The sequence below is a fragment of the Triticum aestivum genome, chromosome 2A (assembly GCF_018294505.1).
Source record: "Triticum aestivum cultivar Chinese Spring chromosome 2A, IWGSC CS RefSeq v2.1, whole genome shotgun sequence".
NCBI lineage: Eukaryota > Viridiplantae > Streptophyta > Magnoliopsida > Poales > Poaceae > Triticum > Triticum aestivum.
In genome coordinates this window covers 758,286,109-758,358,197 of record NC_057797.1, presented here as the reverse complement: position 1 = coordinate 758,358,197, position 72,089 = coordinate 758,286,109, and the positions used below count along the sequence as shown (strand labels likewise).

Here is a 72,089-nt window from a genome sequence, read left to right as displayed (position 1 = left end):
AGTTGTGTTGTGATATCTTCCCGTGAGTCCCTGATCTTGATCGCACATGTTTGTGTGTATGATTAGTGTATGATTGAATCGGGGGCTTCACAAGTTGGTATCAGAGTCGACTGCCTGTAGGAATCCCCCTTTCCAACTCCTTGGCCGAAGTTGAGTCTAGTCATTGCTAAACTTTTACTAAAATGGTTGTGTGGCTTATGAGCCCACGTCGCCATTGGGTGGTATTAGGATCTTTTATTCCTCGTTTTTACTCTGGGACTCTGATCTCTCTTCTATTCGGGTTAAAATGATTTCACTAAATCTGACTCTAGGTTCTCGTAACTACTTCCCCCGGAGAGACCCTTATCACAGATGATCGCCTACTACACCAGAAGATTTTGAAGTTACTCTCCGATACTCTTTTGAGACTTTGTGCCCATTGCTTTTGCAATTCCCTACCACTGTTATATCGTTACCGATAACTACATGCACTTGCCTTTTCAATCCCATGGATCTTATTATTTCAAGATACCCTGAAAATTCTCTCTATTGTTCCGAGAATACTTTGTGCCTACTGCCTTGCATATCATTACCCACATGAACACCCCTACGGATAATTCCTCGCACATACCGAGTATCTGCCCATCCCCGGTTGTTTATGTGTTTCACTAAGGTCTTCGAAATAGTATTCGATCTTCCATAAATCCTTAGCATCTTATTGCTCTTGAAATTCTTGCTTACTTGCATTATGGTTAATCCCATAAGTATAGTAATCTTATTGGCAGCCTTTAACACTATCATTTTGAGTCCATTGATTCAAAATATTGCGAATGCTCGCAATCCTCAATCAGATCCTAGAATTCATCCTTTCGGCTCAGACGTCATTTTAAACATGAGCTGGATCTCGACCAATCAAATTGTTGTCAATTTTACCCCTAAGCTTACTCAACCTATCCGTCCTTAATCAGAGCGTTTGCTTCTGATCCTTTGATTTGGAAACCATAATTGTTTTACATGTGAGCTTTGAATTAGTCAGTTGCTTCTATAATCCAATGTCTTCGCATTGTTTCTTCCGCTGGTTGTGTGCCGATACTCACATCAGCTCTGTTATGGACCGGCAGATCCTTTAATGGATTTTATCCGACAACGTCCTTCATATTCAATATCTTTGTGAGCCTTCCCTCGGATACATAATGCCTTTGGTAAATTGTATCCTCTACTTTCTCAACCTTGCTCTGCTTGCGAGCTTGAGTAATTTACTTCTGAACTTTGTAGTATATGTTCCTAAGATACCCGATGGGTTGGACCAATGCCTTCTCTAATCTGTACAAACCCGAGAGTTTTCATGAGTCATATTCTTCTGGTGATTTACCAGTTAAAATTTCAACACTACGACTTTGTCCAAAATGAGAAGTGAATGAAAGGGTATGCATTGGATAAGTGGGAGTCGACCTTGAACCTTGCGTTCATGCCCATGGACATGATGTAGATCTTATCATTAAAGCTTCTCTTAAATTAATTATTCCTTTGGTATAAGTTCATCTTATATCTGGGATCTGGCCTTTTGCAATCGTGGTTCCGACCATGTTCTCCTTTAAATACCATTTCTCGTGCAAGTTTAAGCACTTGTCTTCTACGAAGTAATACCCAGTCCAACCTCTACTTTGATTTGTCGTCGAGTATTACCCCCTGGTATCTCGAGATTAACACGGAACTGCATAATTTCTTATGGGTTCTCCATTAGGTACTGCATTCTCACTGATTCCAATTTTTTCACGGGCTCTGAGTCATTAAACACTCAAGGACACCGATAACTGAATCGAGTCCGCATCGCGATTAAACAACTGTTAGTAATCTTCTTTACTTACGAGTTTGCACTCGATCACGTCATTTCTAGCCTGATCGGCTATATCACTATCATGCTGATTTTAACTGTGCTACCCGGTCCTTATTCCCGGAGCATAATTTTCGATGATGAGCCAAGCTTACGTCGATCTTCCTCATCATATCTTTTCACCTTGAATAGCGAGCTTGGTTTTGAGTTTGTGTCGTACCCTTGGTTCCAATAACCTTTCGCTTCGCCATTCCTTTGACTTGATGTCATCGCCAATCGATTACATCTTAAAATCTCTCAAAAAATGTGTCGTGATCATCATAAACATTTCGAGATAGCTATTGAATTCTTCATGGGAAATACCATCCTTGCCCTTGATGAATTGTGTTATCATCGACAACTTTATTGCCTTCCCTCCAACACAAACTTGTTCATGTTCTGTGTTATACCTTTAGTTCCTTGCTATCCAACATTTGTTCTTCTTTACCTTGGAGTATTACCATCTATTATATCCAGGATGTCGTGCTTAGCACACCCGGCTGGAGGCCCTATGGTTATAGATTCCTTTTCAGCAAGGTTATCCATTCTTCCATGAGGAAATTCTAAGACTTATTCTACAAGTTATTCCTGATGGATCCTTTGTGTTTCCAAAGTCTGACCCTTGCCTGAAGACCATGTCAATGCAATCTCAAAGTATATATATGTACTCCGATTTTCAAAAAAATCATTTGAAGCCCAGTGCAAAAAATTTCCTGCTCAATTATCCAAACACCGCTGTATGGATAATGTCATGAAAATTCTCTCCCGTACCTAAAGAGTTTTCTACAATATATCCTGTCATGGATATCATGGTCTGCTTGTCCTTGGGAAGGATATACCCTTGAAATATGTGTTTGAACACATTTTCCTTTCCATTGTTCTGTTTAATCTGATAATCACATTTTCCTTTCCATTGTTTTGTTTAACCTTCTTGAGGTTTATATGATCTAAGCAGTAATAAGTCACTACTTTTGTAAACACCTCAGAGTACAACTTTGTCAGTAAGAACCTGTTACTATTGTTGATGACATTCTGGTAACCCCCGATGGACGAGAACTTTGCCTATTGGTCCGCCTCGTTTCAAAGAGCAAGAAAATGGTTCTCTTCGTCCCTCGCCCTTGGTACCAACGTTGTTGCCGACATAACTGATAGGCTGCCCTCTGACCTGTCTTGCTATCATGACCGTACAAGATGTCACCACTCCTCCTACTTTTAACCCACATGGTGGGCCCATAACCCACAGTTCCACAGGATCGAAACCTGACTCTCTTGTACACCCCTATTCCCAAAGTTATTCCTCGCGCGTGGCCTCGTATGTAATTCACGGCCACTGTCCTAGTGATCTATTCTGGTAATAGACACAATATTCAATCTCGTTGCTTTGGACCCCTTTCGCATGTTGTTTCAGACATCGAACGATTGCCTATCTGTTTGAAACTTCTCATGGTACCTTCTTACTTTACTCTCAATATTTTCTTAAGTATCTATTCGAGAGTCACTTTCTACCACATCCCCTGAGTTATCTGCCAGATAGCCAACTTTGTAAGGTCCGTTCTTCCGAAGATACCCATTATCCTTCTTCGTAAGTACGATGGAACCCCTGAAGAAAGGGATGAAGACTTCATCGTGATTCCGTGAAGCAGAGGAATGAAGACAGCAACACAAACCGGGACTAAAGGGCATCGCACCCTTTAGTCTCCGTTCGTGTCTCAAACCGGGACTAAAGGGCTCAGGTGAACCGGGACTAATGCCTTAGCCGCACAAACCGGGACCAATGCTCACATTAGTCCCGGTTCATGACTGAACCGAGACTAATGTGAATATTGCCCCGTGACCAAAGCCCTGTTTTCTACTAGTGGAGCATGCTATTTAGAAAAGTAGTAGATTTCTGATTTATAGTTCAGTCCATGCTATGTGCAGGCAGTATAGACCAACATCAAGTATTAGATTTAGAACCTGAAGATAGAAATCTGATTAATATATTTGACACGTGCAAGGCCAACATTGAGTTAGATTCGTACAGTATCATGTACTTCAAACATTAGGTAATGGCTGAGTTCGTTGGTACGAGATCAATTGTCGCTAGAAGGATCCGCATATTGGACATCGCGGCACCGTCCGCACCCACCATATGAATTGAATTTGATTCCAAATAATAGATCGGGAAACATCATAGGTTTATGTACGATTCGGTTGCGGAGCACCGGCTCGCCGGACTGGGAGGAGAGGGCTTCGCCAGACGCGGAGGAGAGGGCACCACCGCCGGCTCCTCTGACTTGCAGGAGCGAAGGCAGGGAAGCTACAATGCTCCCTTGTGTAAAAGCATCAAGGCAAGTCAAAGAACAAAACATGCACTATAGCTAAAATAATGCAACAATTACTGTGGATCATTTACTGTAGATAAATGCAAGTTTGAATCACTGTTAATGTGTATGTCATGAAGCAAAGTCAGAGGACTATAGCTCTCTCTGCCTTTTCTTCGAATGCTAGAGGATCAAGTTACTTTGACAGTATGACTATGTTTACGTCTTTCAGGCAAGGCTAGGTTTACGTAAGTGAGAACGTGGGTACTATCGGCCCTCACAAATATTCTCCTTATCCACTCCCTACAAACTAATGATGGATTTACCCTTTCACAAACTAATTGGTCTCACGTAATTTTTTTAATGGTCCCACCATTATATGTAATTTCCTGTAATTTCAATTTCGTAACTCCTCATAACTTCTCTTTTTCACCGTCAGATTAGGGTGGATGGATGATTCCTAAAGTCGTCAATCACCATAATAGTTGTATTAATATTTATATCAAACTTTTATATTTATTTTTGATCAAAAATATTTTTAATTAGTTCATATTAAACAATCACATGACATTGCTAACAATATTTGTCAAATATGATGTTATTTGTTTCGTATACATCTAACTCCTATCAATGATCTTTTGTGGTTCCATAAATTAAAATTTTCTTTTTAAAAAGTTAAGTTAATTATTTCAAAACTCTGCATTCATAGTGATTTTCAATCAAATCATTTCAAATGTGATATAAAATATGAAAAAAACCAATTCATCCATGGGTTAATCTTTTAGATTAGCTTGCATTGATTATAATGTATACATATTTGTTTGTCTTTGTTCATATATTTTAATATTATAGAAGTGTTGATAGAAATTTCTAAAGCATATGGCCTAACAAGTATCCTGATAGCATACTCTAGTGTATGCTTATGTATGAACAAATAGAAAGTTCTAGCACATATAAGTTGCATATGTGGAACTTGTCATACAATGACAGCATCCTGATTCTTGTGTGCCAAATGTGCCTTACATGTTTATGTGAGTTCAATAGTGTAATGAGATAACTTGAGAGTGCACAGTACTTGTTTTTGAAATAACATTGCCTACAGTAATCTTCGACCATTTGTTAGCTTGTATTGCATAGATTTGTTGGACATTGGTCCCTTTTTAGATCAAAGATGTTATTGCTACCTAGTGCAACCCTGTATAAGTACCCCATAGCTCATGGATAGCCCATTCACATTGATACGAGCACTTGCGGCATGAACACTTTTGAGTCTTGGAACACTTGTCGGTGTCAAAACCGGCGGATCTCGGGTAGGGGGTCCCGAACTGTGCGTCTAGGCCGGATGGTAACAGGAGGCAGGGAACACGATGTTTTACCCAGGTTCGGGCCCTCTTGATGGAGGTAAAACCCTACGTCCTGCTTGATTAATATTGATGATATGGGTAGTACAAGAGTAGATCTACCACGAGATCAAGGAGGCTAAACCCTAGAAGCTAGCCTATGGTATGATTGTTGTATATGGAGTTGATTGCCTACGGACTAGAACCCTCCAGTTTATATAGACACCGGATAGGGTTAGGGTTACATAGAGTCGGTTACAATAGTAGGAGATCTTGAATATCTGTATCGCCAAGCTTGCCTTCCACGCCAAGGAAAGTCCCATCCGAATACGGGACAAAGTCTTCAATCTTGTATCTTCATAGTCCTGGAGTCCGGCTGAAGGTATAGTACGGCTACCCGAACACCCCCTAATCCAGGACTCCCTCAGTAGCCCCCGAACCAGGCTTCAATGACGACGAGTCCGGCGCGCAGATTGTTCAGCATTGCAAGGCGGGTTCTTCTCCAAATCTTGTGTACCTGTAGGAATAATGTCCGATTTTTGTAATGTAGCGCTTCTCGGCGCCCACGCCCAATAATGGCTGTCTTCCATGTGTCAAACGAATGCGAAAAGCCAGGGCGTTTTTACATCCACACCCCTAGCCGTATAAACAAGCCGCCTATTTAACGGGATGGGGATTTAGGTCCAAACCACATCTTCTCCTCTCCGCGAGTTATCATCAGAGCGCTTCCAGCAAAGGTCCATTCTAACATGACCAGCCGTCGCAGCTCCTCCCCTCGCCCCTCCGGTCCCAAACCCGGGGACTGGGAGAATTGCACCATCCCGCATAGCGAGTTAGTGTCGCTTCAGGCCAAGGGATTTCTCCCTCAGGCATACATGGTCCCGGTCCGAGTCGGTCTCGCCACCTACAATGGCGCAAAACAAGCGGAGAGCACCCCCAATCCTTCTAAAGGAGAGCGGGTGTGCCTCGTCCCCTATCTAATACGGGGACTGGGATTTCCAATTCATCCATTTCTCCACGGGCTTCTGGAGTTCTACGGCCTCCAGCTGCACAATCTCGCGCCCGCATCCGTATTGCATATTGCGGGTTTCGTCGCCCTTTGCAAGCTATTTTTAGGCGTTGAGGCTCATTTCGCGCTATGGAAGAGGTTATTCTGCCTGGTGCCCTGTTCTCAAGAGGGGTCTATATACCAAGTGGGCGGAGCCGAAGTATGGCGCATCGCCGGGACCGGATACCTATCCGGAACCCCAAAGAAGGCGTCCGGGGACTGGCCTTCGGAATGGTTTTACATAGATGACGTCCCGCTGCTGGACCCTATCCGGGTCGGTCTCCCTGAGTTCAACAGTGCTCCATTGAAGAAACGCTTGAGCTGGCGTCCGCGGAGCTCTCAGAGAGAAAGCGACAGAGACGTCCTTTACCTGATGGGCCGGATAAGACTGTTGGCTCATTCTGGACTAACCATGATTGGAGTCATGGCCGCATGCATTATGCGAGGGGTGCAGTCGCTTCAATATAGAGGCCACTCCATGTGGGATTTCAACGGGGAGGATGATGCCACCCATTACGGTCGTAAGGGGCCGGCCTCAGCTGCCGCTCTAGTAAAGATCTTATCCTCTTTGTACAAGGGAGAAAAGGAGGAATTCCTCCACGTCAACCCGCAGGCCGGATTTACTATGTACGATCCTCCAAGTTGGGTAAGTGAACAATTGCGCTTGCCCGTTTGTTTTATACTCCCACGATTAGATATGTAGTCTAACGACTTCAGTGCAGGAACTGTGACAGGAGGTAAAGGATATAAACAGCCGCCCTCCACAGCTCGAGGACCCAGAACGGTCCCTCGATCCGGACTCCGAAGAGGATCTGGACATATCGGTGGAGCTTGTCGACGGGGTGTTCTATCAGCTAAGCAAGGACAATACCTTGGTAGCCATCACGGCTGATTATCCAGGGTTAATCCCGGCCTCCCAGGTGATAGAAACCGGAGTCTCATTCCCTTGAGAGAGATTCCACTCTCACGTATTCCGGTGTTTCTGACGACAACCGTGTTTTGCAGGGGAGATTTCCGAGGCAGGAGGCCAAACCTGCGGTGGCTAACCAACGAGGGGCCGCAGGGCCCCGTGGGACAAAAAGGAATGCAGTCCGGACTGAGATGCCGGCGCAAAGGTATAGCGCACCCTCTGTTTCCCTGGTGTTCTTCTATCAGGGCATATTAACGTTCGCGCTATCTTCAGAACGAAGAGACCTCGCCGGACTACATCCGGAGAGGTTGCCAGTCGCGCCTCCACCAGCCAGGCTCCAACGTCTGGCCAGGAAGCGGAGGCGAGCACAACGCGCGCACCGAACGCTCCTCCGACAAAGGATGCGGACAGGCTGTCTGCCACAAATTCTGAAGTGGAGAGTGCCATGAAGCACAGGCGTCGCCGGACAGTTCTACGCAACGCTTGTTTCTCCCAAGAGGCTTTAGATGCCTTTAATTCGGGAGATGTGTACCTCCGTGCCGCTCAAAATGGTTTAGCCAAAGCCACGGAGCAGTATGTAAAAGACATACGGGTAAGAAAATTTTGGTTAAACATATATATGCCAGTAGCCCCCGAGACTTGAAGCAGTTAGAGCAACTGATTTAAGGATCATTTAATATGCAAGTTCTTACAAGAAGAATACCGTACTGTCCCAGGAGCTGGAAAAGTGCAAGGCCCAACTAGAGGCCGCACTAGCCGCAGCAGGGGAGCCCAAAGAGACCCCCTCAGGTAAGATACACTTCGAAAGATTAGTATTGTGCGGTGTGGGTGCAAATCTGACAAATCATATTGCAGATGGCGCCGGAATCGATCCGGACAAGCAACAACTCTTACGCCGGCTAAAGGCCGGTGAGAGTACGTTGACAAAGGTGAGGCGAGAGAAGAATGATCTTCAGGATGCCAACACCAAGCTGGACGTCGAACTTAAAGATGTTCGTGGCCAGCTGTCGGACTCCATGAAGGAGAATCAGCGGCATCAACGTGGCATTTTTAGTAAGTGCTTGAATGAACTTCGAAAATAAAGTTCGGCGAGGAAGTCGACTAACAGAGTAATGTCTGTAGGTATGCTCACAGGTCGTCCTGCAGAGGAGATGCCCGGTTCTACGGGTGACCTTCTTCCCGAACTCTTGCAACTGCACGAGCGAATTCGGCAGGCGATGCGGGGTATTGCCCAAGCCTTATGGCCCGCCCACTCCGTGCCTGAGGGCCTTGGAGAGCTTGCGGAGAAGCTGAAGGGAGCTCGGCGGCGCTTCTGGTTGTGGAAGATATCGGCCTGCCGACAAGGCACTAGGGAGGCCTGGGCCATGGTGAAGACCCGTTTTACGAAGTCTGACCCAAACCACATGGCCGAGGTCGGACCAGTGGGGCCTGACGGGAAGGAGATCCCTGTGAGCTTAGTATACGGCCAAGTAGAGTTGGCCGCAAAGTATTCCCAACAGGACTATAAATTAGATAGCTTGTTAGATGGTATAGAAGAGGAATACAATCAGTCAGAATGACTGTGTAATTTTGAATTGACATGTGTAATGCCTTCTAGCCGGATTGTAGATCGTTTGTCGTTGCCGACCTTTTCGCTTCAACCTCGGGACCTGACGGTCCGGAGTGTGTCCGAATAGCATAGCGGTTATATAAGAACCGGGGTATGCATGGAGACCAGGCGTAGGGGTCATTAGTGCTTTATCAGACAAGTGCCCAACTAGTTATGTTATATTACATGGTTAGTAAGAAACATCTTCTAGAGAGAATAGTTCCGTTAGGGGTCCTTTCGCTGGGGGGCATGCCCTAAAGTGCATGTCTGGACTGCATGAAAAGACGCAGGAAAAAAAGCATCCGGGGGCGCATAAAATGAGTAAAAAGATCATCTTTTATTTCACCGACCGAATATTCCCTTAAGAACGCTAGCTTTCGGCTTCACCCAGTCTGAGGTACACATCCGGCTGACCCGACAGTAACAATCGCAGAGGTGCTCCCTTTACCGCCTAGCCGAACAATCGGGAATGTAGGGGTAAGCATAGGAGCCAGGCAACCCAGCTTGGCCAAAACTTAAGTCATATCGATGCATATAATGGTGAAGAAAAAGGTACATGCGGAAGTTTGACGCATGTGTTGGGCGTGAAGCCCGTATAAAGAAGCTTCTGTTAAAGAAGCCCCCAGGTTTAATGAGCGCGAGTGGCACGTCACTAGATGAGCCTTTAAGGGCTATAAAAGAAAAGAGGGGAAGGAGAGAAATGTAACACACAAAAATGCAAAAAATGGACAGAGGAAGGAGACGAACACAGAGTCCGGCGCTAGGCATAGAATCTTCGGAGACGGGTGGCGTTCCACGGGTTCGGCTCGAGTCAGTTATCCGACGCATCTCGCAGGCAGTACGCCCCACCAGTCAGGACTTGGTCGATTATGAATGGACCTTCCCACTTGGGCTTGAGTTTGTCCTTTTTCTTATCCGGCAGGCGTAGAACTAGTTCGCCAACATTGTAATTTTTGGCCCGTACTTCTCTGCTTTGATATCTTCGGGCCTGCTGTTGATAAAATGCGGAACGGGCTTTTGCCACGTCATGCTCCTCCTCCAAGGCATCCAAGTTGTCCTGCCGATCGAGCTCGGCTTCTCTTTCTTCGTACATGCGCACTCTAGGTGAGTCATGAATTATGTCGCAGGGCAGAACTGCCTCTGCGCCGTACACCATAAAAAATGGTGTGTATCCGGTGGTGCGATTTGGCGTGGTCCGCAGCCCCCATAGCACAGAGTCGAGCTCCTCTACCCAGTGCGTGTTAGATTCCTTGAGGGACCGCACCAGTCTGGGTTTAATGCCGCTCATGATAAGACCATTTGCACGTTCGACCTAGCCATTGGTTTGTGGGTGATAGACGGAAGCATAATCGAGCTTGATGCCCATGTTTTTGCACCAGAGTTTTACCTCGTCGGCGGTAAAGTTTGTACCGTTATCGGTTATGATGCTGTGGGGGACGCCATAACGGTGTACAACCCCGGATATGAAGTCTATCACATGTCCGGATTCGGCCGTTTTAACAGGCTTGGCTTCTATCCATTTGGTGAATTTATCCACCATGACCAGTAAGTATTTTTTCCTATCGGTCCCACCTTTAAGGGGTCCGACCATGTCAAGCCCCCAGACCGCAAAAGGCCAGGTGATGGGTATAGTTTGGAGTGCGGTGGGTGGCATATGGCTTTGGTTGGCAAAAAGTTGGCAACCAGCGCATCATTGGACTAGGTCCTGAGCGTCTGCCCAGGTCGTCGGCCAATAAAGGCCTGTACGGAAAGCCTTGCTAACAAGGGACCGAGCAGCGGCGTGGTGACCACCGAGTCCGGCATGAATTTCAGCCAGAAGGTTCCGCCCTTCCTCTTCGGAGATGCACCTTTGAAGGACTCCGGTAGTGCTTTTCTTATAAAGCTCTCCCTCATGGACTCTATAGGTTTTAGATCGCCGCACTATGCAGCAGGCCTCGTTTTGGTCCTCCGGGAGTTCCTGCCTAGTAAGGTAGGCTAGGAATAGTTCTGTCCATGGAGCGATAACCGCCATTATTACGTGGGCTGAAGGTGTAATTTCATTGGCAGAGCCTCCAATTGTGTCAGATTGTTCGGCGTCGAGTGGTGCGGCTGGGTCCGGGCTGTTATTTGCAGGTTCCCCTCCCATGCTACGGATGGCTTGAACAATCTTTCCAAAAAGATGTTGGGGGGCCTGCATCGCGTTTTGCTCCGATGCGTGCCAGGACGTCCGCTGCTTGATTGTTTTCTCGGGCTATATGGTGAAACTCCAGCCCTTCGAACCGAGCTGACATTTTTAGGATGGCGTTGCAGTAAGCTGCCATTTTTGGGTCCTTGGCGTCGAAATCTCCATTTATTTGGGATATTGCGAGGTTTGAATCCCTGCGTACCTCTAGGCGCTGGATACCCATGGATACTACTATCCGGAGACCATGTAGGAGGGCCTCATATTCGGTTGCATTGTTGGAATCAGTGTACATGATCTGGAGCACATATTGGACTGTGTCTCCTGTGGGGGACGTCAGGACGATGCCAGCCCCCAGTCCGGCCAACATTTTGGAGCCGTCGAAATGCATAATCCAGTTTGAATATGTGCCGTACTCTTTAGGGAGCTCGGCCTTCGTCCATTCTGCGACGAAGTCGGCCAAAACTTGCGATTTAATAGCTCACCGTGGCTTATAGGTTATATCGAACGGGAGAAGCTCGATGGCCCATTTTGCAATCCGGCCCATTGCATCGCGGTTGTTGATAATATCGTTGAGTGGTACTTCCAAGGCTACTGTTATGGAACACTCTTGAAAGTAGTGTCGTAGCTTCCGGGATGCCATGAATACCGCGTATCCAATCTTTTGATAATGCAGGTACCGTGATTTGCATGGAGTGAGGACAGTGGGTACGTAGTAGACCGGCCTTTGAAGGGGGAATTTGTGTCCATCCGTTTCCCGCTCTACAACGAGCACTGCGCTGACAACTTGATGTGTTGCTGCAATGTACAATAACATTGGTTCGCCAGTGTTTGGCGCGGCCAGGACTGGGTTTGTTGCCAATATGGCTTTTATTTCATCAAGTCCGGCCGTGGCGGCATCCGTCCACTCGAAGTGTTCGGTGCGCCGAAGGAGGCGATAGAGGGGTAGTGCCTTTTCCCCCAAGCGGGAGATGAAGCGGCTTAAAGCCGCCACGCATCCGGTTAATTTTTGTATTTATTTGAGGTCCTTTGGGATATCCAATTGTGACAAAGCTCGGATCTTGGCTGGATTTGCTTCAATTCCTCTACCGGATACAATGAAGCCCAAGAGCTTTCCGGCTGGAACACCGAAGACTCATTTTTCCGGGTTGAGCTTGATGTCATATTTTCGGAGGTTATCGAATGCAAGCCTCAAGTCGTCTACTAGAGATTCGACATGTCTTGATTTGACGACCACATCATCCACATACGCCTCCACTGTTTTGCCGATCTGGTTTGCCAGACATGTCTGGATCATGCGCTGATATGTTGCGCCAGCGTTTTTCAGCCCGAAGGGCATTGTGTTGAAGCAGAATGGGTCGTATGGTGTGATGAATGCTGTTGCGGCTTGGTCTGATTCTGCCATCTTGATTTGATGGTAACCGGAGTATGCGTCGAGGAAACACAACGAGTCGTGTCCTGCGGTGGCATCGATAATTTGATCGATACGGGGGTTAAGGTCTTTAAAATTGACACACAGGCGCCAGGATTTGTCCTTCTTTGGTACCATCACCAGGTTTGCTAGCCAGTCCGGATGTTTTATGTCTCTAATGAATCCGGCCTCCAATAGCTTGGCTAGCTCCTCTCCCATAGCCTGTCTCTTGGGTTCGGAAAAACGCCGAAGGGCTTGTTTGACAGGTTTGAATCCTTTTAGGATATTTAAGCTATGTTCGGCCAGCCTGCGTGGGATCCCTGGCATGTCTGAAGGGTGCCAGGCGAAAATGTCCCAGTTCTCTCATAGGAACTCTCGCAGTGCGGCGTCTACATCAGTGTTCAGTCGTGCCCCGATGGAAGCTGTTTTATTGGGGTCCGTTGGATGGACCTAGAATTTGACTATTTCGTCAGCTGGCTTGAAGGATGTGGATTTGGATCTCTTGTCAAGTATCACATCATCCCTGTTAACTATGGAGCGCAGCGCAGCCAGTTCCTCGGCCGCTAAGGCTTCGGATAGTGCCTCAAGGGCTAATGCGGCCGTCTTGTTTTCGGCGCGGAGTGCTATGTATAGATCACTAGCTAGAGTGATAATTCCGTTCGGCCCGGGCATCTTAAGCTTCATGTACCCGTAATGGGGTATTGCTTGGAAGATTGTGAATGCTTCCCGCCCTACTAAAGCGTGATATCCGCTTTTGAACGGGGCCACCTGAAACGTGACTTCTTCGGACCTGTAATTATCCGGCGTGCCGAACACCACATCTAGTGTGATTTTTCCTGTGCAACGCGCTTCCCGACTGGGGATTATTCCTCTAAAGCTTGTGCTGCTTCGCTCGACGCGGTTCCAGTCTATTTCCATTTTTTGAAGGGTTTCCTCATAAATGAGGTTCAGTCCATTGCCTCCATCCATGAGCACCTTGGTGAGGCGAAAGCCGTCCACTATGGGACTGAGGACCAATGCGGCTGGTGCTCGGGCTGTTCGGAATCTAGGTTCATCACTTGCGTTGAAGGTAATGGCAGTGTCGCTCCATGGATTTATTGTTGCAACTTGATAGACTTCGGCGAGGCTGCGGAGCGTTCTTTTTCGCACATTGTTTGATGCGAAAGTCTCGAAGACTGTGAGAATGGTACTGGTGTCCTTGGGTTGGCTTTCTGCGGCCTCCGGAATTAAGAGGTCCTCGCCGATTTTGGCCACCTGCCGGAGTATCCAACATGCTCTAAGGCTGTGAGTTGGTGTGGCGTCCTCTGTACTGTGAATTCTACAGGGTCCATCAAGCCATCTTTCCAGTACGGTTCCATGCCCTGTAGAGGGTTGTGGCTTTTTGGTGTTTATCCCGGGTGTCCTATGATAATGCACCCTCTTAGTTCGGACGGGATTACTATTCAAGGCCGGATTATCCCAAAAATTTATTTCGGTTTTCCAGGCGCTTTCCATCGCACAGTATTTTTGTACTATGGACGCCAAGTCAGCGAAGCGTGTGATATCACGACGACTTACGGCGTTAAGGATTCCCTTGTTCGTGCAATTACTGCAGAAAATTGAGATTGCGTCTTCCTCGCGCCAATCCTTTATCCTGTTCATAACCAGGAGGAATCTGGCCCGGTAATGATGTACTGTTTCCTCGGGCCTCTGCCTGATTTGGGAGAGATCGCTTATGATCGGGTGGGCGGGTGTCGTTGAATCTGAAACCTCACCCCATCCAAGATTTCGAGGCCAAAGAGTTTCCGAACTCTGAAGTTCAGATTCTTGGATGTTGTCCAGTGAATCTGGCCCGTCGCCTGATCCTAAGCTCAGGTCTTGAGTTACATCTCCCCCTCCGCGGGTATCCGACTTGGAGGGGTCGGGAATTCAGGCGTAGCTAGTCCTTAAAATAGATGAAGGGTCACCGCACCGCACCTCTACCACGGCAACATGGTGGATGACTTGGGGAGAGTTAATTTCTCTTAGATCGGGTTTAAGCCCAACCTGGTCGTAATCCGTAGCGACCCCCAGGGCGGCGGTGCGATCCAAGAGCTCGTTTACGGAAGAGAGCTCCATTGGATCTAGCTGCTCGACGAGCTCTGAGCTAACGTGTAGGTTGCTTTTGATGACCCAATAGGTCACCGTCGGTGCAACAGCCGAACAGGCGGTCATGAGGAAACCACCTAGCCAGAGGGTTTGGCCGACAGCCAAGGCTCGCTTAGCAACGGCGCCGTCTTTAAAGACGGGAGGAGGCATCCTTCCTGATTGTGACGGCACAGAGGAACTCTCAATGAAAGCACCAATGTCGGTGTCAAAACCGGCGGATCTCGGGTAGGGGGTCCCGAACTGTGCGTCTAGGCCGGATGGTAACAGGAGGCAGGGAACACGATGTTTTACCTAGGTTCAGGCCCTCTTGATGGAGGTAAAACCCTACGTCTTGCTTGATTAATATTGATGATATGGGTAGTACAAGAGTAGATCTACCACGAGATCAAGGAGGCTAAACCCTAGAAGCTAGCCTATGGTATGATTGTTGTATATGGAGTTGATTGCCTACGGACTACAACCCTCCGGTTTATATAGACACCGGATAGGGTTAGGGTTACATAGAGTCGGTTACAATAGTAGGAGATCTTGAATATCCGTATCGCCAAGCTTGCCTTCCACGCCAAGGAAAGTCCCATCCGGACACGGGACGAAGTCTTCAATCTTGTATCTTCATAGTCCTGGAGTCCGGCTGAAGGTATAGTCCGGCAACCCGAACACCCCCTAATCCAGGACTCCCTCAACACTCTTGATGTCACTCCTCTTGGTGATGATCTACCGTCCAAGATCATCATTAGCCTCCTTGTTAACTTCATCTTCATCTCCTTCACCCTTTGACCGCGTGAATCAAGTACCCCATCTTCAAGAGTGTTAGGATGTTCTCCAATTTTCTTCGAAACACCATGTGGCATAGTTTTCACCTTGAGTAGGATGCATCTCATGTTCTCACCCCCATGTCCGCTTGGTCTATCTAGATTGGCCTAGAGAAGTGGAGACCTCTAACCTGTCATCTGCACCCTGCATATGAATATACACCTCCTTGTGAGAGATCTATCAGAGAAGAACTTCATCTCCACAACACCTTGATGCACAAAGCCTTCGGCTATCTCTTGGATCACAAGAAATTTTATCTCTGAACTGTAGAAGATATTCTATCAACGGGCCATTCTTTGAAGCAAAGACACAAAGTCCCCACACCCTCTTGGTTCCTATGCTTAGTCTCTAAATTATGTTGGCGCGCAGCTAAAGAAGAATCGGCTTTACCCCTATTTTGCAAAGCTTTATCATTCAATACCTCACCAAAAACCTTCTTCCAAACCTCCTCACAGTCTTCTCTGAAATCTTCATGTTTATCATCAGATTGTTTAGGATAAGAGCCAGCTTATAAGTGTTCATATATCTCATCCAAAAGTGCTGGCAAGTACTTCACGTACACCATTCATGTCAATAAATTTCAATAATTGACACGTTGAGGTCATCCTTTGGAAAGAGTAATACATTGAAACTACCGCTTGCCTGTATCAATGTCTTGTACGCGAAAAGAATGAGTACATGGAATGTCGTGTGCATAGGGATCTAGTTGTGTAGCATGCACAAAATCTCACTTAGTATATACGTCTTACCTATATCCTACTTGTGTGTATTGAGAAGTTGGATATAGTACCCAACATTTTTTCTGAGCTAGTTGTGTAGCATGCACAAGAGCTCACTTAGTATATATGTCTTGCCTACCCTACTTGTGTGCATTGAAGAGTTGCATACACTATCCAATAGTACATACACTATCCAACAATTTTGTCTGCAAAGCATGTGACCGTACTGGCTCATCATGGTGCATATACACATACTCCCTCCGTTCCTTTATGTAAGGTGTATATTTCAGACACGGTGACCAAGGCACAAAATTATAGACATGTTAGGGCGAAATTACCCTTGGCAAATTTGTTGGTTAGCAGCAAGTAAATCAATTAGTCTAGGAAAGTAAGAGATGCATGCAATCGAAAGAGAGATACTTTCATTCTTTTGCTATAAGGAGAGATACAGACAATTAGGAGAGAGATGTTTTTTCCTTTTTTCTAGAGGGCTAATAAGGGAATTATGAGGAATTATAAGAAATGCACCTTACATTATGAAATTTTACCAAAAAACAAATACACCTTATATAAAGGAATGGATGGAGTACAACATTGTTGTCAGGGGTCATAACACTATAGCTCTGTCATGATAGTCCACGTGTACATACACATTATCCGTAATTAGTGTTCATATCCATGCATGTCTTTCATGAATGCACTACCTTAACATTGAAGACCATATCTCTACGCGCTTAGATCGTACTGTGGCTACCAGGCTGGAAGCACTAGTAGAAAACAGGGCTTTGGTCCAGGCTGGGTCAGCCCATTAGTCCCAGTTCAATCCAGAACCGGGACCAATGTGGGCATTGGTCCTGGTTTGTGAGCCCAGGGGGCCGGCCGGGCCACGTGGGCCATTGGTCCCGGTTCATATGGACCTTTTGGTCCCGGGTTGGTGGGATGAACCGGGACCAATGGGCCTCGCTCCTGGCCCACCACCATTGGTCCTGGTTGGTGGCTTGAACCGGGACCAAAGGCTCCCCTTTAGTCTCGGCTCATGTCACCAACCGGGACCAATGAGGTGCCTATATATACCCCTCGCTCGCGAGCAGAGCACCCCAGTGCTCTGTTTTTCTCTGGCCGAGGGGGAGAGGGCTTGGTGGTGCTCTAGCTCACCTCCTATGCACACAAGGTGTTCGATGGAATGCCCGAGCCACACTACTTAAGCTTTCTCCTCTCCAAGCTCGACCTCCAAGCTCCATTTTCCATAATATTTGTCTAGGTTTAGCGGTCCGTCACGCCCCGTCCCCGTCTTCACCGCCGTCGATCACCCGCGCCGAGCTCATCGCCGGCACCACCGTGGTGAGCCTCTTGTTTTATCTTCTTTCTGAAAGGAAAAATATTCTTACTTGTATGTTTACATAGATACTTGTATTATTTTCTTACTTTTATTATTGCATCTTATATAGTGCGATGGTTTTGGTATCCGCCCCCGTCGGCCCTCGTCCTGTCTATGATTCGGATGTGGTATATATATTATCTTTATAACTATTGGTTCATTTATTGTTTATGAAAATTATGCCGACCAACGTGACATAGATTTTATTTATGTAGGATGTATGTGAATCAGAAATGCCAACCGACCCTATTGTCGAGAGGTTAAATTTAGTTGAAGAAGAAAACAATTTGTTGAAGGAAAAAATAAAAAAAATTGAGGAGGAGAAGATGATATTGGAGTTGCATGTTGCGGATGTCGTCGATGATCACAAGATCAAGATGGATGCAATGCGCTTGAAGATTAGAAAGATTAGAAAATATGCCATTCATACCGAGGCTTGGTATCATTATGCCGTTGGATCAATTGTTACCTTGGTTGCGATTATGATCGCATTTGTTTTCGCATTGAAATGTTTTACATAGTTTCAATGTATGGTTTAATTAATTAGATGCTCTGGAGAGCTATATGTTGTTAGATGAGAACTATGTATGCACTTTGGTTTTAATGTGATGATGAACTTCTATTAATTTGGACACTTAATTATATATAATGCACGCAGATGAACCGGCAATGGATGTACGGTGACAGACACACCCGCGAGTACATTAAGGGCGTGCATGAGTTTCTCGATGCGGCTGAGGCAAACAAGCAGAATGGTTTTATGTGTTGTCCATGCACTGAATGTGGGAATACGAGGTCTTACTCTAACCGGAAAATCCTTCACTCCCACCTGCTTTACAAGGGTTTCATGCCACACTATAATGTTTGGACGAGGCACGGAGAAATAGGGGTTATGATGGAAGACGGCGAAGAAGAAGAGTACGATGACAACTATGTGCCCCCTGAATACGGTGATGCTGCAACGGGGGGAGCTGGTGAAGATCAAGAGGAACCAGACGATGTGCCCAATGATGCTGCAACGGGTGAAGCTGCTGAAGATCAAGAGGAACCAGACGATGTGCCCGATGATGATGATCTCCGCCGGGTCATTGTCGATGCAAGGACGCAATGCGAAAGTCAAAAGGAGAAGCTGAAGTTCGATCGCATGTTAGAGGATCACAAAAAAGGGTTATACCCCAATTGCGAAGATGGCAACACAAAGCTCGGTACCGTACTGGAATTGCTGCAGTGGAAGGCAGAGAATGCTGTGGCTGACAAAGGATTTGAGAAGCTACTGAAAATATTGAAGAAGAAGCTTCCAAAGGATAACGAATTGCCCGACAGTACATACGCAGCAAAGAAGGTCGTATGCCCTCTAGGATTGGAGGTGGAGAAGATACATGCATGCCCTAATGACTGCATCCTCTACCGCGGTGCATACAAGGATCTGAACGCATGCCCGGTATGCGGTGCATTGCGGTATAAGATCAGACGAGATGACCCTGGTGATGTTGACGGCGAGCCCCCCAGGAAGAGGGTTCCTGCGAAGGTGATGTGGTATGCTCCTATAATACCACGGTTGAAACGTCTGTTCAGAAACGAAGAGCATGCCAAGTTGATGCGATGGCACAGTGAGAACCGAAAGAAAGATGGGAAGTTGAGAGCACCCGCTGACGGGTCGCAGTGGAGAAAAATCGAGAGAAAGTACTGGGATGAGTTTGCAAAGGACCCAAGGAATGTATGGTTTGCTTTAAGCGCGGATGGCATTAATCCTTTCGGGGAGCAGAGCAGCAATCACAGCACCTGGCCCGTGACTCTATGTATGTATAACCTTCCTCCTTGGATGTGCATGAAGCGGAAGTTCATTATGATGCCAGTTCTCATCCAAGGCCCTAAGCAACCCGGCAACGAAATTGATGTGTACCTAAGGCCATTAGTTGAAGAACTTTTACAGCTGTGGAATGGAAACGGTGTACGTACGTGGGATGAGCACAGACAGGAGGAATTTAACCTTAAGGCGTTGCTGTTCGTGACCATCAACGATTGGCCCGCTCTCAGTAACCTTTCAGGACAGACAAACAAAGGATACCACGCATGCACGCACTGTTTAGATGACACTGAAAGTATATACCTGGACAAATGCAGGAAGAATGTGTACCTGGGCCATCGTCGATTTCTTCCGACCAACCATCAATGTCGAAAGAAAGGCAAGCATTTCAAAGGCGAGGCAGATCACCGGAAGAAGCCCGCCATGCGCACCGGTGATCACGTGCTTGCTATGGTCAATGATTTACACTACGTAATCTTTGGAAAGGGTCCCGGTGGACTAGCTGTTCCGAATGACGCTGAGGGACACGCACCCATGTGGAAGAAGAAATCTATATTTTGGGACCTACCCTACTGGAAAGACCTAGAGGTCCGCTCCTCAATCGACGTGATGCACGTGACGAAGAACCTTTGCGTGAACCTGCTAGGCTTCTTGGGCGTGTATGGGAAGACAAAAGATACACCTGAGGCACGGGAGGACCTGCAACGTTTGCACGAAAAAGACGGCATGCCTCCGAAGCAGTATAAAGGTCCTGCCAGCTACGCTCTTACGAAAGAAGAGAAAGAAATCTTCTTTGAATGCCTGCTCAGTATGAAGGTCACGACTGGCTTCTCGTCGAATATAAAGGGAATAATAAATATGCCAGAGAAAAAGTTTCAGAACCTAAAGTCTCATGACTGCCACGTGATTATGACGCAACTGCTTCCGGTTGCATTGAGGGGGCTTCTACCGGAAAACGTCCGATTAGCCATTGTGAAGCTATGTGCATTCCTCAATGCAATCTCTCAGAAGGTGATCGATCCAGAAATCGTACCAAGGCTAAGGAGTGATGTGGCGCAATGTCTTGTCAGTTTCGAGCTGGTGTTCCCACCATCCTTCTTCAATATCATGACGCACGTCCTAGTTCATCTAGTCGACGAGATTGTCATCCTGGGGCCCGTATTTCTACACAATATGTTCCCCTTTGAGAGGTTCATGGGAGTCCTAAAGAAATATGTCCGTAACCGCGCTAGGCCAGAAGGAAGCATCTCCATGGGCCATCAAACAGAGGATGTTATCGGGTTTTGTGTTGACTTCATTCCTGGCCTTAAGAAGATAGGTCTCCCTAAATCGCGGTATGAGGGGAGACTGACTGGAAAAGGCACTCTTGGAAGAGACTCAATAATATGCAGGGACGGATATTCTTGGTCTCAAGCAAACTACACAGTTCTACAGAACTCTACCTTGGTGACCCCGTATGTCGATGAACACAAGAACAGTCTGCGCTCCAAACACCCGGAGCAGTGCGACGACTGGATTACATGTGAACACATCAGGACTTTCAGCAGTTGGTTGGAAACACGTCTCAGAGGTGACAACACTGTTTGTGATGAGTTGTACTTGTTGTCCAGGGGACCATCTTTGACTGTATTGACTTACAAAGGATACGAGATAAATGGGAATACATTTTACACGATCGCCCAAGATCAAAAGAGCACCAACCAAAACAGCGGTGTCCGCTTTGATGCAGCAACCGAGAGCGGAAAGGACACATATTATGGTTACATAGTGGACATATGGGAACTTGACTACGGACCTGATTTTAAGGTCCCTTTGTTTAAGTGCAAATGGGTCAATCTGTTAGGCGGCGGGGTACAGGTAGACCCACAGTACGGAATGACAACAGTGGATCTGAAAAATCTTGGGTACACTGACGAACCGTTCGTCCTAGCCAATGATGTGGCACAGGTTATCTATGTGAAGGACATGTCTACCAAACCGAGAAAAAGAAAAGATAAGGAAGCGAATACATCATACGATGAGCCAAAGCGCCACATAGTTCTTTCAGGAAAAAGGGACATCCTGGGAGTGGACGGCAAGACAGACATGTCTGAAGATTATGAAAAGTTTCATGAAATTCCTCCCTTCAATGTCAAGGCTGACCCAAGCATCCTGATAAACAATGAAGATTATCCATGGTTACGGCGCAATAAGCAAATGACACAAGCGAAGAAAAAGTGAAGACTTTCTCCCGCAACTATTATGATGATACCATGCCAACTTTGTAACACACGAACATGCTACCATTGTCCGTTTTGTACATGCACATGCTATGTGGGTGAAATTATGATACCATGCCAACTTTCAACTTTTTCAGAGTTCATTTGAAATGCTTTCATGTCTTATGGTTCGGCCCTCGTAATACCATGACCATTAGTCCCTGGCCCATGCCAACTTTCAACTTTCTAAAACTAATGGCACTAACAGAAAGTTTATAATTTTGCTCCTCGCCCCTGGCCCATGACCATTAGTCCCGGTTTGTGCCACAAACCGGGACTAAAGGGTTGGTCCTCGTTGCGGGCAGAGTTTAGTCCCACCTCGCCAACCGAAGGGGGCTCACACCGGTTTATAAGCCCTTCCCTCTCTGCCTTGTTGAGCTCCTCTCAAAGTGAAAATAGATGCCCTAATAGAGAAAAGTTTAACCTAAATTCATAGTGAATTTCTCTGAAATTCATAGAAATTTACTAGGAATTTAGGTTGAATTTTCTCTATAAGCGCATCTATTCTCATTTTTTAGTAAGTTAATCACAAACTTGTGATTCAAACAATTTTCAAAGAATTCAAATTTTAACTATTCAAATTTGAAAACTAATGGCACTAACAGAAAGTTTATAATTTTTCTAAAACTAATGGCACTAACAGAAAGTTTATAATTTTGCTAACCTAAAAGCAAACAGAATTAAAAATTAAAGCAAAAAACAAAAGAAAATAAATAATGCAAAAAACAAATCAAAAAACAGGAAAAAACTATTTTTATAGTAAAGTTAATCACAAAATAAAATAAATAAAGCAACAAAGAAAACAAAAAAACTAAAAAAGTGTTTTCAAATTTGAAAACTAATGGCACTAACAGAAAGTTTATAATTTTTCTAAAACTAAAAGCAAAAAGAATAAAAAAATAAAGCAAAAAACAAAAGAAAATAAATAATGCAGAAAACAAAACAAAAAAACTGGAAAAAATAGCAACAATAAGTATTTTGTTGTAAGTAGAAACAAAATAAAATAAATAAAGCAACAAAGAAAACAAAAAAACAAAAAAGTGTTTTCAAATTTGAAAACTAATGGCATTAACAAAAAGTTTATAATTTTTCTAAAACTAAAAGCATAAAGAATTAAAAAATAAAGCAAAAAACAAAAGAAAATAAATAAAGCAACAAAAAACAAAAAAATGCCACCTACTGGGCCCCACGGCCTGAATACGACTAGAAACCCATCCAAGGGCCAGGATTCAGGCCCGCAGGAGGCCCAGTAGGCCCACAGGCATAGCAGTGACAATTAGGCCCGTAAGCCTGCAATGGAGAGGAGCTCGAGAGGGGTGCGGCAGTGGGGCTTATAAACCACTGCGCACCCCTCTCAACTAGCGAGGTGGGACTAAACTTTCGACGCAGCAGCCGCACAAGGCCTTTGGTCCCGGTTGGTGGCACCAACCGGGACTAAAGGGGGCCATTGGTCACGGTTCGTGGCACAAACCGTGACCAATGCCCCCCTTTAGTCCCGGTTGGTGCCACCAACCGAGACCAAAGGCCGCCGCTTCCCGCCCTTTGGGCTGCTGAAAAGAGGCCTTTGGTCTCGGTTGGTGGCACCAACCGGGACTAAAGGGGGGCATTGGTCACGGTTTGTGCCACGAACCGTGACCAATGCTCCGTCTATATAAGCCACACTTGTGAAAATTTTGGTTCAGTTTCTTCGATCCCGCCCCGACGACGCCGCCAGGCTGCCCGTGCTCGCCGTCGCCGCCCCGAGGTCGCCGTCGCCGTCACCGCCCGCTCCTCGTCGCCGCCGCCGCCCGCTCCTCGAGCCCGCGCCGCCCCCGAGCCCTTGCCGTCCTCGAGCCCGCGCCGCCCTCGAGCCCGCGCCGCCCCGGAGCTCGCCGTCGTCCCCGAGCCCTCCTCCCCGAGCTCACGCCGCCCCTCGAGCTCGCCGTCGTCCCCAAGCCCGCGCCGCCCCCGATCTCGCCGTCGTCCCCGAGCCCTCCTCCCAGAGCCCGTGCCGCCCTCGCCGCCCTCCTCCCCGAGCCATCCGCCGCCCTCGCCGCCCCCGCCGTCGCCCTCGCCAGTCAACCTCGCTGCTGTGAGCCGCCGCCACCTGTTTATCATTTTTTTCCAATTTTTTGTACGTATATATAATGTATATATGTATGTGGCTATATGTATGTATAGATGTTCATATATGTGTATTATTTTTTTGTTCAGAGCATTTTTGTTCATATATGTATTTTTTTGTTTATGTGTATTATTTTTTGTTCATAGCATTTTTTTGTTCATATTTTTTTCATAGCATTATTTCCATGTATATATGTATGTGGCTATGTATGTATAGATCGATAGCATTTTTTCCATGTATGCATGTCATTGTCGATATACCCCCTCCCCGTTAACTTCGACAGGAGGGGGGTCGATATAACTCTCCCCGATAACTTCGACATGAGGGGGGGTCGATATACCCCCTCCCTGATAACTTCGACATGAGGGGGGTCGAGAACTAGTTTAGGGGGTCGAGGGTTGAGAACTAGTTTAGGGGGTCGAGGGTTGAGAACTAATTTAGGGGTCGAAGGAAGAAGGGGAAGAAGAGGGAGAAGAAGAGGGAGAAGAAGAGGAGAGGAAGAAGAGGAAGTCTTCTCCTCTATTCTTTCTTCTCTTCTTTTTTCTTCTTCTTCCTATATGTATTAGTTTTTTTATTTAGGTTGTTAATTAGTAGATATTAATTTTGTTCATATATGTATGGATGCATGTGATATGTATGTATGTATGCATGTATTGGGTATGTCGTTGTCGATATACCCCCTACCCGATAACTTCGACATGAGGGGGTCGAGAGGGGGTCTAGGGTCGTCGAGGGTTCAAGGGGTCGAGGGGTCCAGGGTCGTCGAGGGTTCAAGGGGTCGAGGATCGCCGAGGGGTCGAGAGAGGTTTCCTAGTGTCAAAGTATTGAAGAAATCCATGGCTTCATCATTAGCCGGAAGTAACCAGGGCATGACGAAGTCCTCCAAAGTTATTTTGGAATGGTGTCCCGGATAGGATAATTTGCCTTTTTGTATGAATTTTAGCAAAGGCCTTCCAAATAACGATATTTGGAAGGTTCTTGCTGAACTTTGTACCAAAAGGCGAATTATCTTATCTGGGACTCCGTTCCAAAATAACTTTGGAGAGCTTCATACCATCATGCACCTGTTACTTTCGCCTAATGATGAAGACATGGTTTTGTTGAATTCTTTGACACTAGGCAACCTCCCGACCCCTCGGCGATCCTCTCGAACATGAGAGGAAGAAGAGGAAGAACTCCTCTATTCTTTCTTCTCCTCTTTTTTTTCTTCTTCTTCTTCCTCTTTATTTTATCGGGAACGAGGGTCGTCGAGGGTTGCCGAGCGGTAGAGGAGAAACCCTAAATAGAAAGTATCGTCGGTGTGAGATACATGTACCGTCGGTGTCGGACACTACATCCACGTCCCACAAGTGGCGCGGGCTTCGACGCCCACGTCACTTGTGGGACATGGATGTAGTGTCCGACACTGATGGCCACATGTATCTCACACCCACGATACTTGCTATTTAGGGTTTCCTCTATCGTTCGGCCACGAATCTTCTCCTCTCTTTTTCTTCTTCTTCTCTTCTTCTCTTTTTTTCTTCTTCTTCCTCTTTATTTTATCGGAAACGAGGGTCGTCGAGGGTCAGGGTCGCCGAACGGTAGAGGAAACCCTAAATAGCAAGTATTGTTGGTGTGAGATACATGTGGCCGTCGGTGTCAGGACACTACATCCACGTCCCACAAGTGGCGCGGGCTTCGACGCCCACGTCACTTGTGGGACGTGGATGTAGTGTCTGACACCGACGGCCACATGTATCTCACACCCACGATACTTGCTATTTAGGGTTTCCTCTATCGCTTGGTGACCCTCGACGACCATTGTTCCCGATAAAAAAAAGAGGAAGAAGAAGAAAAAAAGAGGAGAAGAAAGAATAGAGGAGTTATTACTCCTCTATTCTTTCTTCTCCTCTTTTTTTCTTCTTCTTCCTCTTCTTTTTTTATCCTTGAAGCGTTGTCGAGGCCACCCCAAACCCTAGAGAAGCAGCGTCGAGGCCACTAATTAATATTAGTTCTACGTTTTTGCCACTAATATATCCACCTGTCGTGTTTGAATAATAATTGCCATGTTGTCAATATTTGTAGAAACTATGGACATCGCCCAAGACGAAGTACAAGAAGAGTTGTTGGGGGACATAATCGCACGAGGAAGTGATGCCATCTGCTCGTTGTTTCTCAACGAGACCGATGGTCTGGAAGCAGCTGATTATGATGGCTCCGGTGACCTAATGTCGGTGCAAGAAGGAGACCGTGAGGACGGCTCCGGTGACCCAATGCCGGTGCAAGAAGGAGACCGTGATGACGTCTCCGGTGACCGAACCGAGTCCGTCCAGGTATATATATTAGTTAAGCTTCTGCTGACTAGTTAATTGATGCATTCATTGTTTTGGTATGTACACATATTAATTAATTCTTTGTTCTTTTTTCTAGCCCTCCGGATCGAGCACAACTTCGGTAAAGAGACGAGGCCCGAAGAAAAAGTTGAGCTCGGATGAAAAGTTTGAGATCATAGCAATCGCGCCCGACGGCCAACCGATTGAACCCCTCCGGACAAAGAGCGCATTTGTTGCTCAGTGCGGGGTTTTGGTTAGGGACAAGATCCCGATCAGCATCCAGCAATGGTTTAAGCCGGCTACAGAAGACCCTGAGGTGTCTTATGTCAATGATATGCAGAAAAATGATCTTTGGACTGAGCTGAAGTCAAATTTCACCCTACCGCCAGAGGATAATCCAGAGAAGCCAGTTAAAGAGCAATTAATCAAGTCTTTTGCTCTTAAGAGGATGGCAGAACTATTCAGGAGGTGGAAGAAAGAGCTGAATAAGTTTGTCGAAAATAATGAGACACCAGAATTCAAGGGCAGATATGAGAAGATCAGAGATCACTGGCCCGCATTTGTGGCCCACAAGACATCGGAAAAGAGTAAGAAGATGTCGGCGACAAACAAGCAAAATGCTGCGAAGAAGAAGCATCACCATCGCACGGGGTCAGGTGGCTACCTCGTAGCCCGGCCTAAGTGGGCCAAGACTGAGAATGATCTGGTTGATAAAGGGATCGAACCAGAGACAATTAACTGGCCAGACCGTTGCCGGACTTGGTTCTTCGGGGCTGGCGGAACCTTGGACCCTGTAACAGGGAAGTGCATTTGGACGAACGATCAAATGGACATACCAGTCAGGAAGCTTCAGCACTATATCGAAGCAGCGCAGCAAGGGACGTTCTTTCCAGACAGAGAGAACGACGAGCTCACAATGGCCCTCGGGAATCCTGAGCACCCTGGACGGACACGAGGCACGCCAGGCTCCATTCCGTGGAAGGTTGGGTTTCCGGACGCAGGCGGTTACAAATCCCATGAGAGGAGGAAAAAAGTGCAGCAGACCCAAATGCAGGCGCTGCAAGCAAGGGTACAAGCGATAGAGGAACGAGAAGCAAATCGCAGCAAACGTACTGCCGAAGCTTCCCCCGAAGCTACCCCGCCATCTCAGCGGAGAAGCAGCGTGGCTTCCACCGAGCTGCTTCAGCCGGAGCATGCCTTGACGGCTCCTGCCAGCTATCCCGTGGATGCTATCACGGAGTCTCAAAATTGCCACCTTATGACGCAATGGATGAATTTGAAGGTCAAGGCGGCTGTTGGCTCTGTTTATCCTACTGAACCCGGCGCAACTTTTCACTGCCGGCCGATTCCAGAAGGATATGCTAGGGTGATGGTGGATGAAATAACGGAGGGATTTGAGGACCTCCAGCTTGACCACCCTACCGGTGAAGGGGAGACTAGGCTGGGGTCTGCTCTGAAGACTCCATGCCTATGGCGGAAGGAGCTCATCAACCTTCCGAACTGGACGCCTCCGCCTCCTCCTCCTCCTCCGGCAAGTCAGGGCACTCCGCCTCCTCCACCGCCTCCTCCTCCGGCGAGTCAGGGCACTCCGCCTCCTCCACCGCCTCCTCCTCCGGTGAGTGACGATCAGGGCACTCGACCGGCTCCTTCTCTAGCGCGTGGCGGCACTCCGCCTCCTTCTCCGCCTGCGCCGACGCGCCCGAGTAGCCAACCTCCTCCTTCTCCGCCTCGTCAGCAAGGGTGGAAGAGACCTGCCGCCGCTCCGGCTGCTCCGGCGCGTCGTAGTCCTTCTCCTCCGCCTCGTAAGCAAGTAAAGAAGACAACCGCTCCGTCTGCTCGGCCGGCGTCTAGCAGTACAGCCAGAGGCGGGAGGGGAGGACATACAGATTCGGTCCTTCTCTGAAGACTCCAGAGAAGTTACCATACGAGAGGACCCCGGAGGAGAACGCCGAGATCGCACGAACCGAAGTGGATGACTGGTTTCAAGGGTTGAAAGCAAAGAGACATCCACTTCCGGAGGAGAAGGTAGATCCGGTGAAAGCGAAGCGCACTCTGGCTGCCCTGACAAAACCACCCAAGTCTCCGCCGAAAGGAAACTATGAGCGCATTATTGGAAAGGAATTTGCCGAAGCGGAGCGGTCGGGAAGTACTGTCAGTGATCAAAGGCTGAAAGAACGACGAGCTGGGAAACAAATTGCCCAGCTCGGCGAACAAGCGAAGCAATCGTGCCCCCCGCTCAAGGTGCCTAGCCACAACGTCGCTAATGATCCGAGGATGGTGCCCGGTTATAGCAATCTTGCAGATTACCTGCCCGACGATGTACATTATGAACCCATGGAGGTGCAGATACAAAGATACGAGTACGGGAAGCCTCTCGTCAAAGATGAAAGATCTCTATCAACGATGATGCGAAGATTGCATGATTGGTACTTGAAAATCTGCAGAGACTCTGGGGGGAGGAGTACTTTGTATGTGAAAGTTAAAAAGGAGCATGACCTCGTTGGAATTGAACTGTTGCCTGTTCCATTTGAGGAGTTCTATCAGTTTTTCAATCAATTGGCCCTCGATAAAACAACGGTCGCCTGCTACTGTCTGTAAGTAGTACTACTTCTGTCATTAAGTCTCTCTATATAGCTCAGCTCTTTCATTGCATGTATTTATAATCATCCTCACTATATTATGCAGATTGAAGATCGCCGAATTGAAGAAAAGACAAGTCGGTGATATTGGGTTCATTAACACATATCTCATAGATGCAACTCAGGTTAAATTTCATGCCGCAGCTACCGAGGCCAACTTGCTACGATCGTTGGTAATAAATGAAAACAAAGATATAATACTCTTTCCTTACAACTTCAAGTGAGTGTTACTGTCTTGTGCGTATTCGGTTTCCCTTATATATTAGTCAAGGTTATAGTAATGTAATTGATGAGTTATGCATGCGTGTGCAGTTTCCACTATATTCTCCTAGAGATTAAGCTTGAGCAGGGACTAGTAACCGTCTTAGACTCAAGACGAAAAGATCCCCAGGACTATGCAGACATGACTCAAATACTCGAGAAGTAAGTTAAATCGATCATTATCCACCATATCAGCAACTTTGTTCATTTCCTGATATATCAAGTAATTGTTTTCTTTGTCCGGCAGGGTTTGGAGAAAATTCACCAGAAAAGCTCCGGGACTGCCGAAGGAGCTGCAATTTAGACACCCGAAAGTAAGTACTATAGTAGCATGTTCCGCGCATCTACTAGTCATTCAAGCGCTAGTTTCATCAATACCATTTGACATTCTTGCTTATCAGTTTGATTGACCTCTATTTCTTGTAAAGTGGTTGTGGCAGGAACAAGGGAATGATTTCTGTGGATACTACGTTTGCGAGTCCATCCGCCACACGACCTGTGAGCGGGGCTACACTGACGAACAATATGAAGTACGTAAATAACAACATTCACAATTTTATTTTATTACCATCATTTGTGTTGAGTTTCATTCATTCATATATATATATATATATATATATATGTGTGTGTGTGTGTGTGTGTGTGTGTGTATTGACCCCCTTCTTTAAATTAGATGTTTCGAAAGCGGGATGAACTCCTAGCACCAGCTCGCATGCGAGCAATTCAAGAGGAATTGGCGGCACTCTTTCTTGACCACGTGATCCCTGAAGACGGAGAATACTATGTGGACCCTGAGTCCGTATGATTATATTTGTAAGAGATAATTATTGTATATATGTAGCCGGTAGTGTCGGATAGATATACGAGAACTTGTTGTTCGACCAATCTCTCGGAGAAGGAGAGGTGGTCGATATCACTTCTCTCTGTATGCATATATGTTCATGACGATCTTCTGTTTCCTTCGTTTGCTTACTAGCTAGCTAGCGTGTCTAGTCCTCTCTATACGTATGTATAGTACGTAGCGTCGACCAAGCACGGACATAAGAGAGGACACTTCTCTCTATTAATTATAGCTAGCTAACACAATATATGAAACACCTAAATTAACCCCCCAAAACCCCCAAACCCCCCCCCCCCTTTAAAAAAAACAAAAATCCCAACCACAGAAATGCTGACGCGTGGATGCCTATTGGTCCCGGTTGATGTCATCAACCGGGATCAAAGGGTCTCCTGCCTGGGCTCCGCGCACAGATCACGTGGAGGCCCATCTGTCCCGGTTCTGGATTGAACCGGGACTAAAGGGACAGGGCATTAGTACCGACCCTTTAGTCCCGGTTCCAAAACCGGCCGGACAAAAGGCCCTTACGAACCGGGACAACAGGCTCTTTTTCTACCAGTGCAGCTATCCCGGGTGGCAGCCAACTATTTTCATACCACAATTCATCTTCAAACGCCTTAACAGGGTACACACCCTGGGAGGGAAATCACGTGTCATCTGAATCAGAACTTCATGTTCGTTCCAAAAATATATGGAAATAGAGCAAAGTATAGAAACAGGAACAAAAAAATTACGGAACATGAAACCGAAGAGTTCCTCGTGGAAACGGAAAAGAAATAGTGTTTTCCGGTGGAACACCAAGGGAAACGAAATTTCATCCGCGTGTGTGAAAGTTTCCTATTTTTGTTGTCCGCATAGCTTACTACGGGAAAATATCTGGTGCACCGGAGCATGTGGTGCTACCGGTGCATCAAACTCACATCATGCTTTTAAAATGTTCAAAAAATTCTGAAATAAATTTAGCACACTCATACAACATTAATGTAGGTTGTCACAAAAATTCAAGTTAAAATTCAAAATATAACTTAAAAACAAAAATGACAAATTCAACACTAAATAGTACATAACATAACTTGGGCTTTAGATTTGACCCATTATCACACCGATGTCAAATTTGTCATTTTTGTAGCTCAAAAAATATTTCAAATTTTTGTACAAATTTTTATGACATTATACATTGATGTTATGTTAACATGGTAGAATTTTTTTCAGATTTTTTTAAACATTCTATGACATCCGGTGCACCGGTAGCACCACAAGTGCAGGTGCACCGGATACATTCCCAGCTTACTACAGCCCAAATCATATATACTTTTGGCCCACCCAATCCTACCACCAAAAAACTGAACACCTGTACTCTCGTGGTCCTCTTCCACATCCCATTCTTGAACAATATACCTCATGCGCAATTTATACCTTATTGTATATCCATGATATATCATAATGACGTAGTCATATTAGCATTTGAGTGTTAGTTTTTCTTGTGCTTTTCTTTATGGTTTAGGAGATTATTTAGTATCGGTGAGCTTTCAATCCTCATGTGTGTCCACACCTTGTTTGATATGCATTGTTTCTAGCAGCTTCCTTATTTTTCTCCCAGTTTATGTCATTTTTCGCTTCTGCTGAAAAACATGTACTCCCTCCATTTGTAAATACAAAACCTTTTAGAAATTTTAATATGGACTACATATAAATATATATAGACATATTTTAGAGTGTAGAATCACTCATTTTACTCCATATGTAGTCAATAATATTCAGTTTTCACCCCTACCTCCTGCCCCCCATACCAAAACGTCAACTCCAAGTCAACAACTTGTCATCACAAGAAGGCAATCATTGAAGATGAGTTCAAAGCCTCCTTTGTAAACTGAACACCTAAATCCTCACATATAGATTTCGTCGGTGGCGACATACCCCACCCGAATTTGAAATACACAGCGAACCACGTTCCCTCGCTCCTGCATCATCTACCATAAAGACGGATACCATGCACGACATTTCAAAGCTTAACAACAACGAGGAGGGGTCGCTCGACTAAGTTAGACCCCACGGCTAGCTGCCTTGGCGGAGCAAATGACGAGACCGTGGAAGCGAAGCGTGAACCCATCCCACAGAGAGCGCAAGCACGAGTCGCGAGGCACGCGCCAGCGCTTGCTCCACAACTCCACAAACCTTGTAAGGATGGATGGCCGGGGGGGGGGGGGGCAGAATTCTTAGGAGCAGTAAAGCCAACGGTAACTCCAAGATCTATACTTCATGTGAGATGAGATGACACTAGCAGTAAAAAAAACTATTCATTTTGTCTACATCCCGCATGCAACAACAAGATCAGTGTGGTCAGGAGACGACTAACAATAGCCTATGGATAAGGTTCTGCCCTCCCTGCCAATGGGGACACCGATCTTGGCGCGCTCTCTTGAACGATTTGCTCAACGATTGGTGCACCACGTGCCAATGGTCCGGCCTCCGGCGTGATTCTAGCTGACACCGACCGACCGATCGATCGAGCACAAGATTTTTGGCAGGCCTCGTGACCGAAAAGACGAAACTAGCTACAGCGGGAGATGGATGGACCCGGCACGTGTTGACGAATCAGGATGTCGCGACGACCGTCGACCTGCCATCGTGCATGCGACCATGTCCGATCCATGTGTCCACTTTCGTCGCCATGCACTGTATCATCTTTCTGCTGCAACGCACTGTGGGCATTTGCAAGTGTCGCGCATGCAGCAGCAGCCTTTCAGGCGCCCCGCAAGGTTGGGTCCATGATGATCGGCGACTACGTGCCGACGTGGACCACAGCTAGCTAGCTACGTGTACCCAAAAAAAGCTAGCTAGCTACGCGGACACCGCGTACGTACTATATATAAGCTGTGACGCACGCCCCAACTTAAGTACACAAGGGGGAAAGCCGAGAGAGCACGGAGCAGAGTCTAGCAGTGCAGACTGCAGAGTACAATGAAGGTGGCGGTGGTCGGCGGCGGGGTGAGCGGGCTGGCGGCGGCGCACGAGCTGCTGCTCGCCGCGAGCGGCGGAGGAGACGGCGTGCGCGTGACCCTGTACGAGCAGGAGGAGAGCCTCGGTGGGCATGCCAGGACGGTGGCCGTCGACGACGGCACCGGACGCGTCCACCTCGACCTCGGATTCATGTGCTTCAACCAGGTCGGTGGTGCATGGTTTGCATTTGCATCCCATATGATTCCGTTATATGCATGATCCAAAAATGATTCCGTCACTAGCTTGAGAAAAAAAAATGTTTTCTCACTTTTTTTGAACTTGTGGCACACTTTATTCAACTTAAATAAGGGATACATCAGAAATAAGTTCAGCTAGAATAAACTGTGGAGGATCATTATCCCACGAGATTACAAAATTAGAATCGTAACAACATCTAGCTAACTTGTGTGCCACTTGATTTGCCCTTCTTGGACAATGAGCATAAGATACTGACCCAATTCTTTGAACTAATATAAAGCAGTCACTTAAAATCGCCGAATAAGGGCTCAGGATGTCCACTTTCCCCTTGCATGCTAAGATAATTTTGTAACGACGTTGGAGCCTCAATGGGACTGGGAGGTTAAATATGAACCTTGCTCCATACCCAGTCGGCAGTGTATGTAGGAGGAAAGTTGCCTCAATTTCTATTTGGCGCCGGTTTATGGAACCGGCGCACACCCCTTCTGTCCTAGGCTTGGCACATTTTTTTTCTCTTTTAAAGATTAAAAATTTGGTGCGCTTGACGTGACATTCAAACTCTAATCCTCATGATTTAGTATCATCCACAGTAAACAACTGGAAAAGTTAACCTGCCGTGCCTTCTTACTTCTTTATTCTTTCTTGTTGTGCGTCCCATGTAAGATAGGTAGCTGCCGGTTTTTTTCTTTTTGTTTCTGGTTTTCCTGAACAGATTTTTGTTCTGTTTTACTAGGATTTTCCTTTTTCTTTTCCTTCAAATGCATCAACTTTTTTTTAAATCGTGAACTGTTCTTAAATTTGTGAACCTTTTCATATATCATTTTTTTCAAATCTGTGAACATTTTCATTTTTTTCTACACTTTTTAATCTCACAAACTTTGTTTCAGATTTCATTTTTTTTGTCAAATCTGTGAACCCTTTCAGTTTTTCTGATAACTTTTTTTGTGAATTTCTTTCAAAACCGCGAAACTTTTTAGTTCTGCTAACTTTTTAGTGGTTTTTTCTTCAAATTTTAAAATTGTAGAAATTAAAAAAAATCCATGTTTGTGAAGTTTTCTCAAATTAGTGAATTATTTTGAACTACCTGATTTGTTAAAATTTCATGAACTTTTTCCTGTTTTCTGCTAACTTTTTTAATGAACCTTTTCAAATTGATGAATTTTTTTTCGAAATTAAAATTTTAAAAAAATTCAAAAACATATTCCACATTTGTGAAGTTTTCTCAAATTTGTGAACTTTATTGAACTACCTGATTTGTTTTTCAAAATTTCATGAACTTTTTCTTGTTTTTTGCTAACTTTTTGAGTGAACTTTTCTAAAATTTCAGTAACTTTTTTCAATCCTCGAATTTGTTTTGCTTTTGCTAATTTTTAGCAAACTTTCCTAAATTTTTTGAAATATTTTGAAATTCATAAACCTTTATAAATATTTTTTTTCAAATTTCAAACCTTTTTTCTCAGACTTTTCATCTTTCATAAGTCAACGGTCAGCTGTCAGGGTCAACCGGTTGACCATGTGAGGGGATGATGGGTGACCCTTTGAAGCGATCGATTGTAGCAATCACTAGCCTTAATGGGCAATAGGCCTGCTAGGCATCACACATGACCACCAGGGAGGGAGCTGATTGGGCGCTTAAGGCGCCAAGCAAGAGATCATTTTCTTACTCCTTGGGTCGCCACCGTGTTTTAAAGTTGTGTTTGGCAAGCACATGCACCACCCCGCACAGATAATCACATGTGAGCCATGATCCTATTAATGGCATCCACCGCCCCACTTTATTCCCCAATACAACCATTTGGATGCCCACACGGCTTCATCCCAAGTATGAAAGGCCGATGATGAGGTGTCCCCATCAACAAAGCCCTAGCTACCTCCTTCCTCATCCCCACCGCCTCCTACACCCCCATCTCCTCCACCGTGCGAGACAGATGCCGCTCGCAAATATACATCTTATTGGCTCAACTTGGTGGCCGAGTGAAACCTGCCGTCCAAGATGCCACACAACGGTGCAAACTCTCCCCGTAGTGGCAGTTGATCTGGCGGCCACAGGGGATCCAACCCCCCTTGTCCGGGTGAAGGAGGAGGATGAGGATGTCGCCCCCCACTAGTCCAAGTGAATGACGACATTCCCATCGAGGCCCAGTCGGAGCTGAAGCCCGAGGACTCGATCCATGCCGTGCTCTGTCTCTCTACCCTCGAAGATCGCACCATGGAGTGTATCCTCTGTGAGTCCGACCCCACACTCACTGTTGAGGAGGAGCAACAGTAGCTCAAGGCTATCGCTCGTGCATGAGTCCGACCCCTATGCCTTTTTCGAGGATCTCTTGTTGTTAGTGAAGGAGGAAGAGGACAACGGCAACAAAGTGGAGGACGACGGTGAGGAGGAGGAGGGCGGCGACTAGACGACACCGTCCAACGACTAGTATATGAAGCACTAGGTAGCAATGCCACTCGAAAAGCGACATTGCTTACTTTGGAAATGTCGTTAAATGGCATTTGAAGTCACTAATTATATGTAAAGCGACACATGTTAACCTTTACTATAATTTTCATTAAGTTATCATGCTGATACATGTGGAGTGTCTGATCTAAGCTTAAATTGCCCAATTTTTTTAAGGAAAATGATAAAGAAATAAAAAGTGAAATGAAGAATGGAGACCGCATTATGATGATTATGTGTCTGCACATAGTGGCCGCTACCTTTATATCCCCATATGGCTGATGGCGATCGTTGATGTGGCAAATCTGCTTGAGTTACTCTTGCTAAGTATGCTGGAACAAACCTATGTAGTTCCCTAGCGAGTGGGAAGATTCTACATCACTATATAGATTTTCCTAGCATAACAGTTTCATTTCCTTTTAAATGTGTCCATGCCTCATAAAAAATGTTTCCATGGATCATCCATCATGACGAGAATGATCACTACTCACTAGGCTTGTAAAGATTTGCTCCGTTATTCACAGGGAAGAAAACATTAGGCTTTTGGAGGAAAAATGAATACTCCAAAAGTACACGAAAACGTTGAATTGTCACGACGAGAATGTTCACAAGGCCTGTGAAAATTGCTCCGTTGTTCGGAGGAAATACTAAAACACTATGCATTTTGAAGGAATAAAGAAAATGCATTTTGAAGGAAGACTGTCTTTTAGTACTCATATTTTTGTATCATGTGCTGGAGAGTGGAGACGCTCTTACCACTCGCTCGGCCATCCGTTGCGTCCTCTGCCGCGGCGGCAACTTCCTCGTCTCCGCGGAGAACGATTTCGACCATCCCCGACAGGGCGGCCCATGACACCTTCGGCTTCCTCCGACGTAGCCTCGGCGCCGCCGCCAAGGCTTCCTTCTTGTAGCCCCCTGCGTTTGCGTACTGCAGCGCCCTGCCACCGTCGTTTGAAGCTGGCCCTCCGAGACAGCGGGGAGCCTCGGCCGTGAGCTCGCGTCGCCATTATCGAGTAGCCATGCAAGGTCAGGCAATCCAGGCTTGATCTCCACCCCCCACCCCCACGCTATATTGTACTGGTGCTGTTCGTGCCTACCTGCTCGTGTCGCACGGAAGGTGCTCGGTGGAATGCCTCTAAGCACAAAACTCATGTTTGCATTATCATCATCATCGTTTGGTGTCTGATTCCACGTGCTCATAGCTCAAATGGAGAATTTCGGGTGTGGATTTGTGTTTGTGCTTTGAGGTGGTGCACTGTTTGTAGTAAAATGTGCAAATTGATGCAATACTAGCTTAGGTATTAGGGTGGCATGAAATTTAGTTCGGAAAGACAACTGTGTTCAAACAGTCGCCCGACGAAAGATTACCATTCAGCTTGACTAACTCAATCATTTTCAACGGGTTTATGTCAGTTTGGAGATTAGTTACCACCATCGCACTTGAACATACAATGGCTTCCTAGTTAAAAAATCGAGACTCAGCCGATTCCTGGTTACGCTGACTTCATCGTTCAGAGTCATGCATGATAAAAAATGATTCTGTTACTACTTCAAGAAAACTGTATCGCCAACCGTGATTAGGTTCTGAACTTATGTCCATCTATACAAAATCACTTCCCTAGCGAGTGGGAAGATTCTACGACACTAGTTTCTTCTAGCATAACTGTTTCATTATGGTTCACCTGGCTGGATTTTCGAAAAGTACACAGAAACGTTGGGCTGTTTCACTGAGAACAGTCGTGGTGCCAGAAATTCAGTCTTGTGTATTCAATTTGAAGTTTTGTAGTCAAATAAATGAATTCCTATTATTATTTTGCAAGATTTGTACATGTATATATTGATTTTACCAAATGCTGGGTAGTCAATTGAGTACCCAACATAAATGTAGCTTGGCCACTGAACGAGAATCCTTATAAGGCTTGTGAAGATTGCTCTGTTGTTCAGAGGGAAGAACACATTATGTTCTTTTTTGGAGGAATAAGGAAAATTTCGAAACGTATCGCACTAAAATTTGATAAAAAGTTATTCCTTACTGAATGTTGTCTGAATGTGTGTGGTGGTGTGAGTGTGTGTGTGCATCTAAATGTTTTACTTAGAGTTCAGAGGTAGAAAGTTTTGCCACATAGAGCATTAACCAATGGTGGGAAGTTTTCCTTGCAGTATCTGGCTTGATATCAGCAATCTGAGTCTTATTTACGTCTGATAATTGAATGCTAATCTCAGAATTATGATTCATGTCCATTTAGTGTGTGCGCTCATGTGTTGTTTATCCTTCGAAAGGAGCCACATTGACTGCCTAAGAGACCTATTGTTATGTTTTTATATAGTACTCCCTCCGTCCCATAATATAAGAACGTTTTTTACACTAGTGTAGTGTTAAAAACGCTCTTATATTAACGTGCATGGTATCTTGATTGATATTTTTCTTTTACTGTACAGACCCGCAAAAAAAGATTAATAGTACAGGACTTCCTAACCCCTGGACTGAACTTGGAAAATCTTTGTAAACCTATATTACAAGATACTATATTTTGTTCCTCACTAAGATTTGTATGTGCTATATGCGTCAATGTAGGTAACATATCTCCACATGATGGAACAGTTAGAAGGGCTCGGGGTGGAGATGGAGAGATCAGACATGTCTTTCTCAGTGAGCACACAATTGAAAGGCGGTAGCAGAGGATGTGAGTGGGGCAATGGCAACGGTATCCCGGGCCTCTTGGCACAAAAGACCAACATACTGAAACCCAGTTTTTGGCGCATGGTCCGTGAGATAATCAAGTTCAAGAATGATGCTCTGACGTAAGCAGTCTAGTCCCTCAGTTCTCATGTGCATATGTTATACTTTCGTTTGTAGCTGGATGCCTTGTGTTTATACTATATGATGATAGTTAATTCGCCGATGTGATCTTTGAAATGAAGGTACCTGGAGGACCATGAACACAACCCTGATCTGGACCATAATGAGACATTGGGGCAGTTCATTCAGTCGCACGGATATTCCCCATCGTTTCAAGAGGCTTATCTTGTACTCCCTCCGTTCCGAATTACTTGTCTTGGATTTGTCTAGATACGGATGTATCTAGACTTATTTTAGTGCTAGATACCTCCGTATCTAGATAAATCTAAGACAAGTAATTCGGAACGGAGGGAGTACTTCTATCTAATCTACTTGCTTATGTCATCTTTTAGTTTATCCAGCAACCCTTCGTTTGGCAAAATCTCACATCAGAATTCTGTATTCAATTCTGCTTTTGAATAGTCATGTAAAACTGTGAAGATAAACTACAATCTTCAAATAAGTACAAAAAAATTAGATGAAATTTTCAAGTTATAACTAAAATCTGGGCCTAGTCCTCAATGGCTAGTTTTCACACCAACATGGGTGCAGGGGCGGTAAGGCTGGTTATTAGCTTGTAGAAATTTTCTTGTGAGTATTACCGTGGAAAAAGAACAGAAAATTTGTGAGTATGCACACATTGTGTTGTGATTAGGACTGCGTGTTTAATTATCTATGCAGTTTTGAGTTAGTGACACGAAAATATACATTTGGTGCAGATTCCAGTCTGCACAGGCATGTGGTCATGTTCACCACAAGACGTTTTGAGCCTGTCTGCTTTCTTCGTGCTGTCATTTTGCCGAAACAATGACCTTCTTCAGGTGCCTAGCTACTTCGTATGCATGCTCCTTTCCCATTGCATTTGTCTTTGTGCATTTGAAAGCTGATTAAATCGCTCCACTCAGCTGTTTCGTCACACCCAGTTGCCCACTGTCAAGCCTCGTTCACAGTCCTATGTAAACAAGGTATGCATTGCGATCCATCAGCCTCAAAAGAGGTAGCACATTTGTACTGTAGTTGTTACACTTCTTAGGCTTTAGCTGCAGTCAAATGTAGGGACTGAACAATGCGACTATTGCAGGTAAAAGGAGAATTGGAAAGCATGGGCTGTCTAATCAAAACCAGCTGCCGGGTGAAATCTGTTTCAAGTCTTGATGGAGGTACATATATGCGTTATTGTTTATTGATTGCCTGTACAAACATTTAGTCATCATATACATGATTGATTCACTGGCTGAAACAATCCTCTGTTTTGGCACTGGTAGCAGCTGGCTACAGAGTCTTGGAGAATGATGGTTCAGAGGAAACATTCGACAGTGTCATCCTTGGGGTCCATGCACCTAATGCTCTGAAATTATTAGGAGCTGAAGCTACACATCAGGAACTGAGAATTCTAGGTGCTTGTCAGTATGTCCAAAGGTGAAGGCTGCCTACTGTTTCTAAATGAACACATATATAAAGTTTGATCTACTGAATGTCTGACATGTTTATGTTTCAGGGATATATACCTCCACTGCGATCAAAATCTGATGCCCCAAAATCCATCGGCATGGAGTGCCTGGAATTTCCTGGGGACAACTAGCAGGGGCTTTTCTGTAACTTACTGGCTAAACCAAATTCAGGTAAATTCTTTGTTTTTCATATGCATAGTTTGGTACAATGAATTAATTTTATTGATGACACATTTGTTGACAAAATGGCCCTGCCCTGCCTTTTTTACGACACTGAAACCATTTTGTACGTGTTAGAAGTCCTTAGGACTAGGCATGCCTCCCCAGCAAAAAGAAAAGGAACCAAAGGATAAAAAATAAAGATGTTTCATCACGTTAGAACACACTGTAGAGGAGGCTCACAGAATAACAGCAAAATGGAAGCTTCAGCCTAACCTCAGCAGCATGAATGGATTACATAATTATTAACTGTGTTTTTTTTTTTTGCTTTTCTAGAAAATCGGATCTGTCAGGCCTTTCCTGGTGACACTCAATCCCCCTGGTGTTCCGGATCATGTACTGCTTAAATGGAATACAAGCCTCCCTGTTCCATCTGTGGCCGCGGCGAAGGCTTATCTTCAGCTTGATCAGATCCAGGGAAAGAGAGGAATATGGTTCTGTGGGGCATATCAAGGTAACCTGTTTCATGAATTGCAGTTTGTAGATAGCTTGTTCATTACAACCTGCATGTGGATGTACGATAGACTTTCACTACATTAAAGTTAGGTGTGAAATGATGTGAAAAGCATTCGATCTCAAATGTCTGTTCTGCCTTGGATCGCAGGTCATGGATTCCATGAAGACGGATTGATGGTATTTGCATGCACAACCTGTCCATTTCCCCTTAGAGTTAGGCATCGTGCATAGTGAACCGTACTATGATGATAAAAACAAAAGGGATGGGAGGAACTGTGATTAGATTGTCACTAGTTTATTATTCCCATTGCTTAGTGATCAAAAAGTATGATGCTGTCCCTGTTTAGAGACATGATTTTCTAGCCCCTAAGCAACTAAACTCTAACAAAGGTATTAATCCTATCATAACCACAAGTAACCATATCCTTGCTTACCTTTAGTTGGCTTAAGGCCCAAGCTACTAGATTTCCATGCTTCTCCTTTATTCATCTATTGGGACTGTATACACCACCCTGGCATATACGCTTTTAGTTTCAATCGCATAATGAGAATGCATTTGACATGAACTAGTTATGTGAGGTCCATTTCTGTTGGTCATATTGAATCAACAGGCTGGGAAAGCAGCAGCTCAAGGTTTGCTTGGAAAGAAATGCGAGCTTCTGTTGTACCCAAAGCAGATCATTCCATCATGGACCGTGGCTGGGGCACGCCTTGCATTTACAAGATTTTTCATGCAATACGTATCTATCGGTAACTTGATGTGAGTCCTTGCATGAGTCAATATGATATGCGACGCCTAATTATGATTATTTTTCACCTTAATAATTTTTGTACAGATTTGTTGAAGCGGGAGGTAGTGTGTTCAGCTTTGGTAAAGCTTGCAACAAATGCCCTGTAAAATCTGTTGTGCGAGTTCATGACCCCTTGTTCTATTGGAAGGTTATCTTCCCTTCTTTTTTCTGCCTACACATGCATCTTTACTTTTTTTTTTCTGATTGGTCATTTATGCATAATTCTTAATTTCTTATAAGCTCCACTGCAATTGCTTTAGCCAACCTTCTCATTTCAAGTGCTTGTGTTTATCCTAGCTCTCTCACGGCTTTCAGGCTACAACAGAAGGAGAGATTGGCTTAGGAGAAGCCTATATTAACGGCTATTTCTCTTGTCTTGACAAGAGAGAAGGCCTTCTGAATCTTATCCTGGTAAAACTATATCATAGCCCATGAGCTTATTGGTAGAGGTATTTCTTCATTCCAGATCAAATCCATGATCCATTTCTTCACAGATTCTCATTGCTAACAGAGACGAGCGTAAGAGCCGCGGCATTGCCAGAAAAAGGTTCTGAAACCTTCAATTGTCCACTATGTTCCCATCCTCTTTTTTTTTATATATAAAAACAAATTAAAACCTATGAATCTATGAGTGTGACTGATCAGGTACACACAATTGTTTGGTTTGCAGGCGTTGGGGCTCACCCTTGCATGTAATAGCTCGGTTGTCATATGCTAAATACGTTTTGCGCCACGCCTCAAGGAAGAACACCGCAGCACAAACTCGTCGAAACATCTCTCAGCATTATGATCTTGTCAGTCCTCATGTCTCTTCTTTTGTTATTGAGATAACTAGCTGCTTAGGTCAATTTGTAATACTCCCTCTGATCCATACTAATTGTCGCTGATTTAGTACAACGTATGGATTGGAGGGAGTACCAGAATTATTGCAAATCTTATCGAGTTGAAATTTTTGTGTTCCAAACCTTATCAAAAGGATTTTTATAATTAATTACTTTCCATATATCTATAATAACATACTCCCTCCATCCCATGACATAAGAGCATTTTTGACACTACACTAGTACTAATAGTTCTATCTTAGTACAAAATTGAGTCACTTATTTTGGGACGGAGGTAGTATGTGCACAGAGTAGTAATGTCAAAAAAGCTCTTATATTATGGGACAGAGGGAGTACCAAATAGTACTAATAGTCTATCTTTCTTCTTATATATGTGTACAGAGTAATGATTTCTTCTCGCTTTTTCTGGATAAATCGATGACTTACTCTTGTGCAGTTTTCAAGGTTTGTAAATCTTGTGATTTTTTCCGCAGCTTGTAAATTTTGTAGGGCAATTTTATTAATTCATGGACTGAAATTAATTGATAGATGGAGAACGAAAGCTTAGAAGCAGCCCAGCAACGTAAACTGAGCCTTCTAATCGACAAGGTAATACTTGCATATCTCCAGAGATTGTGTCATTAGATTGATTACTAGTTAAACAATGTTGTGAACATGATCTGATGGTACTTCAATCTTGCAAAATATATATTTGACAAAGGCTAAAGTTGAGAGGGAGCATCATGTTCTTGACATCGGTAGCGGCTGGGGAAGTTTAGCAATACAAATGGTTAAGCAAACTGGTTGCAAATACACTGGAGTTACTTTGTCAGAGGAGCAGCTTAAATACGCCGAGAGTAAAGTAAGAGAAGCTGGCCTAGAGGTTAGTTCTATGTTACTTCCTCCTTTACTCAATACCTGTCTAGTTTACAAGCTTATCAGCAATTACCATTCCACTATATCTGTTCATTGAGAAAGTGTCGTGTGAATATTTTAGCATTTTTATCCTCTATACCTCCACTCTTTCGTGTAACTCATGATATAAAGATGCGAGAGTGAATACGTACTCCCTCCGTCCGGAAATACTTGTCATCAAAATGAATAAAAAGGGATGTATCTAGATGTATATTAGTTCTAGATACATCCTTTTTTATCCATTTTTATGACAAGTATTTTCGGACGGAGGGAGTAATTTGATAGGGGCAAGCATGGTCCCATTTTTCCATTAACTAGATTTAGTCTGTGTTCCCATTGAATTTTTTTTTTGAAACAACGACCTCTCTCGTCGATTTCCATCAGGGAAACCGCCCAGACCACATAGCTACAGCTATATAAGCTAAAACTAAACAAAGCAGCATAAAGCAGTTCGCAAAACCAACTCTTTTTTACAGCTTAATAAACAACTACTTGTTACAGAGCCTGGAACACAGGAACCAACAGCCCAAACCAATTCTCAATCAAGCAATTCCATTAGTTTGTTAACCCGCCAACCATCAGCGCCTACCCATGTATTCTCGCGTAACCTTCTTTGACCCCCAGCTTTACCGTCAATACCCCATCTTCAAGATTTCTTCGATCTTGTTATTTTTACAAAATAGCCCAAGCATCAAGGTTGTTGCTTAGGCTGAAAATCACCATAGCTAGATCACTAGGTTATTTCTGTTTGAAGAAAGCTGTGTTTCTAGTCTCCAAATTGTCCAACATATTGCTGCTCCCCCACAAAGTACCAGTTTGCGCTGGGACACTGGAAATGTATCAATCCACCCACCAATTAGATCCTCAGTATTGTTAGGGGGTCTAACGAGGTCAAAGGCACAAAGGATCACTTGCTATATCAACTTATCTAAACAGCAAAAAACATCAGGTGATTAACAGTTTTTGTATCAACAGAAACACAATTGATCATTTGCTCTCCATCCTCCCTTAAGTAGTTTATCCTTGGTTAGAATACTACTCCCTCCGTTCCTAAATATAGGTCTTTATAGAGATTCCACTATGGACTACATACGGAGGAAAATGAGTGAATCTATACTCTAAAATGCATCTATATACATCCGTATGTGGTCCGTAGTGGAATCTCTACAAAGACTTATATTTAGGAACGGAGGGAGTATTTTTTAGCATCAACCATAAGAGATCTTGATGTTAAGAGAAAATTTCAATTTCCAAACGAATCTATAACTCAAAATCTCCACTGATCTAAGCTGCATGTACAAATTCCTAACTGTGAACTTGTTTTGATTGCCACCCCTTAGGTCCATCCCCAATAACCCTCACAGCAGATTTTTCAAGATATGATTAACCTTCATTAGACTTCGCCATAACTGAGAGCCACCAGAGCCACTCCTCACCCGTGACAACATTTGATTCTCGAGTTATTTCCTGGACAACATTGATTAACCTTCAGTATTGTCCAGTTTCCGCAGCCACTTGCACAAAAGGCTTTGATTCATTGATGTCAAATCCATAATTCCTAGTCCAGCACACCCTTTTGGCATACATATTGTAGGCTAATTCACCAAATATAGTAATTCGTTCTCTTGATAACTCCTGTGGGGGGCTCAAAGAAAGAAAGCATGCATGAAGACACAATGTCCGTACATGTATTTGTAAGCTTAGCTCTACCCCCAATAGATAGTATGCTGCCTTTCTAGCCCACAAGCTTCTTCTCCACTTTTTCCTCTATTGGTTTCCATAAGCTATTGCTTAACTCTTCTCATCAATAGGTATTATCGTAAACCTAGATAACGTAAAGGAAGTTCACCCACATTGCACGTAATTAAAGATTTCACTTCATTTTTTTTTCTTTCCACAAGCATCCCCCAGGCAATAAATTTCACTTTATGCAGATTTTAACAACGGAAATGAAAACACGATAATCACTATATCACTAGCACCTGTGACAAATACTCCCTCCATTCCTAAATATAAGACTTTCTAGAGATTCTACTAAGGACTACATACGGAGCAAGATGAGTGAATCTACACTCTAAAGTACGTCCATATACATCCGTATGTAGTTCGCATTGAAATCTTTAAAAAGACTTATATTTAGGAACGGGTGGTGTATTATTTTAAGCCTTAGCCTATTAATTGGATCTGACAAACATCATTTTAAGTATACAGTGTATTTTTTAGGGCTTCTCTCTTCATGGCCAGCTCAATCCCCTCAGCATCTTCTTGGCCTTTTATCCTATCACATCTCCTAACCTTAGCACTGGAAGACCTAGTCTCTCAGCATTAGTTAGTTTCAGCTCCATGTTTTCATTGTCGTTCTTAATGCTCACATTTTCATCAAAAACATTTTTGTTTTCGTCCAAAAGGATTCTTGGGATTCTTCCAGTTCCTCTTCTTGTGAAAAATGTACTCTGTCTTGACTCCCTTCTCTCGAAACAGGCTTTCGCCCTGCTTCTTGACTCCCTTCAAAAACTGTTCATTGTTCATCATCATCTCGTCATGCTTCCTCTTTATCTCCACCAGTTTCTTCTTCCATATCCTTTTCCTTGTCAGCAAGCCTATCCAACACTGTCAAGTTCTCTGCTTCCTGGATCTTATGCCCCATGACTTTGATCTTTCTCAGCCTGAGTGTTGAAAACATAGCAATTTTCAGAGCAGCACTCTCTAGCTTAGGCATAACCATAGTTTCCATCTCGTTTAAAATAAATGCTAGGAAATCATCAGTGATAGAAGCTTTCCCTTATACGCTCATTGCTTCTCTCTGCCTTGCGCATTTTTTGTACTCTCTGTTTAGTGCTTAGGATTATCAGTGGCCCACATGTATCCAGATTTAGAGTACCATGCTCAACAATTGACTCTATTGAAAGGTTTCACTCTGAACTCCAGCATAGGTGGAATTTTGTTGACATTTTTAACATTCAGTTTGAACCTGACAAAATTGAGGTTCTCCAACGACGGCTATTCACTGTGTACACTGCCCCAATGAAAGATCCAATCTCATGTATCCTCTTGTAGTGTCTCATCTCTTTTGGGACTCTATCTACCAGCGCCCAGATTGTGTGCAGATTCCCCTTAGGTTTCACCATTGTCACAACTCACAAGTCACAACTCTCACCTTTATATACGCATGGCAGCCTTTCAGTTTGAAATTCTCAAAATAAGGCAGCTTCTGATCCACCAAAAGCGGTTGGGATTCATGGCGTCTCCACCCTTTGCTGTCCACTCGGATCACATCCACTACCACCGACACTGTCATTGCGACCTCCATGCTTGTCACAACAACCACGCTCTTCACGACAACATTGTTCCTTTTCCAAACCCCCTCCATATTTTCTTGACCTTTGCCTGCCATTCACTTGCAACGAGTACCACGGTGCCTTCCGATGCGCAGGGACCAACAATGCCTCCTTGTAGGACTGAAATCATGAGTCCTAGCTCTCACTACCTCCCTATCTACTCCGTCGACGACGCTGCCTCGGTCACCATCGACGTGGTTTGGGTTCTCGAGAATGGGATAGGATAGATTGAGTGAGCAGCTAGCGCATATAACCTTGGGCCCAGCCAGCCCACTCGAAACAAAATTGTATTACCCCACACGCCCGGCAGTTTCATAGTTTGGGTTTGACTTATTTGCGCTCCACATCTCTAAGTTATGGCTTCGCCACTATGTGCTAGTATTCAATGCGTTTGTGGAATTTGGCGCGAAGAGTTGTTGATTAATTAGGAACCAAATTTTAGTTAATCAAGATTTCTCTAAGTATTTGGATTGAACGGAGTCAAATTTACTCCAAATATCTCCCGTGAAAGAGAAATATAATTCGAGAATGGCACATGGAAATAATGGACGTGCACAATAGACATCATGGAAATGGTGCATTATACGGATCCAAACACGTTACCGTTTTGGAATCTTTTTCATCACTACGGAAAACAGTTTTTTCATGGGCTTCCTAGGCGGCGGGTCATGTTGGGCCTTGAAAGCTTACATGGTGATCGATCTAGTAACTTTACGTCTTATGCTAAAAAAGGCAACTTTATATCTCCCCTAAAAACAAACTAATTTAATTTCTAGGCTGTTAAAATTTGCGTAATTATGCTGGTCTACGTCATAAACAGTCAGTTTTTTTAGATTATCTAGCACACCATTTTTTTTCTGGTTAGCCTGTTGTGTTTTTTTAATATATCGATAGACGTGCACAGAGAATTTGTATTTTTTTGTCCCCAGCTTCGGCAGGTGAAATCCTAACTAACAATTCTACTATCTATTGCTTTTAATTTTTAGGACCACATAACTTTTCTGTTGTGTGACTATCGCCTAATACCACCTTACAAGTATGATGCGATCATAAGCTGGTAAGTACTACTATATTACGGATGCGTTCTGTAACTTTGATACCACCTGTGTGCGTGGTTATACTTACGTATTCCTCTGGTGTGAATCAGTGGGATGATCGAACATGTTGGCCATGAATACATGGACGAATTTTTTGCCTGCTGCGAGTCTTACTTGGCTGAAGATGGCATATTGGTCCTCCAGGTTAGTGCATCAACAACTAAGTATATTTCGAAGCGATTTCACGGCTAAATTCCAATATCATCAAGAACCACAACTAAGTAGTATATGCCTTACTTTTGGTGCATAAGAACAAGTATTAAGCCTTATTCTTTTGAATTTGGCAGAAAGCCAAATGAAAGATACTCCTTACTATATATATATATATATATATATATATATATATATATATATAGCAAGACCTTAGGTCTACACGATCATGAACTAAGCATTATACATGTGTGTTTAGTTCATCTCAATTGCAGAGGAACGATACGAGCAATACAGAAGAAGGCCACACTTCGTCAAAGAATACATATTCCCTGGCGGTTGCATTCCTTCTTTGGCCCGTGTAATGTCTGCCATGACCACGTCATCAAGGTTCAGGTACGTTTTACATCAATTGATCGATGGTTGGTTAGTTACTTCATGGTCATGGATGGATCTCCATCCATTAAACCCTACCTAATCTTGTTGCGCACTGGGTACAGCATAGAGCATGTCGAGAATATTGGGCCCAATTACTACACAACTCTGATGCACTGGAGGGACAACTTCATGGCCAACAAAGAGTAAGTATCACTTGTCATTCACTGTAGAAGAATGCTGCTGTGACGATATATACATATATTGTTACAGTTGGTTGCTCAGTTAGTATTAATTTCTTACTGCTTTCGTTTTCTTGCAGTCAAGTTTTGGAACTGGGCTTTGATGAGAAGTTCATCCTTATATGGGAGTTTTACCTCATATACTCTGCGGCTGGTTTCAAGTCACGAGCAGTTGGAGATTACCAGGTATGTATTAATGTATATGTCCATGCTCTCTCTATATATTTACCTATGTTATTTCCACTGAAAAAAAATAGCGCACTATAGTGTGGAGAATTGTCTCGCTAAATTGGTCAGTGTACAATGTCTTGCTAATAGCACGCTAATAGCATATTCTCAGAGGCGGCGCTATTTTGTATAGCGTGCTATTTTTTTTCTTTGGTTATTTCCAGACAAAAGGAAGTCATATACTCCCTCGGATCTTAAAAATATGACTGGAAATCAGCAGGGTCTCCAAATACAGCGACCATTTATTTTCAGTGCAATAAATGATGAAATTAATAAAATTTTAAATGGTGACAGTGTTTTCTTGGGAGGACCTAAATATGTGATTTTTCACATATCAAAGTAAAATATTAGTGGTAAAAGTTTCAAGACATTGCCAAAATAATTATGTCCGAGCCTTCACCTTCCAGGCACTGATTGTGATGTCTGACTGTCTGACATATATATACTGCATGCAGGTTGTTTTCTCTCGCCCAGGCAACCGTCGGCTAGGCATGCCTTGATGGCTGGCTAAAGGCAACTTATCCTTCTCCATTAATAAGTCAGCCCTGGAATGGTCGCTCATACGGGCAGCCTAATCAGGTGGTTTGGTGATCTATCTTCTTGTTTTAATCATGGAATGTTTAGTTTTCATGGTAGTGTATTATCTACCAATAAACTTGCATGTGTATGCAAGTGCTACATTAGCCTGGTTACTAGAATTTGAGAATTGTATTAGAAAAAGTTGATGTCCTTGATTGTAGTTTTCGATCTTTTCCGTGTTTGACATTTGTGATGTTGGTTATGGGAGAGAATGGATGTTTCTAATTACCATGTTCTACCACTAGCTCATGAAGATACTTTGTTATGCTTATGGGGTACCACATGCATGTTTTTTTAGACAGAATGCCCCAAAGAGTCACCGACCAAGAGTGCAAAGAATTGCTCACACCATACATAACACTGGGATGGCCAGTGGTTACAAGCGCATAAGAAAAGAAACAACAAAAGGACTTAAGATAGATTAGGAGCAATTAAGCAGATTGGCAATCCGCGTGCTTTCTTGATCCTTCATCCCAATGGTGATCACTTTGCTCTTTAGGAAATTGATCTTAAGCCCTGACAAGATCTCAAAAGCGAGAAGCAGTAACTTGATGGATGTTTCTAATTACCATGTTCTACCACTAGCTCATGAAGATAGTTTGTTATGCTTATATATGGGGTACCACATGCATGTTTTTTTAGATAGAATGCCCCATACACCATACAAGAAAAAGAAAAGAAACCAGATAGATCAAAAGAAAACATGCATGAATTGCTCACACCATACATAACACTGGAATGACCAGTGGTTACAAGCACATAAGAAAAGAAACAACAAAAGGAGCACATAAGTGGTGGTTCTATCATTCTATGCATTTAACTTGCATCTACCGCAGATAGATCAAATCAGGTGCAGTGACACATTACAACTACCACTGCAACTTAAGGAGTTGGCCTAATCTGACCATCCAAAACATGCAGCCAAGGGCTACGATATGCACGCTTCATTGCCATCCCCAAACGGACGAAATTCGGACAAAACGGATGTCCGTTTGAAGTCGTGCCTTATGGAGTCGGCCTAAAAACTAGAGTAGTCTGGTTCTGATCTATCTACACGCGCTCCCTTCAATGCTCGACGATTGGTGTATCATGTGCCTTGCATGAGCAACCTCGTCGGTTTTCACTCCAGCCACGACTTCCGCGATGCATCGACCGTTATGACTGAGGGGGATGTCCGCCGTTTACCTTCGGATTCTTCTCTATTCTCACCGTTTGCGTCACTACCGTTGTGACTGTGGGGGATGTTGAGTATCGTGATTAGTTAGAAAAGATAGGATACCGTAGGATTTATTCTGCCTTGTCTTGTATTTCAAGTTGATCATGTACTCCTATATATATATATATATATATATACATATATATATATATATATATACATATATATATATATATATATACATATATATATATATATACATATATATATATATATATATATCCAAGAGGCTCAAGCAATACATCAACAGTGTCACCAATTTCCTCTCTATTCCCCTCTTACAATTACCTTGATTAATAAGGATTGCTCTGAACCAACACATTGTTCCGGCACGCTTGCTTCAGTCGCCATCAACCCCTCGCCACCCGCCATCTTTTCGGTCACACATTTGTTGTATTTCTTTCCAGCGTCATTCATGCAACCCAATGAGAAATTCTTAGGAGCCGCAAATCGACACTATTTACCAGTAAAAACACCGTTAATTTCTTTTACATACTGTAGTAAAGTATAAAACGACAAGATCAGCGTCAGGAGAACTAAAAGCCAGAGTGATACTGAAGTCTATGGTTCTGCAGGCCGATGGCATCTACCTATCTACTCCCTCCGTCCGAAAATACTTGTCATCAAAATGGATAAAAAAGAATGCATCTAGAACTAAAATACATCTAGATACATCCCCTTTTATTCATTTTGATGACAAGTATTTCTGGACGGATGGAGTATCTATCTATCTACACGCGCTCCGTTCAATGCTGGACGATAGGTGCATCATGTGCGTATGGGCCGGCGTGATTCTAGCTGAGATCGATCGAGCAAACTGTACAAGATATTTTGGCAGGCCTCGTGACTGAAGGGGCGAAGTTTAAAGCAGCTGCATACGCGCACAGGGGATGGACCCGGCACGCGCCCACGATATCGCCACGACCGTCAGACCTGCCGTCGCCCATGCGACCCTGTCCAATCCATGCTCAAGCTGTCAAGCATGCATGCATGTGTGCGGCGTGGCGACACTGCATTTTCACGTAGAGCTAGCAGGCGATTGCGGCGGCGTATTGAGCACCGACCGTTTTCGTTGTATCATCATCTTTCTGCGTCAATGCACTGTGGCCATTTGCATTGCGCGGCAGCGTCTCAGGCGACACGGTTGGCCCGGCGTGTGCCGACTTTACGCCCATCTCGTCTCTCTCTTTTTTTTTTCAGCAATCCAGAGAGCTTTATTAAATCACAGCAGACGGGTCACCCTTGCCTTCTGCCTCTGGTAGCGGGCGGCACGTGCCTCTGACTCCGGAGTTCGCATCCACGGCGTCGGTGGAGAAGGCACTAGAACCCAGCGCTCGGCCGGAGGTGGAGGAGGCTGTCGGGCAGGCTTCGTAGATCCGCACATAGGGTGGGAAGAGCTGGCGTCGACGGGTGACAGGTGGCGTCGCACCGGACCAGGAGTTGCCGTCTATATCGACCCGCGAGCATTCGAGCGCGATACGGAGCGCTACCTCCTCCTCGTCTCCGGAGCTGCCGTCGGAATGGCTGCCGGTGCTGGACATGCTCGCCGGCGCTAGGGATTTAGCGGATTGGGGAAATGGGAGCGTCGGGTAGGGGAGCGGAGCGGAGTGAGCTAGGATTTCTGTCGGAGGGGGATTATTGTGGGGTCGGGGTGGGCCAGCGATAGGCCGGGCTGACATGATGGAAGTGTGCCCGGGTCACCTCATATCCGCCCTACATTTTGGACAAATATCAGGGGTGTCTGCCAGCCCGACATTTGAGACCCGTTTGAGAGCTTCGGTTGGGTTATTTTTTTATGACTGGTCAGTGACCGGACGGCCTATCTGGATGTACGAAACGGATATAGGGCGTCCGACTGTAGATGTCTGCTTCCTGCCTGATCGGTGCTGACTGACTGTTCTTGCTTGTCTTGGGCCTGCTCTAGTTTTGGTGCTGCTAACTAAGGATCGAATTTTGTGACTTGATGAAGAGGAAGCCGAGTATCTTTGGTTTTGAAGAGTCAGACCAATCCAACCGCGCTTTTAGAACCGCACATAGAAAAACCTCGATAACTTCTCTGCTCTGAACGGGCATGATTCAATAAAAAGGAGACACTCTTCCACAATGCCTGCAAAGACAAGGAATACACCCTTGAGTGTCATCACTGTTGGCGTCGACTCAGATCGTAGAATAAGATCTTCGCTAGAGCCTTGAGCCTCTTCAACTAACGAGCCCTTAGATCAACTCTAGTAGAGTCGTTGAGTCGATATATTGCATATGCTCTAGAGAGTGTGTTTCATAATGTTTTGGAGGCTAGCCGAGCGGCGTGTAAACATAAGTTTCCATATGTGATCCTTCATTACATTTCCCCCCTCCATTCATACACTTGGATTGCTTTCAAAATCACATGTAGCCGCGTGTTCAGCATCCCCTAGAAGGGCAGGAATTTCGTTCCCTCATTGCATAAAGAGAAATCTATTGTCATCCCCTCACAAGAGCAATGGTACTCCCGAGAAATGATACGTTGTTGACCGTTGATCCCGCAAAACCACAGATTCCTTGCTAAAACGCAAACATATGTTTCTATAAACATGCCACATTAAACTGAACAAACGAAAACAAGGCAGTCATTGGTCCCACTTGGATTGGGAAGGTGCTCGAGTTTTGCACTGCCAGGACGATGGGAGGAGGTGCTCGGGCATGGTAAAGACGTCTTAGTCTTCGGTCTCTTCGTCGAGGGCCGCCGCGGCACTAGCGAGGAGAGGCCTATGCGTACATGTTGCTTCATGCATAGGGTTTTTCATCTTCACGCCTGACTCGTCGACCGCAGGGTGGACAAGGTGTTGGCATAGACGGTGGTGGGTGGCGGTCAGAGGCGCAGGAACCACAAGAACCATTGAAGTCATGAGATCCGACTCCAAACTGACAGACCGGGACACGGGGTTGAGCGGCGCCCATGGCGTCGTCTGCATGAACTAGGGGTGGTCGAAAGCGGTCACAAATGGCAAGGAGGAAGGGGTGGCTGGACGTGGATGGGAAAAGAAAGTGGAAGAAAAATGTGGCTCGCGTGAAATCATTCTTTGTATGGAGTGCGTTTCAAATAGTCTCTTTTCTGTATATAATATTTGTTTGAAGTTAAATTTTACTTTCTCTGTTTCTAAATATAAATATTTTTAGAAATTTCAATAATAACTACATACGGATGTATATAGACATATTCTAAAGCGTAGATCACTCATTTTGCTTCGTATGTAGTCTATATTAGAATCTCCAAAAGACTTTATATCTAAAAACGGAGAGAGTATAAAATTTAACCAATCTTTTAGAATACTGCACCGCTACTTCAACACGGCAATTGAAACCGCGGGGCAGCCACTAGGCATCCCCGGCCGTCCACCAGCCACCAACCCAACGCCTGGAGCGGCGCCGAACAGGCACAGCCTCCCGACCGCCGCCGCCAGATCTCGTGCCCGCGAGCGGCCACCCACCAAGGTGAAAGCAGGAGCAGGCCCCGCCGCCGGATCACGTCGCGTCATGAATGACGACGTACGGATCGGCAGCCATAAATGGCAAAAACAATGTTAAAATAGATGAAGGAGCTTGAAAGCGGTCGTCAGTACGTACAGTGCACTCACTTGCAAGATCAGTGCAGCAGCCATGCTTGAACGTTCAAGAGGGTCAAACGCGTGGCGACGGATCGGCAGTCGTCGTGGACACCTACGTACGCCGGGCCCACCTGTGCAAGATCGATTCATTTCCTGGCACATATCCGTTTTCGTAATAGATCATTTCTTTGTTGAGACGTAATACGAGGGTATGATAGGATAACCCTCGACCTCTTCATCAAAATATACACACAGAAAAGAAGGATCCTGATAAATCCCGAATGTTCGGACTTTAAGCATGACGACTTGAACATTTTTGGCAACTTTTAACTGACACGGGTCGCAAGTTTAGTTGGTAAACATGACAATTTTGTCCCAGTTTGTTTTTTGTCAGAAAATTACCATGTTTGCCATGTTTGTCAACTAAATTTGCCACCTCGTGTGAACTAAATTTGCCATAAAAAAGTTTGGGTTGCCATGCTTAAAATCCGAACGATTCAGGATTCATCATTTTCGGAAAAGAAAGCGCGATGTTGTGTGCCTCGCGACAGTAGCTTCACCGAGCAACCATTAACCATATGGTAAATGACATGAACAAAAGAAATGTACACATCTCCAACATGTGAAAAGGGTCGTCTCAATAATCAGATTGAAAACTGCATATATTTTTAGTTTTAGCTCTCATATTATTCATTAAAATACTCATGTTTGAAACAATAAAATCTCGTCAAAATATATCGCGACCAATCTCCACCACTGCGTGCTAAGCATCTCCTAGTTACCTTCCAAGAAGAAATAAAACAAAAAACTTAAATAAATGATGATGAAAACTTGCGCAGAAATTACATGTTTTCACAATATTCAAGAACAAACATCACATATTAGTGCGAAAATGCCAGTTGGAGACCAAACTCCATGGGGGGGCTTAATTTGAAAACTTGTCAGTTTCAAAAAGTTCTGAAAGCATACACATATGTCTAGAGGCATAATGTACACGTGTGTATGTTTTCAGGATAAAATACATTATACTGAGAGCTACACACAAAAAAAACAAATCTGAGGCATTTTAGCTATGTACTGTTGATCATCAAAGTCCGTGATTTTGGTATTTTTGTGCAGCTCGCAATTCAGGGTATTTCATCCTAAAATTTTGCGCGCACATACACATTACTTCCTCCGTTCCTAAATATAAGTCCTTCTAGAGACTCACTACAGACTACACACGAAGCAAAATGAATGAATCTCTACACTCTAAAGTATGTCTATATACATCCATATATAATATATAGTGAAATCTCTACATCTTTGTACACTACTCCCCCGTGCATATTAATCATTTTTGTCTAGTGTTGGTGATACATACGCATGCACGCACACAGAACGTCAAAGAATTTCATCAAGTGCTGGTGTTACGCGGAAGACATGCGCCGCATGCACCCACACACTACATACACTAGGTACGCATACCGTACACGTATGTGTGCAAATACAAGATACGCACCCCGCGCCCACACACGGCATGCATGCACGCACGCGCGCGCGCATTATGCAAGGCGACTGAACTAAAAAAAAATCCACCCGCCTGAATAAGAATAGCAGGAGGCGCATTATATAAGTGTGTGACGCACGCTCCAACTTAGACAGTAGCAGTGGGAGGGTGAGGGCAGAGTCTGGCAGAGCAAAATGAGGGTAGCCGTGGTGGGCGGCGGGGTGAGTGGGCTGGCGGCGGCGCACGAGCTGCTTGCCGCCAGCGGCGGCGATGTGCGTGTGACCCTGTACGAGCAGGAGGAGAGCCTCGGGGGGAATGCCAGGACGGTGGCCGTCGACGACGGCGCTGGCGGCTGCGTCAAGCTCGACCTCGGCTTCATGAGCTTCAACCAGGTCCGTGGTGCATGAGTAGTTATGCTTGCCTCACGCATGGTTGCACCTATTCCGTTTCATAATGTAAGACGAAGTAGCACTCCTTCCGTCCCATAATATAACAGCGTTTTTATATTATGGAACAGAGGAAGTATATATGATACTTATATTATATATATGTGCATGGTTGCTAACTCAAGATGCCAAGATATCATGAGAAATATAACAACATTAAAAATGTTTTTATATTATGGGACAGAAAAAGTATATATGTGCATGGTCGCTATCTCAAGATGCCATGATCTAGATTTTAAATACACATGATAGTGTAAGTAAGTGCATGGGTGTGTGGTTCTACGTGTTTTACTTAGAGGTTAGATTTTTTCTTGTTATGTATATGAGTGTCCGGCGGCTGGATTTTATATCTTGCATGGGAGGTCCTGTGCAGACCGTTGATTATTTTGATGAATCCTGGGATGCAACTTTTTATAGAGTGTATGCTTCTTCGTTCAACCTTATCTTTTTAGCTTTCAAAACTGAGTATCTGTTGAACCAAAAATTTGATTTATGTTTCGTTTTCATATTTATGTTCCTCGTGGCGAGGACTTCAAACAATACTACTATTGAATACGTACTGACAAGTTTTGAAGATGTCATCAAGTTTCATTTCTTAAAACTTGATACAACGAGAGATAAAATCATTAAGTTTTAAATAGTAAAACTTAAAACCCCAAATAGAAACTTCATAATATTATAAATTAAGTTGATTTTATATGAAACTTGATAAAAGTTGGCAAGGACTTAATAGTACGATTATCAAGTTTTGAAACTTAGGCAAAAGTTAAAACTTGTCGAATCGTATTCAAGAATGGCCTTTTCTCAAGACCCCCTTTCGCAAGGATCATGAATGTTTTTTTTTTGCGAGAAGCAAGGATCATGAATGTACAGATGAAATATAAATTTAATCTTTGGTTCAAAAGATTTAATAGATTTAAATTCGTAACTGAAATGAAAAAGCAACAGGAGGTGGGAAAGAACACTGGTGCAAAACCTCCACTCACTCCGCCCTCTGTTGCATCCTCCACCGCGGCGGCCCACTTCCCCGCCGGCGCCTCCCGACCGACGAGCCGCCCCATGCCACCTTCGGCTTCCTCCGACGCAGCCTCGGCGCCTCCGCCGAGGCTCCCCCCTTGTAGCCCTCTGCTTTCGCCCACTGCAGCGCCCGCCCTGCCGCCGTCGTTTCGAGCAGGCCCTCCGGGACAGCAGGGGACCTCGGCCGCGAGCTCGCCGTCATTATCGAGTTGGCGCCCAAGGTCAGTCAATCCAGGCTTGATCTGCACCCATAGCCCCCCCCCCCCCCCCCTCTCTCTCCCGCGCTATATGTCTGCAGTGCTGTTCGTTCCCACCTGCTCTGCTCATAGCACGGAAGGTGCTCGGTGGATTGCTTCTAAGCACAAAACTCATCCAGCATTTCTACTTTCTACTGCAAATACCATCACATTTTCACGGCCGACCTGGAAATCCTTTGCATTCGTATTGGCTGTGTCTGATTCCATGTGCTCATTGATTTTGCGTCATGAAGCTCTGTATTCCCCCAAAAAACACGCCCTGTACCGGATCTAGATATGGAAGTAACTAGAAAAGATTAGAGTTATTAGGTTGTCGATATGTGTTTTGTTTTCAGGTGGTTGATTGCCTGTGCAGGGTTTGTAGCAAAATGTGCAAATTGATAGTACAACACTAGTTTAGGTAGTATTAGGGTGCCATGAAATTCAGTCTGGGAAGACAAATTGTGTTCAAACAATTACCTAACCATAGATTGCCATTCAACTTGAACTTGTCGATCATTTCTAACGGGTTTATGTCAGTTTGGAGACGGCTATATCCTTTGAAAGGTGCCTCACTGACCGCCCAAGTCATGTATTGTGTTTTGACGGAACACTTCATGTATTGTTATGTTTCTGAAACTGTACTCTGATGCTTATGGTTGGAAATGCAGTTGTAGCTTTACATGTTGGTTTATATCTGATTAGTGTGCATGGTTGTAATCTATTTTGGTATTTTTCTCTACTCTGATTAAATTGATATAGTACTTCGTAACCCCCGGGCTGAACAGGGAAGACCTTTGTAAGCCTATATTATAAGTTTTTTTTTTGTTTCCCACTAACATTTTTGTTGTGCCATATGCATCAAATGTAGGTAACGTATTCCCACATGATGGAATGGTTAGTAGGGCTCGGGGTGGAGATGGAGAGATCAGACATGTCTTTATCAGTGAGCACACAATCAGACGGTGGTGGAGGAGGGTGTGAGTGGGGCAATGGCAACGGTATCTCGAGCCTCTTGGCACAAAAAGCCAACATACTGAAAATCAGCTTTTGGCGCATGGTCCGTGACATATTCAAGTTCAAGAACGATGCTTTGACGTAAGCAGTCCGGTCCCTTAGTTCTTGTGTGCATTTTTACTACCTCCATTCGTAGCTGGACATATAGATATTCCTTGTGTTTATAATTATATATGATAACAATGTACTCGTTGGTACGATCTTTGGAATGAAGGTACCTGGAGTACCAAGAACATAACCCTGATCTGGATCGTACTGAGACATTGGGGCAATTCATTCAGTCGCAAGGATATTCCCTACTATTCCAAGAGGCTTATCTTGTACTGCTTCTAATCTACTTGCTTACACCCTTTTTAGTGTACCAGATTAGGATTTCTGTATCCAAATTTTGATTTTCATGTTTTTTGAACAGTCCAAAACTATGAAAGAGAAACTACAATTTTCAATTAATTATTGAAAGTTCAGATGAAATATTCAAGTTCTAACTAAAATCTGGGTTGACTACTTAATGGCTAGTACGTTTTCCCACCAACATTGGTGCAGTGCAGGGTGCGGTAATTAAGGCTGGTTATTTGCAGTTTGAGTTGGTGACACAAAAAATATATTTGGTGTAGATTCCAGTCTGTGCAGGCCTGTGGTCATCTTCATCAGAAGGTGTTTTGAGCTTGTCTGCTTTCTTCGTGCTATCATTTTTCCGCAACCATGACCTTCTTCAGGTGCCCAACTACTTTGTATACATGTTCCATTCCCATTGCATTTGCATGCTTAATTCGTCTTTGTGCATTTGAAAGCTAACTAAGTCGCTGCACTCTCAGCTGTTTCGTTACCCCCAGTTGCCCACTGTGAAGGCTCGTTCGCAGTCCTTTGTAGACAAGGTACTTATTGGAACCCATACAGGCGACAACAGGGTCGCACATGATCTCTGTTTATTACACTCTCTAGGCTTTAGCTGCAGCCAAATGCAGGGAATTAACAGTGCAACTATTGCGCGCACACAGGTAAAAGGAGCTTTGGAAAGCATGGGATGTCGAATTAAAACCAGCTGTCGGGTCAAATCAGTTTCAAGTTTTGGTGGAGGTACATACATGTGTTATTGCTAATGCCGAACTCTTTGTTGATTGCCTGTGAGTACAAACAATGTGTCTGTCATCCTATTATCTTGGCACTAACTGAAATAATATCTTGGCAATGGCAGCTGGCTACAGAGTCTTGGAGAATGATGGTTCAGAGGAAACATACGACAGTGTCATCCTTGGCATTCATGCACCTAATGCTCTCAAAGTACTAGGAGCTGAAGCTACACATGATGAATTGAAAGTTCTAGGTGCTTGTCAGTATGTCCAAAGGTAAAGCCTACTTACAAATGAATGCATAATTGAGCTGATATACTAATTGTCTGACACATTTATGCTGCAGGGATACATACCTCCACCGCGATCAAAATTTGATGCCCCGAAATTCGTCGGCATGGAGCGCCTGGAATTTCCTGGGGACAACTAGCAGGGGATTTTCTGTTAATTACTGGCTAAACCATATTCAGGTAAATTCTTTGGTTTCATATACAGGGTTTGGTATAATGAATTAACTGTATTGATGATATAATTCTTGATGAAAGAACCAAAGAATTGTGGTATATGCCCTGGCTTTACTATGATGCTGAAACCATTTTGTACATCAGCCTTACATGTCCTCAGGACTAGGCATCCCCAGCAAAAAGAAAGAACCAAAGGATAAAGCCATTTCTGCGTAGCAATACAGCCACATTTTAATCACGTTAGAACACACTGTAGAGCAGGCTAAAATAATAAAAGAAAAATGGAAGCTTCAGCCTAACCCCTCCAGCAGAATGAATGAATTACTTAATTATTAATTGTGGTATATTTTTCTTTTTTATTGTACTTGTAGAAAATTGAATCTATCAGGCCTTTCCTGGTGACACTCAACCCCCCTTGTGTTCCGGATCATGTACTGCTTAAATGGTCTACAAGCCTTCCTGTTCTGTCTGTGGCTGCGGCGAAGGCTTATCTTCAGCTTGATCAGATCCAGGGAAAGAGAGGAATATGGTTCTGCGGGGCATATCAAAGTAACCTGTTTCATGAATTTCAGTTTGTAGATAATTTGTTTGATAGACACTTACTACATTAAAGTTAGGTGTGAAATGATCTAAAGAACACTAGGTCTCAAATGTCTCTTCTGCCTTGGATAACAGGTCACGGCTTCCATGAAGATGGATTGAAGGTATTTGCATTCACAACCTCTCCTTTCTCTCTTTTGGACCTGTCTAGCATAGTGAACCATACTGTTATGTGCTAAAATTAGCAACGGTCTGACAAAGCTAAACACAAATAAGTTTCAATCACATAATTCAAAATGACTATTTCATGAAATAGACATGTGAGGTCTGTTTGTATTGGGCATATTGAATCGATGCAGGCTGGGAAAGCAGCAGCCCAAGGTTTGCTTGGAAAGAAGTGTGAGCTTGTGCTAAACCCAAAGCCGATGATTCCATCATGGACCGAGGCTGGGGCACGCCTTCTAGTTGCAAGATTTTTCAACCAATACGTATCCATCGGTAACTTGACGTGAGTCCTTGCATGAGTTGATATACTACGCGACGTCTAATTATGATTGTTCTTCACCTTGATAGTTTTCGTGCAGATTTGTCGAAGAGGGAGGAAATGTGTTCAGCTTTGGTAAAGCTTGTGACAAATGCCGTGTAAAATCTGTCTTGCGAGTTCATAACCCCTTGTTCTATTGGAAGGTTATTTTCTATTCTCTTTCTCTGCCTACACATGCATTTTTTTAATTTTTCATTGGTGGTGTGTCCATGCATGATTCTTAATTTCTGATATACTCCACTGCAATTGCTTTATCTAACTATCTCATCTGAACTACATGTGTTTATCCTGGCCCTCTCACGGCTTTCAGGTTGCAACAGAAGGAAACCTTGGCTTGGCAGAAGCCTATATTAATGGTTGTTTCTCCTTTCTTGACAAGAGAGAAGGCCTTCTGAATTTTCTCTTGGTAAAATTATGTCATAGTGATTTTATTGGTAGAGTTATTTCTTCATTTCAGATCAAATCCATGATCCATTTCTTTTGCAGATTCTCATTGCTAACAGAGATGCGCGTAGGAGCTCCAGGATTGCCGGAAATAGGTTCTGAAACCTTCAATTGACCACTAAATAACTATGAATTGTTTGAGAAAAATGAAGTAGTATATATGAATTCTATGTGTTTGTGACTAATCATGTAAGATTATTTGGTTTGCAGGGGCCGGTGGACACCCTTGCATGTAATAGCTCGGTTTGCACATGCTAAATACTTTCTGGGCCAAGCCTCAAGGAAGAACACTATGACACAAAGTCGTCGAAATATCTCTCAGCACTATGATCTTGTCAGTACTCATATCTCTTCTTTTGTTATCACCTTCCATCAGGGTTAATATAACTAGTTTCTTAGGTCAATTTGTAATACTAGATTTTATTGCAGATCTTATTGAGATTGAGATTTTTGTGTTCCAAAACTTATAAAGAATGTTTTTCTTCATTCATTACTTGCCATACGTCTATGCATACCAAATAATACTAATAGCTCTGTCCTTCTTCTCATGTATGTGTGCAGAGTAACGAATTTTTCTCACTTTTTATGGACAAATCGATGACTTACTCTTGTGCAATCTTCAAGGTTTGTATATCTTGTGTTTTTGTTCTGCAGCTTGTAAATGGTGGATTAGTTTTATTAATTCATGGACTAAAACTAATTGGTAGACGGAGAATGAAAGCTTAGAAGCAGCTCAGGAACGTAAACTTAGCCTTCTAATCGAGAAGGTAACACTACCATATCTCCAGAGATTGTATCATTTGATTGATTACTAGTTAGACAACCTTGTGAACATGATCTGATGGTACTTCAACTTTGCAAAATTTGCATTTAATCAAAGGCTAAAGTCGAGAGGGGGCATCATGTTCTTGATATCGGTTTCGGCTGGGGAAGTTTAGCAATACAAGTTGTTAAGCAAACCGGCTGCAAATACACCGGAGTCACTTTGTCGGAGGAGCAGCTTAAATATGCCGAGGGAAAAGCTAGAGAAGCTGGCTTAGAGGTTAGTTCTATGTTACTTCCTCCTTTACACAATACCTCAAGTTCAATAGTTTATCAGTAACTACCATTCCCCGATATATGTTCATTGAGAAAGTGTGGTGCGAATATTTTAGCCTTTTTATCCTCTAGACCTCCTGCCTTTCTTGTAATTGATGATATGAAAATGTGGGAATGAATATGTCATTTGATAGCATGGCCTAATTTTGCCAATAACTAGATTTTTTTGTTGCTGCCTGTGTTTTTTTTTGAAACAATGAGCCCCCGCACCAATTTCCATTAGAGAAACCACCCAAACAACATGATGAAGTGTATATGTGGATTGCCTAGCCCTTTCGATCAATTCAGACTTTTGGTTGCGTTGGCTAGTGCATGAAGCTTAACACCACATAGTACAATGATAAAAGCAAAAACTAAACAAAGCAGCATAAAGCAGTTTGCAAAACTACCTACTTATTAGAGAGCCAGGAACATAGGAGGCAACAGCCCAAAACAATTCTCAGGATCAAAAGGCATGCCATAGTAAGGATCCAAATACTTTACCATTTCGGAAGTTTTTCCATCACTACAGTAAACACACTTTATCATGGGCTTCCTAGGTGGCGCATCATATTGGGCCTTAAACAGCTTCGACTGGAGGCGATTGATCTAGTAACTTTACTTCTAAGCCGTTAAAACTTGTGTAATTATGTTGGGTCTACATAATCAATGGCCATATGTTTTGATTTTTGTGAGATTTTCTAGCACACCTAATATATTTTTTCTGCCTAGCCCGTTATGTACTTTAAATATATACAGCACATATAATATAGACATGCACAGAGAATTAGTATTGTTTTGTCCCCAGCTTGCTTCATCAGCGTGTAATCCTAGCTAACAATTCTACTGTCTGTCGTTATTCCTTTTTAGGACCACATAACTTTTCTGCTGTGTGACTACCGTAAAATACCACCGTGCAAGTATGACGCAATCATAAGCATGTAAGTGTTGCTATATTATGGCTGGGCGCTGCGACCTCGACAATACCCGTGTGCATTGTTATACTTACGTATTCCTCTTCTGTGAATCAGCTGTATGATTGAACATGTTGGCCATGAATACTTGGGCGAATTTTTTGCCTGCTGCGAGTCTTACTTGGCTGAAGATGGCATAATGGCCCTGCAGGTTAGTGCATGACAAATATCACTGTTAACAACTAAGTGTATTTCCAAACAACCTTACGGCCAGATTCAACTATCATTACGAACAACAACCAATTAGTATATGCCTTATTTTGGTGCACAAGAATGAGGATTAAGCCTTGTTCTTTTGGATTGGTAGAAAAACCCAATGAAACATACTCCTTCCTATCCAAGCAAGACCTTAGGCTTACATGATCATGAACTGACCATTATTTGCAATATATACATGTGTGTTTAGTTCATCTCAGTTCCAGACGAACGGTATGAGCAATACAGAAGAAAGCCAGACTTCATAAAAGAGTACATATTCCCTGGTGGCTGCCTTCCTTCTTTGTCCCGTGTAATGTCTGCCATGACCACATCTTCGAGGTTCAGGTACGTTTTACATCAATTGATCGATGCTTGATTGGTTACTTCATGGTCATGGATGGATCTACATCGATTAAACCGTCCCTGATCTTGTTGTGCACTGGGTGTAGCATCGAGCATGTCGAGAATATTGGGCCCCATTACTACACAACTCTGATGTGCTGGATGGACAACTACACTGCTAACAGAGAGTAAGTACCACCTGTCATTCACTATAGAAGAATGGTGTTGTCCAGTTAATTAGGAAAAACTTGAGGACAACAAGACTAGCACATACATCATAGGTTCATTGAGCAAGTAAATTTGTTGTGACGATTATATACACATACATATGTTGTTACAGTTGGTTGCTTGGTATTAATTTCTTACCGCTTCTTTATCTTGCAGTAAAATTTTGGCCCTGGGTTTTGATGAGAAGTTCATGCGTATATGGGAGTACTACCTCATATTCTCTGCGGCTTGTATGAAGGCACGGGCACTTGGAGATTACCAGGTACGTACGTATGTATGCTCTAATGTATATAGTATTATAGTATGTATGTGTTTTCTTGAGAAAGACTTTCACATGTGATTTTCACACATCAAATATTGCGACCATTAGTTTGGAACTTTGACCAAAATTATGTCTGAACCTTCACATTTCTGTGGAAAGAAGCTAGCACTCCATGTACTGATTGTGACGATGCCTGATTGGCTGACATATGTATATGCTATATGCAGGTTGTTTTATCTCGCCCAGGCAACCGTCGGCTAGACCAGCCTTTGGCTAAAGCCTAAAGGCAGCTTATCCTTCTCCGATCAGCTGTCGAACTATTACTTTTCGATAGCCTACGACATTTTAATAAGTCAGCTCTGGAATGATTCATTCATACAGGCAGCCTAGCTAATAAATCAGGCAGTGTGGTGATCTGCCTTCTTGTTCTAATAATGCAATCTTTAGTTTTTCATCGAAGTGTATTGTTATCTCTATCAATAAACTTGTATGTGCGTATGTGCTCTGCAAGTGGTACCTTAGTATTGTTCCTAGATTTTGAGAATTGTGTGAAATACCAAGTGGTTTGTTGCTTTAATATCTACCAGAAAGAGTTGATTTCCTTGTCTTTTCGATCTGTTCCTGTTTGATATTAAGGAAAACATGGATGAGGTTACTCTCTTACCCCTTACGAGTTGAAGAAGTGAAGCCTAAGTGCATCTCTAGTCAGAACCCTTAAATCTAAAAAGACTGGATATTGGGTGGCTGGTTTCTAATCGATCAGTAAGAACTGAACCCCCAAAACACAATATGAACTGCAATTCTGCAGCGTTGTGCATCCATATGAACATTCCACTTGATCATTACATAAACTTAATAATTAACTCCACTGTTGCATTAACAAAAGCTCCCAGCCTAGTTTGAACCAATCGATGAAAACTGTAGCTCAAAAACAGATCAACATCTGCATCTTCTTGCAAGTCCCGGTTTTATCACGCCTAACTCAACGCATCAGGAAGAAGACTCAGAGGAGGAAATCATACCTATCATCCACGAACCATGAACCCAACACACGTTCGACCATCTTTCCGATTCTGTCAATGCAGACCACAACATGCTGTAATTTTTGTGCATGTACGTACAGGAAGGACCTTGACCGATGATTATGGAGCACACTTTGTTGATAAACTCCTCCAAGAGTTCGATGTGGGGTAAAACTATCGCATACGGTCTGACGGGCCCTTGCCCCGCTAGGTTTCCCTCCCCGCGCCGCCACCCGCGAGGCGGCCGGCGAGGGCCCCCAGATCCGCTTGCCGCGAGCCTCCTCCCTCGCCGCCGCCAGGGGCGGCGGGGCCTGTTCTTCCCCCGGCGCGACGGGGCGGCGCAGGCCGCTTCTTCGGGTGCGGGCGTGGTGCAGACGCGGGCCACCGCGGCGTGGCGGCGCGCGCCTCCTGGCGGGCGTGGCGCGCGCGTGGCCGGCTGTGCGGTGGTGTGCGCCTGGCCGTAGCGGCCGGATCCGTCCGGCAGGCGGCGCAGGCTGCGGGCGGCGTGGGCGGCGGCCCGGGTCCGGCTTCGGGCTCTCGGCGGCTGCGTTGGTTCCTCTCCGTCGCAGGCGTGCGGTGGTGGTGCGGCTCGGCCGATGGCGGTCCGGTGGCGCGCGTGGTGGTGGTGCTTCCACTTGGCGGCGCTCTGTGCGGGGAGGTAGGGGAGCGGCTTGGACAGGGGCGTTAGCGTCGACGGCGTGCCGGCTGCAGCGCGAAGGCGGGAACTTTACGGGCCTCGGAGGTCCCGGCCGGGCCTGTGCGACCATGGGCCCGGTATGTTCTTGCTATTGCGTCCGGTCAGCTACCATCTTCGACGATGGAGGTGGGGCCCTCCACGTGCCGACGGTACTGCTGCCCTAGTCCCGGCTCCTCTCCTTCTCTGTGCGGACCATGCTTCACGGTGCCGTGGTGAGACGGCGTGAGAAGCTTCGTGACCGGGTTGGCGCAGGGTGAGGGTCTGTTTGGTGGCGAGCTCTGGAGTGCCTGAGGTGGAGGTTGGGATCGGGAGAAATTCCTGTTGGCTTGGCCGACACTGACGGTGGCGCTTGTGGGTACCGCCTGACCTTCCTAAAGGGTGTCAGGGCTACCCTTCCTTTCTCCTCACAGCGTACCGGGGAAAACCCTTGGCACCAGCGTCGTCATCGTCGCGTCCCTTCTTGGAGGTCCTGATTGGTACCGGCGCTTCGGAGGCTCGGAGCTTGGTGGACGATCTCCGGTAGGTGCAGCGGCCACGAGGCTTCTTCGTTTTTTGTCGATCCGTCGTTGTTGGCATTAGTTTCTCTTGTATTTTCTTTTTCTTTTTTTTGGCGTGACTGTGCTACTTCCATCCCAGCACCTATCGTTGGATATATCGGTTGGTTGCTTTGTATACAAAGCGAGGGAAAACCCTTTTTCGGCAAGAGTTCGATGTGGGCCACACATCTGTTGAGAAACTTGTCCACCGATTCAGAGACAATTAAAGGAAGCACATGCACATATGCGAGCTGCGACATCCACGCTCATGTACTGCAATTTCTCACGGGCAAAGTTGAAGAGCGCAAAGTTTAAGGGGCACGGATGGAGTAAGCCAACAGAGGGGATCATCAAACTAAATGTTGGTGCCACCTTTGATTATGATAATGGCACAGGAGGAACGGGTGCAGTGCTTCGCGGCGATCACGGCTTCTTCATTGCAACTGCATGCAGTAACATACCCTCCGTCGAAGATGCGGTGACGGCCGAAGCAAGACGAGATGGACTCATACTCACGAATGAGGTGGGGTGTAACAAGATACATGTGGAGGCGGACTGCATGTAGGTCACTGAGATCATACAGAATGGCGGAATTTGCTTGGGCCAGCAGCAGCGATTTATGAAGAATGTTCTTTTCTAGCTAGTAATTTTATTCCCATATAGTTTTTACTCATTGTCCTAGGAAGGCCAATATGCATGGTGGCAGATGTAGTGGCTAGCTAGGAACTCTAAGGTGGCGGTGGCGCGAACCATTGTTTGGAAATCTGAATCTCCGGGATTCTTAGTTGATGTGTTAACAAACGATGTGTCACTCTTTTCACATGGAATATAAACCGTCATGATGGTTTTCCCTGAAAAAAGAATTGATGCTATAAAATTTTGAGTTCATAGTCTATTCGCAAATTTTTCTAAAAAAATTGAGTTCATAGTCCTGGTCGGATGACTAAAAGGCAGAATGTGCTTAAGAAGGAATTAATTTCAACCTTGAAGAGGTGCGGACTGCTACAAGAGAAGAATTAATTTCAACCTTGAAGAGGCGACATGCATCAAATATGCCAGCCGGGGTAAATCAGTTTATATGGTAAAATATGGCAGGAAAGGGAACCTTACTTTTTTTTTAAGTACGTAGTATATAGAGATTCGGGTAACATATATAGAGCCAAATAGCGGCAGGCCTAGATCCTTTTTTTTTTTTGAGATCAAGGCCACTTTTATTCAATAACAATCATGTCCTTTACAATAGTACGGATCAGAAATGATGGAGCTACATCCCGCCATTCCTCCTCCAATTTAGACCTAGAACAAAAGTGAGCAAGCTCATGTGCGGCAACATTAGCTTCTCGATTACAATGAGAAATTGTCGCCACGCGAAAAGAACTTAACAATTCCCTGCATTCATCGGTAATCACTGCCCCCGAGGCTCTGTATTCTGCCGGGTAAAGAATGGCGTTCACTATTTCCATGGAATCACTCTCCACCTTTAGGTCATGAATACCCAGATTTTGTGCTAGTCTCAAACCGAGCAACATAGCTGAAGCCTCCATACTTTGCACATCAAGTGCATGTTGCTTATAGCTCACTACAGCCGCTATGAAGATCCCTCCAGCATCTCTGACGATTGCTCCCAAGGCCCCTGAACCTGAATCATCATCAAAGGATGCACCTACGTTCAGTTTAAGAGATCACATAGCTGGTATTGTCCAACCCTTTACATTTCTTCTCTGCTTCATTTTCTGGGCATTACAGTTTGCAACAATGCCTCGAATACTTAGCCCTGTACGAACTGCAGTACCAACTTTTCCACCATTGACTAACTTCCTTCGTTCCCACCAAAGGAACCAACAGGTCACCATAACAATTTCCGTGCTATGTATAATCTGGCTGTTATCTTCATTCAGAAATTGCGCAAACATAAGATCTTCAAGGATCTCTGAACCTGATCTATCTCGTCTCGCTGCTGTAATCACACTGTTTTCCATTCCCAGACAGGACCAAACCTCCCTTGCTCTTGGGCATGTGAACATCATATGCCTCAAATCTTCTGGTTCCACTTTACACCCCGGACAGACAATGGGTGATTTCATATGGCGATCACTCAAAGTACAGTAACATGGTATGATCCCATGCAGGGCTCCCCAGGTGAAAACTTGCACTTTTGGTGGAACACAACTAACCCACACCTTCTTCCAAACCGGGTGTGGCTCAACACCCTCCACAACATGGTCTAGCCGGGCTCTAGTGCGGTATGTAGCACGCCATTCAGCATGATAAGCAGATTTACGAAAAAAGGGTTTCCCTCCGCTTTATATTATAAAGCAAACCACCAAGCATCCAACACAAAGCATCCAACACAAGGTTACAAGTACAAGAAGTCATAGAAACATGCTGGGGGCACAGCAAGACAAGCCCCAAATAAGCCTACTAGGAGACACTAATCTGGCTCAGGAGGGAGCGGTGGAGGCGGCGGGGGAGAAGCAAAAGACGCAGCCAAGGCGCGAAGACCCGTCATGATGTTGTCGATGACGCCTCGATCGCTCCGCTTACTAAGCGGTCTCCAGAGCTGCAAGTAGCCACACAATTTGTAGATCACATCAGTCACTCGGGACGAAATCACTCGTTCGACGACTAACTTATTGCGAGTACACCAAAGGGACCAGGCAAGGGTACCTAGCGCGACCCAAATAGGGGCGCGCCTAGTCCCGGGGAGCCGGAGGACCTCCCCAAACAAATCCGGGAGGTTGTCGTGGCACCACGTGCCCCCAACTACCTCCCGGAAGCAGCTCCATAGGAACTGCGCCGCCGGGCAACGGAAGAAGATATGGTTGCAATCTTCCGGAACCAGACAAATGGGACATAGGCCATCCCCAGGTCCATTACTCTTACGGACCTCAGTGCCCGAGGGGAGGCGACCTCTAACCCATTGCCATAAAAATATACGGATCTTTAGGGGGAGTTTGATCTCCCAGAGCACCGTGAGCTCCACTGGGCCAGGGGTAGGCACAATCGCCTGGTATAGGGATCTAGCTGTCGAGAATCTACCGCTTGGCTCGAGGTGCCAGGAAAGCGAATCCGGTTCCAGAGAAGGAGGATGAAGGGCAATGAATTCAAGTAGTTCATCCCATTGCGAAAGTTCGATTGCCCCGAAGGTGCGACGGAAGGCAATCACGCCTAGGTTCTCTAGTGCCTCGGCCAAAGAGATCTGTGGGCGAACACAGATAGAGAATAGAGCGTAAAAACGCTCTGCAAAGGGGCGGGTACCCGCCCATCTATCCAGCCAAAAAAGGGTGGAAGTCCCAGAGCCTATCTGGACGGAGGTCCCAATGCGCAGAACTGGCAACAAAGACATCACCGATTGCCAGAATTGGGAGCCTCCAGACCTAGAGGCAAACGCTAATGGCTGCCCGCGAAGGTACTTCCCACGAAGAATCTGAAGCCACAGGCCGCCCTCCTCAGTCTGGATCCGCCAAAGCCATTTGGACAGGAGGGCAATGTTCATACGCTTGGAGGAGATGACCCCCAAGCCTCCCTGGTCCTTCGGTTTGCAGATCTCAGATCATTTGACCATATGGTACTTCTGCTTATTGTTCTCTCCCGCCCAAAAGAAGCGGGAGAGTAGTTTGGTAACTTCCTGATGAAGGGATTCATGTGGACTATAGAATCCCATTATATACATCAGTAGGCTAATAAGGGAGGAGTTCATTAGGATCACTCGAGCGGCTTTTAGAAAGCCATCTCCCTTGCCAAGGCTCCATTCTAGGTTGGAGCTTGGCGACTATTGGACGGAAATCCTTTTCCAGGAGTCGTGTATCACTAACGGGCATGCCAAGATAGGTCATCGGGAAGGAACCCAAGCGGCAGTTCAGACGATTAGCAATCCGCTGGGCCTCCCGTTGGGAGAATCCCATGACCATTACCTCGCTCTTGGCAAAGTTTATTTTGAGGCCCGACATTTCCTGGAAGCAGAGGAGGAGGAATTTGAGGTTCTGAATATCCTCACCAGATCCCTCCACCATCATAATAGTGTCGTCCGCGTATTGGAGATGGATTAAACCTCCAGGTGTCACCAAATGAGGGCAAACCCCTCTAATGTGACCCGCACGCTTGGCCAAGTCCATAATCGAGGCGAGCGCATCAACCACAAGGTTGAATAAGAATGGGGAGATCGGGTCTCCCTGCCGGACCCCTTGGCCAGTCATGAAGTAGGGGCCAACCTCCCCATTAATGTTAACAGCCGTCCGGCCACTTGTAACTAATTGCATTACCCGGGCTACCCAGTGGGGGTCAAAGCCACGTTTCAGCAACACTTCTTGAAGGAAGGACCAGTGAACAATATCATAGGCTTTATGGAAATCGATCTTGAAGAAGACCGCACGGAGGTGTTTGCTCTTAACCTCATGGATAATCTCATGGAGGGCAAGAATCCCATCTAAGAAATATCTCCCTTTTGTGAAGGCCGACTGGTTCGGATGATGAATCCGGAGAGCAATAAGGGCCGCCCTAGTGGCGTACCCTTTAGCGAGGATCCGAAAGATCACATTGAGGACTGTGATAGGACGGAATTGACTAATGTCAGCCGCTCCCAGAACCTTGGGAATCAAGGAGATAATCCCGTAGTTAAGTCGGGATACGTCTAGGGTACCCCTAGGGAACTCGCTAAACAGATCAAGGATAATATCCTTGACCATCGGCTAGAAGGCCTAGAAAAAGCGAACCGGCAAGCCATCAGGGCCGGGAGCCGACATCGGGTTCATAGCCTTAACAAAGGTGTCCACTTCTGCAGCATCGAAGGGGGCTAGCAGGATTGCATTTTCCGCGGGGGAAATCTGTTGGTCGCGTGACCAGATATGGTCGGCTAAGGCGACACCATTCCGTCGTCGTCCCTGAAATAGCGACTTATAAAAGTCGTCAACTAGCAGGCGGATAGCCTGAGGGTCTTGAAACAACTGTCCACCCTCCCAAAGGAGAGGGATAGAGCAGCGTCGCCTACGGCCATTAGCGATGGCCTGGAAGTAAGCAGTGTTGGCATCCCCAAATAGCACCCAGTTAATGGAGCTGCGCTGGCGCCAAAACTCTTCCTCCTTGGAGTAAATCTCCATCAAGGAGTCCTCCAAGTTATATCTATGCATCCATTCCTCCGTGGATATCCCTGAGATATCGGCGCGGAGGTCAAGGCCTCGGATCTCCTCGAGGAGGGAAGCCTTCTGAAGACGAAGATCTCTCCCAATGTTCGCTCCCCATCCCTTCATGAACTGTCGGGATCGTTTGGACATATGATGCCATTCATCTAGAATAGACATCTGCCTACGGGGCTCGGCGCGAGCCGAGACCCAGTGATTCCGGACGGCATCCATAAAGCCAGGCTGCCGAAGCCAGAAGTTCTCAAAACGAAACCGTGGGGGAGGGCGCGGCCGTTCATCCATGGAAGCTAGGAGGAGGGGGACGTGGTCAGAACCAATACGGGTAATGGCCTGAAGCGATGCCAAAGGGAAACGAAGTTCCCAATCCGGTGAGACAAACACCCGATCGAGCATGCTAAGGGTCGGGGAGACCTGTCGATTAGTCCAGGTAAAACGCGCCCCGACCCTATCTAGCTCACAGAGCCCCAGATCCGCGACCCAATCATTGAAACGTCGCATCTCGGCCAAATCCACCCGAGAGTTATTCTTCTCCTCAGCGGA

The 72,089-nt window shown here is 44.9% G+C and overlaps 2 protein-coding genes across 4 annotated transcripts; both read left to right on the top strand.

The window, feature by feature from the left end:
• Positions 1-32,756: 32,756 nt before the first annotated feature.
• On the top strand, positions 32,757-49,244 carry LOC123190956 (uncharacterized). Of its 2 annotated transcripts, none has more exons than XM_044603682.1 (24): positions 32,757-33,034; positions 38,083-38,309; positions 38,430-38,535; positions 39,066-39,167; positions 39,252-39,311; positions 39,428-39,506; positions 39,615-39,765; positions 39,845-39,968; positions 40,293-40,470; positions 40,621-40,649; positions 41,084-41,232; positions 41,309-41,411; positions 41,579-41,674; positions 41,758-41,810; positions 41,934-42,057; positions 42,487-42,549; positions 42,634-42,693; positions 42,806-42,967; positions 47,324-47,394; positions 47,485-47,578; positions 47,844-47,980; positions 48,085-48,165; positions 48,282-48,387; positions 48,885-49,244. In XM_044603682.1, exons 1-24 carry the CDS (start codon positions 32,831-32,833, stop codon positions 48,927-48,929), a joined length of 2,604 nt encoding a protein of 867 aa, XP_044459617.1. In that variant the 5' UTR covers positions 32,757-32,830; the 3' UTR covers positions 48,930-49,244. The 2 variants fall into 2 exon arrangements, with proteins under 2 accessions (XP_044459617.1, XP_044459616.1); XM_044603681.1 differs by having other exon boundaries at positions 39,612-39,765; positions 41,561-41,674.
• A 6,219-nt stretch (positions 49,245-55,463) lies between these two features.
• Positions 55,464-64,772, top strand: LOC123190957 (uncharacterized). Of its 2 annotated transcripts, none has more exons than XM_044603684.1 (24): positions 55,464-55,689; positions 57,868-58,094; positions 58,228-58,333; positions 58,628-58,729; positions 58,829-58,888; positions 59,012-59,090; positions 59,209-59,359; positions 59,430-59,553; positions 59,919-60,096; positions 60,223-60,251; positions 60,447-60,595; positions 60,672-60,774; positions 60,942-61,037; positions 61,118-61,170; positions 61,286-61,409; positions 61,637-61,699; positions 61,783-61,842; positions 61,956-62,117; positions 63,023-63,093; positions 63,184-63,277; positions 63,533-63,669; positions 63,774-63,854; positions 64,051-64,156; positions 64,384-64,772. In XM_044603684.1, exons 1-24 carry the CDS (start codon positions 55,492-55,494, stop codon positions 64,438-64,440), a joined length of 2,610 nt encoding a protein of 869 aa, XP_044459619.1. In that variant the 5' UTR covers positions 55,464-55,491; the 3' UTR covers positions 64,441-64,772. The 2 variants fall into 2 exon arrangements, with proteins under 2 accessions (XP_044459619.1, XP_044459620.1); XM_044603685.1 differs by lacking the exon at positions 55,464-55,689 and adding an exon at positions 56,701-56,981.
• Positions 64,773-72,089: the final 7,317 nt, after the last annotated feature.

Excerpts from the sequence above, each read along its gene's own strand:
- LOC123190956 (XM_044603681.1), top strand. The coding sequence starts at position 32,831 with ATGAAGGTGGCGGTGGTCGGCGGCGGGGTGAGCGGGCTGGCGGCGGCG. Across the intron at positions 38,536-39,065 it reads CGTTTCAAGAGGCTTATCTT|ATTCCAGTCTGCACAGGCAT; the intron begins GTACTCCCTCCG and ends CATTTGGTGCAG. Across the intron at positions 42,550-42,633 it reads ACTCTTGTGCAGTTTTCAAG|ATGGAGAACGAAAGCTTAGA; the intron begins GTTTGTAAATCT and ends ATTAATTGATAG.
- LOC123190957 (XM_044603684.1), top strand. The coding sequence starts at position 55,492 with ATGAGGGTAGCCGTGGTGGGCGGCGGGGTGAGTGGGCTGGCGGCGGCG. Across the intron at positions 59,360-59,429 it reads GCTTGTCAGTATGTCCAAAG|GGATACATACCTCCACCGCG; the intron begins GTAAAGCCTACT and ends TTTATGCTGCAG. Across the intron at positions 60,097-60,222 it reads GTTCTGCGGGGCATATCAAA|GTCACGGCTTCCATGAAGAT; the intron begins GTAACCTGTTTC and ends CTTGGATAACAG.